Below are 62,202 nucleotides of genomic sequence, written 5' to 3'. Positions count from 1 at the left end.
AGAGTCTGGTATATATGAGGCTAATGACTTATCGTCCTCACTGGAGCTACTGTCAAGTCGAGACTTTTTTTCACTTATTGCAAATAGCAACCCTAAATTCAACACGGTGTCATGGCGATATCGACCTAAATTCCATGTCATCGGTTGCCCACATAGACGTAGTCCGATCATCACCAAACTTCACAGAAGCTGTTTTCCCATCAAATAGAACATTTTCACCAATCTACATAAAAATCGATTGACATGACGGCATTGTGTGCACCCTAACGTAGGTGTCAATATAAACAAGACGCTAAGCTTAATCAAAAACTATTTTAATTGAGTAAAACAGCGTTATGGTTATGACATCATCACATTTCTCGCCCCCCCAAGGTTTTTTGAAAAGTCGGCGCCTATGGGCACTGGTTCGACTCTCGGGGTGTGCACTTGATCAATGCATTTTAAACTGCTCTCCATTTAGCAATACCTAGTGGATGGACTATTTTCCCTGTAACATCACTTCAATAACTATCAAAAACTTCACTCTGTCAATCTCCATGACCGGGCCTGAATAAGTGGTTCAAAGCCTCTATGCAAGCATGCGAAATTGCCAGGATTAATTTCTCAAAAAAGCTTTCTCAGTATGATATGAGGATAAATAACAAATCAAGTAGGCAAACTGTTGATATAGGGCAGATAGTCAGCTGGAAGTAGAAAATCTTATTGTTATTAAGCTTGACCTGCACTTGACTTAAATTGGAATTGACTTACGTGGATATAAGTATGTAATAATAATACTGATTAGACCTGTAGGCCTACTCAATGCTCAGTTATATATACTCGATTCTTTGCTGTTTAAAACTCTTGACAATTTAGGTGCACCTACAAGAGTTGATTGATTGAATCTTTACCCTCGGACTGGGAAAGCTTCTTGCAGAGCTTAATCCTGGCAGTTTTCGCATACTTGTAGAGGCTTTGAATTACTGACGCAGGCCCGGTCACCGAGATTGACAGTGTGAAGTTTCCGATTGTTGAAGTCTTGTTGCCGGGGAATTATTCCATCTATTGGGTGCCGCTGAATGGAAAGCAATCCTTAACGTGCGTTGCTCAAGCACACACCCAGAGAGTCGAACCAGCGCTGCTTGATCTTGAAGTTTCTTTGTTCCAGAAGTCACGCGCTAACCAAATGAGCTATCGGAGCTGATGCAGAACCCTAGGCTCTCTTTGGAATGGTAGTTTTGAGAAATCAAATTGTCAAAAGTAAAATCGTTAAATTTCGAATCATTGCAGTGCACATAACTTCTAGTTTTTGCCTCATGGAATCCAGGTTTCACGCTCGCACATCAAAAAACGACAAATAATAATTAATAAATATTTCCTGTTATTAGTGTTGCCAGATGTCCTTTAAATTTCCATTTTTTACTTATGCAGAATTAAAGAATATCACACGTTCGGTCATGTAGGCCTAGTAGTGCCGTAGTGGTACTACAAGACCAAACTGGTTATGAAACAATTACATCAGAATTCGCCTATAGTGACACCTGAAGGGACCGCGGAAAAAGTGTCACTATAGACGCATTTTACTCTACTGTAATTTATGCAAAAGGGACTTTGCAACAGGTGTCAGTACTGTATAGGCGAAATGTCACAATAGCCGAAGTCACTATAGGCGAATTCTACTGTAATATTCATTTTCAGCTGGGCATTTAATAAAAAAAACAGTGACGGCTCCTGGCTATTTTTAACTGATAGGCTGCAAGAATGTTTTACATTAAATGTACCTTCATCAATTCCTTGAGGGTAGGCTGCAGCATATTTGGACAAGCCACCACTTACACTACGCAAAAATAATGGAACCTCTGAGTATCAAACAAAATATCTTTTAAACAGGTAATCGTTAGACACGGCTTGTCAATAAAAGGTCTCTCTCTCCCTCTCTCTTGTCATCGCGTTTGTGCTTTTTCTAATCGTTTGCTTCGAGTGCTTGCATTTTATTTCTCATGTGATCTGCTTCTCAACGAGTTGTTTGCTTGCTTGTACTTGTACTTATCATTCTTGTACTTGTTGTTAAATTTCTGCTGTTCGATTCTGAACTTGTTGTTGCACAAAGAAAGGCTATTTCTGATGAGGACACAAGTTGTTTAACTTCATGTTAGAAACTTTTTTTTCATCTCAACAAAACATGAAATTAAAAATATGTTATAAAGCCCATTGTGTCGGAACCTTTTGTCAGTAATATGGAGAATTCTGAGATTACTGTAGCAGTGGCAAGAGCAACACAATTTTGTATTCAACGAAAGTAGATAGCCTACACAAACAAAGCCGTAGTCAGAATCATCAAAGAACCCCAATTACATCGATAAATCACTATCTCATGTTCAAACGAAATAAAAGTTTTCTCTCCAACGTGATAACTTATTTCAGAGTTGCCCGCAGAGGAAGACTATAAGCACTAAGCTAGCAGTTTCAAACAAATATGTAGTCTACTGGTACGACCAGTGGTGGCTGGTGAGTCCTAGAAATGGGGGTGCTGTGGACTCCCGTGGTCTATGTCACTTTACATTTTGGATAAAGATACGTTGCTTATTGCATGACATATTAAATTCAAGCAGTTTTTTTCCAAAGATGGGAAGTAGACCTATCCTAAAAAGTATCAGTTTTTCTTGTGCCTCCCTATTTGCGTTCTTCTGTAACTAACATTGCAACATAACACTAATCAGCGAAAATGTAAACTACTAATTGGTTTATTGCGTAACACTTTAATAATGTGTAATTTCACAACGTAAAGGCGGATTCAAACTGGTGTCGCTATTGCGCCGTAACCTGCTTATGACGTTACCACGACGCCAGACACTCATCGCCTTTTCACATTGCTATTTTTCCTCAACGTTCGCCTTTTTGCCGATGTGCTGCTTCAAACACAACACATCGCTTTCCTCTTCGCTTGTACAGGCAATTTAAGAAATCACGCGGCTCTATGACATCACAGTCGAGTGTCTCTTTTGCTGTAACCTTGCGCAAAATATTTCACAGCACGCAAAGTTTCCAAATACAATTTACACTTATAACAGTCAGCAATTCTGTGAACAGAGAACATAAAATGCATTTTGGGCAGAAGAAATGCTAAGATATTTGAGAAACTTCTAGGGAGTGCTGCAGCACCGCAGCACACACACACTAGCGAGCCGCCCCTGGGTACGACTAGCCTATACATTTGTTTTAAAATCTCTAGTGCATGTTAGCCTGTTGGTGATCCATTTTTTGTCAATTAGTAAAAAATAGTCTATGACATTCAGGTAACCTAAACTTTTTTTCAATGCAGGATACATTTGTTTTAAAATCTCTAGTGCATGTTAGCCTGTTGGTGATCCATTTTTTGTCAATTAGTAAAAAATAGTCTATGACATTCAGGTAACCTAAACTTTTTTTCAATGCAGGATTCATCGATATGACATGGTAAAGAAATAGGCTAGTTAATTATTGTGGACATGGTTTTGTTTAAGAAGCTTTTGTTCAAACAACAGACTGCATGTGACTATTTGTTAGGGGTTTTATTGTGGAAATATTTGCAAAACAAAAACATAATTGAATTGTATAAGAATATGCTATAATGACTAAACAGTAAAAATGTAGCACACAGTTGTCAGTATGGCTCCCCAAATTACAAACTTCTCTATTGATCGACGCATTTCGCTTTCTGCAGAAGAGTTGCCATTATCTGACATCATATTTTCGAAATCTTGTTCCGTTTCTCCATTCGTCTTGTAAGTCTTTGAACTGAGCGGCTGTGACGGTCCGATTCTTTCTAAATTTTTTCGTATTTTGGCCAATTCATTCTTTATCGAAACATGAATTTCTTTATTCGACAAGTTTTTTAATTCTTTTCGTACATCATCACTCTGTGCGGTCAATATAGATTTATTCTCTGAAGATAATTCCGATAAGTTTGTCAACTGTTGTTGGAAGCTTTGCAGAACCTGAAACAGAACAACAGAAACTGTAAACGCTTCTAAAAAATTGAGATTGTTTAAGTTTGTCATGAAATAGACTCCTTCTAAATTGCGTATAATTAGCTCGTGAAATATTCTGGGGAGTGAAAGCTATCTGGAAATAAGGTCAGATTTCTTTACACATAAATCTATATTTCAAACTTGAAGTCATTGAACATCGTATCTAACATTAATCTAACGTAATCATTTCTACAAAAAAAGACTATGTCTTTCAGCCTTTGATTTAACAATTTCTACAAGGCTCTACCAACACATCACAATAATCCACACAAGCCGATGTAACTTACTTTATTGATAGATTTTAAAATGGAATCGTCGGACCCTGGTTCAGTGGCAAACACTTCAGGGCTGTTGTGTTCGGTTGGTGGCTCTATTAACTTGTTGATTAAACAAACTTGAAGTTGTTTTATTTCGTCTTTGATATCGTTGTATTGTTCCTCTGCATGGGGCACCACCTGAAAAGACATGGTCAGTCAAAGTCAAAGGAAGGAATCAAAGCAAAACGTCGGTTAAGAGTTGCCGACATCCATTTCCTAAGTGTCACACTGTTCACTAACCTGCGAAATAGTTTCTTTAATTTCCTGGTTGTAGTCTTTCTCCTTTATCAATTTCTTCAAGTCATTTGTTCTCACCCGGTTAATATATGACGAGCCAAGCATTCCTGTTATTAAATAATTCGATAGTTTGAAGGTATTTCTATATTCAAATAACGGTTTTTTGATCATCAAAACTATGTGTTGTATTTCCAGACGTTTAATATAAAATAAACAATAATAATTGTAGCGATAGCCAACCAAGTGAGAAAACCATTTACCTCTTGTTACTTACTGATTCAGTGCATAAAATCAACGCAATATATAGTAAGAAAGAAACGCAAAACAATCAACTAAGGAACGTGGTACAGAACGCTCAATTGATTACACGCGCAGTGCGGTAGTAATCAATTCCAACGTCTGTACCAGAAAACGCTGAACTGTGATTATGTAGTGACGCTGGTCACGAGTTACATATATTCAACGTAGATGACGACTATAACACCTCCCCGATAATTTTTATACACAAACATAAAAAATGAACAAGACACCGAATTAACAATAAAACTCAAAGTCCGAAACGAGCCGGAGGTCTGCGGCGACGGCTCGACCTTCGTGGGTTGTGTGGCCCGAATTCCGGTACAGTCGGTGTGTCGTCCGAATTCGTTCGGGCTGAGGTGGAGACAGCGGAAGAGTCGATTGTTGGTGCAGGAGTATCTCCCGGCTCCTGGTCCTCCGATGATGCATAGCGAGGTTGCAGTTGGTCCATATGGCGCCTCCACGTCGGACCATGTGGCAGCAGACGTACCAGGAAGATTCGGCTAGCCTGTCGCTTGATCACCTCGGCTGGAACCCAACGAGGATCCTGGCTCCGTCGTGGAGTGAATGATAGCGCGTAACAGGGATCTCCCGGTTTGAAATGTCGTTTGGTACCTTCGGAGGCGTCGGTGTTGTGAGGGTTTCGTCGGGGTACCACTTGAGACGGTGTAGGGAGAAGCGTGTCGATCTTGGTTCGAATCTGACGATTGTTGAGTAATTGGCTTGGAGAGTAGCCACTCGGAGTGGGCGTGCGTCGATATTGCTGTAGGAATTCCAAGACGGCCTGCTTCGGGGGTAGGGAAGATTTGCGAAGTGCTTGCTTGAACGTACGTACGAGGCGCTCCGCCGCTCCATTGGTTTCCGGATGGTAAGGTGCACCCGTGATGTGTACCATACCCCTCTCCTTACAGAAAGTTTGAAATTCTGTGGATTTAAAAGTAGTAGCATTATCGGTAACTATAGTATGGGGATAGCCGAAATGAGCAAAATCTTCTTCTAGCAGGTTGATAGTAGCTGTTGAAGATAAGGAAGTAGTAGCATGAATACATGGGTATTTAGAAAAAGCATCAATGCTGAGTAACCAATGGTAACCCATGAATTCTACCGCATGATCTATGTGCAAGCGACTCCACGGTGCTTCTGGAACCGTCCATGATTGGACCTGGGTTTTAGATTGCGGTTGATATTCGCCACAGGTACTGCACTTGTGACAAAGTTCCGCTATGTCTCGGTCAATGTTTGGCCAGTAGACGGACGTTCTTGCCAACTGCTTCATTCTCTCAATGCCGAAATGTCCTTCATGAAGCACTTGAAGGACGGAAGGACGAAGTTTGGACGGGATGACCACTCTGGAACCGTAAAGTAGACATCCGTAACAAGTAGAAAGAGAGTCTGCGTACTTACGAAACGGTTCGACCGGGTCTTGTGGAGAAGACTTGGCCGGCCATCCTTCATGAATGAAACGCATTACCGTGGAAATGGTAGGATCTTTAGAAGATTCTTTACGCAGTGAGGCAGCATTTGGGGTCTGGACCTGTAAATCCAAAGCATCGATAGCGCAGACGATATCAATGTCATCCGCACTTTCCTCTTCATCGAAGACTTTATCCCCTCCTGCTGGTAAGCGACTCAAAGCATCAGCGTTTTGATGATCCTTCGTCTTCCTGTACTCAATAGTGTATGTAAATTGCGACAAAAAGAGTGCCCAACGAGCCAAACGATTTGCTGCCAAAGAAGGTGTCGATTTAGTCGGGCCAAAAAGACTAAGCAATGGTTTATGATCTGTGACCAAAATGAATGATCTACCAAAAAGATATTGATAGAATTTCTTTAGCGCAAAAATTATCGACAAAGCCTCTTTTTGAATTTGACTATAGTTTCTCTGCGAAGCTGTTAATATCTTTGAAACGTTTGCTATAGGCCGTTCTGTGCCATCTGGGTAACGGTGAAACAAAGTAGCACCGATGCCCACACTAGAAGCATCACATGCGATACCTACCGGAAGTGACGCATTGAAATGTGTAAGAAGCTCATCAGTAGATAGATAATGCTTCAGCTGAGCAAAAGAGTTTTCCTCTTGTTTTCCCCATCTCCAAGGAATGTCCTTTTTCGTGAGATGGTATAGTGGTTCTGCTACAGTAGAAGCGTTCAACGGTAGAAACTTCGAATAAAATTGTAAGGAACCTAAAAACGAACGAAGAGAAGATACGTCAGTGGGGGCAGACATCTCCAGTACGGCGTTTACCTTGGGACCTTTGGAGATGCCCTGCCTGGACAAAATGTGTCCGAGATACTCTACCTGAGGTTGTGCAAACTTACACTTGTCTTTCCTACACCTCAGGCCTTTTGAGTGAAGTCGATCGAGGAGCCGTCTAAGATTCTGGAGATGCTCCTCAGCAGTAGTGCCACTGACAAGAATGTCGTCTAGGTAGACTGCGACCCCTGGAAGGTCGGCTGTAAGGTCGTCCATGATCTTCTGAAAATAACCTGGAGCAGAAGATATGCCAAAAGGTAAAACATTTTGTAAAAGTACGCCACGGTGAGTGCTTAATGCGAGTCGTTTTCGACTGTCAGGACCAAGTCGAATCTGATTGTAGGCATCAGCCAAGTCTATCTTGCTGAAACCGTACCCACCACCCAACTTTTGTATTAAGTCTTCTGGTAAGGGTAACGGGTGACGATGGGTCTCCAGGGAAGGGTTCACCGTGACTGAATAATCGCCACATATGCGTAACTTGGCCTTCGCTTCTGAAGAGTTTGAAGGCTTACGGACTGGAACAACCGGTGTGCCCCAATCGCAAAACTGAACTGGTGTCCATACACCACGTGCAATGCCCGAATCATAGGCTTGTGCTAAGTCCTCCTTTAGCGCGAAAGGTACAGGCCTAGGTTTGAGAAAAACAGGTTTAGCATCAGACTTAAAATCTATGTCTAGTTCATAATCTCGTAAGCACCCGAGTTCAGGCTTAAAAACATCTTTGAACTCGTCACATAAGAGGGAGCATGCCTTCTCCAGACTCTTATCAGGCTTGTCGCATGACTGGATGCTCTGTAAAGTAGAACAGTTAGACAGAAGGAATTTATCGATAGAAATCCCTAAAGACGAGATTGCATCACGACCTAGCAAGTTCAGTCCTTTGACTGTCGTGACTACAAAAGGAATATTATCTGACCTTCCCGTGGAAGGACAAGTTACCTGGGCCGTGAAAGAACCCGTGATTGGTACTAGATGCTTGGTAGCAGATTGGAACTGCGACACTGGTGCTTGCAATTGAGGTGCGCCTACCCGAGTCCAGACGTCGTTGGAAAGGAAATTTCCATTTGTAGCAGTGTCCAGTTCTAAGTGTGTGGTTACCGAATTAATGGAGATCGGTACTTCCAACTTTGAATTTCGAGGTTTTCTGCAAGAACTAGAAAGCATGTTAATTTCCTCGATACAATTTACCTTAGAAGGTTTGAACTGTCTAGCTTTCTTTCGACAAACACTCTGTAAGTGTCCCGTAATATTGCAGAAATGGCAAGTGGCTTTCTTAAACCTACAGTCATTGGCGTTGTGGTTGGAATTACCACAGCGATAGCATTCTTTATTTTTAGAAGAAAAGAAAGTACCTGTAAGTTGCCTAGTTTTTGGAGGTTTACTGATGGTCCTTACTTTCGCAACTGGTACTGGTGGAGTGCCGTAAACAGTTTCTTTGGCCACCTTGGCTGCCTCTTCGGTTTCTGATGCAACCTCCACCGCACGTTTGAAAGTAAGTTCATCAGCTCTGATTTTGAATAACGCCTTAAGCACCGCCTCGTTACCTATTGAACAAATAAAACGAGTACGTAAAGCTTCGTCCAATGGATTTGAAATGGACGAGAAGTCACAGGTGGCAGCTGCCTGGCGTATGCGGATGGCTAGTTCTTGAGCTGTTTCACCGGGCTTGCGCTTCATTTCGCTCCAGAAACGGAATCGCTCCCTCACGATGAAGCGTTTTGGGTCGAATTGTTGAGCCATGTAATTTGTAATTTCCGTCATGGTGAGATCGTTGACTTCTTTTGGGTTTGTTTCCTGCGCAGCCAAATTTGTTAACATTTTGTAGATTGTAGGTGATTGATTGGTGAGAAAAACCTGCGGCATTTTGTCTTGTGCGACTGAATGTGCTGCTACAAAGGTGTTAAACCTCTTCCAATAGTCTGCCCACAGTTCAGTGGTGGCATCGAACGTTACGAACTTAGGTAAAGATACCTGCTGTTGTATTGTTGTTGGTTGTGGTCTTGAAGTTTGGGCTCGCATTTCTCGTAGTTGCTCCATGAGTAGTTTCGTCTGATCTTGGTGACGTTGTTCTTGTTCTTGGTGACGTTGTTCTTGTTCTCGGTGACGTTCTTCTTGTCTGGCAATTTGCTCCTTCGTCTGGCGTTCTTGGTTGGCAATTTGTTGTTGCAGGACTTCGATCAGTTTCTCCATGTTTCTAAAATCCTGTAGAAATTCTGTAAAGATCCTGCCGACGACGCCAGTTAAATGTCTGTTGTATTTCCAGACGTTTAATATAAAATAAACAATAATAATTGTAGCGATAGCCAACCAAGTGAGAAAACCATTTACCTCTTGTTACTTACTGATTCAGTGCATAAAATCAACGCAATATATAGTAAGAAAGAAACGCAAAACAATCAACTAAGGAACGTGGTACAGAACGCTCAATTGATTACACGCGCAGTGCGGTAGTAATCAATTCCAACGTCTGTACCAGAAAACGCTGAACTGTGATTATGTAGTGACGCTGGTCACGAGTTACATATATTCAACGTAGATGACGACTATAACACTATGAAAGAACATTCATCCAGCCAGGAAAATTTGCTATTTTAGCGACGACGGGATATAGTCTGGCGGCGTTGAAACGATGTAAAAGTGGCAATTTTTGCATCCTGCTAAGCACATTACCTATCACTGTTCCGATAATAGAACCAATCAGAGACCAGTTCTTGGTCCTTTCAACTCTTGCTCTTTCTTTCTCGTAACTATCTCGCACTGCTCCAGAGAGCATGTGAAATGCATCCCGTTCCCTTTCCTCCATTGCATCCAACGCAATTTTCTTCCTGAAAACGATGAATCGCAAGTCTGCCAATGGTTGTGTTAAAATCACAGGATAACAAAATGGAATGCGGTGGTGCATTTTACAGGAAGAGTGATTGGTTAAATTTTTATTCGTGGAATGAGAAAGGTTATTTCTGGCAGCTTCGCATGCTCGTAGAGGCTTCGAACTACTAACCTAGGCCTGGTCACCAAAGTGTATGGTAAGGTTTCCATTTGTTGAAGTGTTGTTACTCGTGGATTATTCCATCCGATAGTAGTCGCTGAATGGAAAGTTGTTTTTAAACCGCGTCACTCAATCGCATACCTCGGGAGTTGAACCAGCGTTGCTTGGTTTTGCCATTTCTTAATTTTTACAAAGTCAGGCTCTTATCAAACTAAGCTATCGGAGCGGACAGATCGCGGTTACTTCATAAACTTTTCAGCTACCAAACTGCATTTGCTAAAACAAATTGGTTTAAACTAGTCGTTCTCAGGGTCCATACAAAGTTTCACAAATGTCATTGAATGCATCGGTTTCAGGAAAAGGTACCAAAATGTAAACAGTAAAAAATAATATATTTATAGTTTTTACTCAGGATTTTCATTTCTTAAAATTTTAGGAAGTCCGTACGCTTAACATTTCTTTAAAAAGGGATACCAAACTTTAAAAAATGGAAAATAGCTGTACAAATGCTGTCATAAGTCAAACGATATGCTTAGTTTTCAGGATTAAATTTTGGTATAAACCACAAGAAATTCTATAGTTTGTAAAAACACAAATTCTTGAAATTTAAGGCAAGAATTCCAAGCGTGCCATTATGACAAGAAACTCGTTAATAACATAACCATAATTCTACCAAAGCTCTTATAAACGTTCAATGAACTAACTTTTCTTCTTGAGTGACAAGCTCATGCTGTTCCTTAGCAAGCTGTGGATAAAGCGGGTTGGAATAGTTGACATGGCTCAACTTCTCTCGTACGTGCTTCAGCTTGTCACGGATTGCCAAGACATCTCGCATTACAGATCGCTCTTCATTTCTCGCATTGAGAAAATTTGTTTCAGTCTGACAAAAACATGAAAATATCCAAAAAAGTTCTAGCATCTTTTAAATCAACGTAAGAGAAAGACCACTGAGGTTATGTGATATAAAAACCTTCTCTAAAACCTCCATTTTTACACCTATTGTTGTTATTGCAGTGCTGTTATTTCACGAACGATATAAAGTCATTAAAATCTCTTTTATGGATGCCAAGACCAACATTTAGCTGCTCTATCGTTTTAGTGTAATCCTTTTCTATAAGATGACAAAAGCCTGAGCCTTGCAATCAGAGCTTATAAGATAAACCTCTTATGCAAAATAGCAGCACAAAGAATTCAAGGGAGACAAAACTTCAAAGCTGTATAAACAGCTAATTACAAAAAGAAAACACTGCAACTACAGAATTTACAAAAGTCGTGAATTACCCGCTTCACTTCCATTTGAGCATTCTGAACGTCTGTAAGTCCCACAAATTCTTCATATTTTGAGTAAAAACTTTCCCACTGATTAACCAAGGAGTCTTTCAACTGTTTGCTGTTTTCATTACTCCGAATGGCGTAGCTACAGCTTTGAATCGCGTACAAATGACCTTGATGAGTACGCTGGGGAAACAAATTGAGATCCGTGGGCACAGCAAACTGTCTCAAGTATTTTGAATTTACACAGCACTTTAAAGCATTTTTTGATCTGATTAAACATGGATTCATTTTACATCGATTACTAGTAGCCTGTGAAGAATATGAGCATGCAGGTTAGCACAAAGATATTGTTTAAGGTTAAATGCACCAACATTGGATCAGTCACAAAACAAATTGAGAAGTTAAATTCGTGAACTGTTTTTTTCTTTATGCACAAAACGTAATCTGCTTACTGAAAACGCCCATTCCTGATCTACAGATTAACTTTGCACAAATGGATTCTCCATCCACTTATCGGATAATAAGCTTAATCGGCCACTTAAAAGATTAACTGTTGATGCATTCAACCCTCACTAAACTTTCAAAAAACTGTCATCAATATTTTTTCAACGCTTAAACTGATGAGCTAAAATTCGGTCTTTTTCGTTCAGTAATCATAGATTAACTAAACCATTACATGCTCAAAACAAACCATACATGGTTTCGTTCAATCGATCAGTACACAAAGAACAAGATCATTGCTGATATGAGAAAGGCATGAACCAGGGATATCTATAACTACGGGATTGGAAACTCTATCCAGTGCTATACATCAGTAGGGTCATCACATTACTACGACTACAGAAAGATTAACAAAATAAAATACCGACTAAAAGATATACAAAATTCGATATTCGTGAAGGATGAATTTAAAAAAGTCGGACTGAAGGAGGAAGATGCAAGGGACAGGGTGAAATGGAGAAAAGGGATTAAAACAATTGCTGCGCGGAAACAATCGGCCACCCCCACTAGTGGGGAACAAACCGACGATGGATTATGATGATGATGATGATGATTTTACAGTAATAATACAAAATGTACACTCATATTAAAACTTAATTGATTATAAAAGTACATTTACGCTGCTAGAAAAAAAATGATGAATCCAAAAAATGAAAGAATGCAACGAGTCCAAAAACCGCCTACTGTTGTTCTTTAGCATTTTGGTTACTGCAAATCGGATCAGAAGTAAATGAGGAGTGTTCAGCAATCAGTGAAATATGCTGTTGTATCATCAACTTGTTCACAGACCAATCCAGTACGAAACCAATCCGTTTACGATGTCATCAGAACTTAAACCAATAGCCATTCTGGAAATTTTTTAAGCACCAAACAAAATACATCATGACTGCACTAATGGAATACAAACAAATAAACAAACCAGGCAAGCGTAGTCCTTACAATTTACAGCAGGTGAATTGATTGTTACACGTTTGGTTGTTCGTTAACCTACTACTTGCTGCCCTTTGAGGTCAATTTATGTGATTATTTATCAAAGAAACGCCCAAAGAAAAGTGACCCTACTGGTGTATAAAATGGTTTTGAGTTCCACATAGTTTCCAATCCCGTAGTTATAGATATCCCTGGCATGAACTAACTTGAAGTAGTTTAGTACTAAATTATCTTATGAACAGAGCGCACATTTGCATTACTTGAGGAAACTAAAACGTTATTTTCTTGTTAGCAGTACGTTTCCAACAGCAGTGCTCCGTAGCCACTTTGTTATATTTGATTTTTAAAAAAAGTTACACGTTCGAAATTTTCAAACCAATTGAACACAAGCATGAAAATACGTACAAATTCAGACAGCAAATTCCGTGGTTTATACATCGATTCAACGTCAGCAGACGTCGAATCAATGTAAAAATGATGGATTTTACTGAGCTGTGTTCAAACAATCTCGCCAGCAAAACAGTCTCCTTTGACATTGATTCAACGTGTACAGATGTTGTAAAATGGAAAAACGGACTGATTTGCTGAGCGGAAACAAAGATGCATTATGGGCTCTATTGAAAACGAACTGTACCGGTACGTTAAAACACGTTCAGCTAATGAAATTCCATTCTAGCTAAAACAAAATCCGTCTTTTGTGCTTGGAATTGGCTTCTGACGATAAGAATTACAGCCTCCTAAGTGCTGACGTTTACGAGCCTTTTTGAGCCGATTGTTGAGAGTGTTTCTACGGACGGCGTAACTGTAGAAATCATCCGGCTTTTTCGTGCTGTTCCATGGCAGCTCTTTTGGGTGGTAATAAAGTAAGGTTTCTTCTGTATATCCTTTGTATGGGTCGTCGACATACCTTGATAAATAAAATAAAAAATTTACACATTTTTGTAACTTTGGCTTTGCCCATGATAAGATATCTTTTCGTGAGGTTTTCTTTGCCTACCTTGCTCTTCTTGAAGAGCTAAACCTAACGCAATAAGAGCTGTGTCCCCCATGTTGACTATCAACATTCTTGATAACGCACGGCAGCCGACCAACACAACAACTGTCTGTCAAATGTTTTTGTCATTGTTTGATTATACATTTTTGTTTGTCTTAGACACACTTACTGAGTTTTTTTCACATTTGCTTCACTTTTTAAATTTCTTAAGGTGTTGGTGTTGCCACTGTGCCAAAATCCTTGTACTTAGTAAATAATTTTTCTCACGAGTACGCTCTAACGTTCGCATTTTGTCGCCTCTACTTTTTTCCAAACCCTTGCTGTATTATAGCAAGTGACATTTTTTGCGTTTTATGGTCAGAATAAAACACGGAATTGAACTAAAAATGTAAGTAAAATTACTGAAATATTTCTCGAACAAATTTAACTTTTAGTTATATTTCTTCTTAATCTTAAAGCCAGAATTTCAAAAAAATATTTTGAAGAACAAAAAACGTTTTTACACTTTGCGTTGATATAAACTTATTGACTGACCATTTTTGCTTCTTCCAATGGTCCGAAACCATTTTGTCAAGAAGCTTTGACTGCCACCTGTTACATATGAGAGTCTGTTTGCTCCTGATTGCTAGACGTGGACCTCGTGCTTTCAATATCTTCCTCCACACTTTTGTTCTTCTTCCTGACTGCAAGAACAAGATTGAGGAAGTTTATAAATCCAACAAAAATGCACATAGACATGTTATCAGTCATCACCTTTCTGTGTAAACTACTTTGTGCTGGTAAAAATTCCTGTGAAACGAACTACAAGGAAAACAAACAAAAACATACCATATCGTGACGTCATTTTTTTTGCTAAAGACGTTTTCAGAGTGAAAAACTAGTGCTAACCTACAGCAAGAAAAAACCAGTATGTTTATGAAGGAAAAAGTTAGGACAACCTTGAAAATATTAAGAAACATGCATGAATATGTGCAATAGGCTATAGTAATGCAATGTTATAGCTAGCAGACCTAGTAGTTATATTCCTGACATCAAAAGTATAAAAAAATCTAAACTAGCCAAGAACAAAACATAAATAACAATAGTTACTTTTATCATTTAACGTTTTTAAGTAGATGCAAAACTGTACGCACAATACACTTATAAATTTATGCAGTACATATTTAAGTTAAGCACTTTCTCTTGTTGAGTTCAAATAAAAATTCATCTAATCATGATGTCGGCTGCTATAACAGCAATGATATAATAGAAATTGAGCCACATTCACTACCTACCTGCTTTCTTAGCCACAAACCATTTCCTAATCTTCTGAATCTCTTAACAACTATCCTGTCAGTTCTCATCTTGCCCTTTGTTAAACCAAACCTGGTAATTCCTCGAGTTGGGCATACGTGAGGGAGAAATTGAGAAGAAATTCTGTTAAAGCAGCAATATTACTGATCCTTTTTGTGAAAAAGAAAGATGAAGTCAACTGCGTTAAGACAACAAGTTTTTTTTTTCTTATATAGGCCTAGCCTGAAGTTGTTACCAACCAAAAAACTTATTTAAACGATTAAAGATGACAATTCACCAGAAATCACTATTATAATTAAAAAATTAACAAAAAAGTTATTCCCCTGGCCATTTTCAGAATTGTTGATCTATTTCGATTTATGTATTGAATAACATTCATAAGAATATATACATTATTACAGACCCGATATCTTTTTCATTGTGATCAAGTAAACAACAATTCCTTTTTAACAAACAATATGACAAACAAACCCGGTTCACCTCAATATCTTGTCACAAAATTTGCAAACAATCAGTCAATCACGTCCAGGATGAACAATCACTAAAGATGCTCATTTAGTGATTTACACATGAGTGGCAGCAGCGAAGCAAGAGACAGTAGAAAATGGAGAATAGTTACTATGTTAAATACAAAAAGTGTTATTCAAACATAGACACCAAAAATAGCACATACCTTGAGAGTAAAGGAACAGGTACACATTCCAATGAAAATTGTCTTTTATTCACAAAGTAGTGGTTGTGAAGCAAGTGAAATCGATTGTTGATTTGGTGATGAAAAGGGACTTTGGTGAACATGTTTCCATGGAACCAATGCACAGTATCAGACACTTCATTGCAGTGTGTTTTTGATGGAATGCTTCCCTTAGACAGCATTGAAAAACTTGACAAACGACAAGTGTGGAAAATAGAAGAAGCAAAACTACAACTTTTAGGTTTTACCCACGAAGCAACAGTCTTTGCTAGCAATTCCATTTTAAATCAAAACTAGATGCTTTCAATTTAAAACAATTATAATATGCTACATTTTTGTCATCTACAGTAGTAAATCATAAAAGTAAAGTTCACAATCACACAAAATGCTGATTTATATATAAATTTGATATTTTATTTGAAGATTTTTATTTTTAAACAAATCTGGTACAAAAAAATACCAAGTGGAATGTGTCACCAACAAATAGAAACATGTGGCAAAAATTAGAATGTGCTTGCGAAGTTGTTTGGATAGTATCACACATGTACTGTAAAGACGCATTCAAATCAAAATTCTAACCATTTTACACCAAGTCTGCAAACACCATAAATTTGTTGAAATCGTCACTGCTAGAACAAAATGTGAAATTTTGAGAGTTATGTAAATTTTGAATTAAGAACTTGAAAATAAGGTGAAGGATGTTAAATGGGTGATACATTGCATATTCCAATTTAAGGATAATATATTATACTTTCACCAAGAAATAATAATCAATGTGAACGAGTCCTAATTCCACCTTTCAATAGCAGAAGCTATATAGCTACCGTTTACCATTTACCGTAACGTTTACCGTAACCGTAACCATTTACCGTAACGTTAGCGTTTACCGTAATTACCTAGTACCCGTCCCATACCGTCTGATGCTAGAATTATTATGATACATCATGGTAGTTACGAGTTAAAAATGGGGTTGGAACCAGGCAGCAGTCGTTACCGTGGCACAAGAATAAAAAAACAGTCGGGTTCAAAAACGTACAACCATAGGCGCCGACTTTTCAAAAAACCTTGGGGGGCGAGACAGGTGATGACGTCTGGGTTTTTTTTTTGGGTCATTTTTCGGTCATTGACCGATGTTTTAGCAAAATGTCCAAAAAAAAATATAGTCAATTCGGTCAAAATGTCCGAAAAAATGTATAGTCAATTGACTATATATGACCAAAAATGACTAAAAATGACCAAAATAAATAAAAAATGACCAAATTTTTTGAAGTTATTTCGGACAAATGACCGAAAAGTCTCAACGAAAAAAAAAACCCAGGATGACGTCAGAACCATAACGCTATTTTACTCAAATAAAGTAGTCTTTGATTAAGCTTAGTGTCTTGTTTATATTGACACCTAGGTCGCAAACCGAATTTATTACAACCGCTGCTGGAAACGATTAGTTTTACGCATGCAGTACGCCTATTCGTAAAAATTTTGATATTATTAGCTCATAATTGGAACAGTTGGAAAACAAGCCGATTCATTTCCTTTTCGTGCGAGTGAATAACAACGATCAAGACAGTGAAGTTATCGAAATAAAACGCAAAAAAATCATGATCTCAAGCAGAGTGGAAACCTGCTATCAGTTTTATTAATCTTGTTTCGCTCGTTTTGCTAATTACTTACCTACAAAGCGTTAACAACGGCGAAGTGTTTTCTCTTCTGTTTTTTTTTATCAAATGTCTTTATAGTCTTTTATCGAATTCCGTATATACTCGAGTATAGGTCAAGATTTTCGCAGGTGATTTTCATCTCAAAAAGACAGGTGCAACTTGTACGGGTCTGCTACTATTCGGTGACTTCCTAACTTCTAACCCCTAACCCTAAAACGGCAATGATAATTAGGCTACGATACCCAATAATTTTTTAAAAAAATTGAAAAAATCCCCCATTAAGAGATCGGACTCACCGAAACGGGCCATTCCGAACTTATACACGGGACAAGCTGTTGTCCCCAGCTCGGCAGTTTTCAAAATGAATGCATTTTTGCTGCGGCAAAATAATTGCCGACGTAGATTACGGAGTCTGAAATGGCGTCGGCCGAAGTAAAGTTTTGAATACATTTTTTTGCATAGATTCAAACTTGATTTTCAATTTAATGATTCCTTGTCAATTCTAAACTTTATGCACTTTTGAACAATATGCAAAGCTCACGAAACAAAACAGCAAAAGGAGCTGTTTTAAGAGATCAACTTTTTTATTTTTTGCGTGCAGGATATAATCGTTTTTATTACGTAACATTCCATGATCGTTGAAGTCGATGTCACACCTTACTTTAGCGGCCGCATAAAATGATGTCAGGTTGGCTAGGCTAGGTGATATCAGCGGTAAGAGACGTCGTTAATGCAGGCAATATCTGCGACCAAGACCATTAAACACCGTTTTTTTTATCGGTTTTCGATTTAATTCTCACAATTGCGAACAAAACAATGTGTTCTGTTGAATCATAATTGATCTCACAGCGGGAAGACCTCGTTGAAAATGGCGCGTCTAATTTAGTTGGTTTACTTAATATTGCCATGAATAGTTACGTGACTATTCCAGCAGCGTAAGTTACTCTACGCTCTACTTTGAAATTTCCATATCGTATGATTTTCAAGCTGTATTTACGTAATCAGAGTTCCCACACATTTTTTATAAACAAATTCCCTACTTTTTCAATACCCAATTTAAAAAATTTCCTACCTAATTTTGATCTAAATTGCGCATTAACAGTGCTTATTTAATGAAAATTTCTGTGCTGTATTAATTCTAAACAAGATCATCATCATCATCATTAAGTTCCTTCCTCTCGTCGAGGGTTGGAGGCAATGAGACGCCAAGTTTCTCTGTTTTGAGCTTTTTCTTTTGCAGTTTTGTAGTTAAGTCCTGACCAGTCTTCAATATCATTAGTCCAAATTCTTGGTGGTCTGCCCCTATTTCGTTTGCCGTTCATTTTTCCTTCTAGTAGTTGTGTTTGAATAGAATTATTGCGAATCATGTGGCCAAAATATTTCAATTTTCTTGATTTAATTGTTTGTAGAATTTCCATGTTGGTTTGTATTCTGGATAGTACATCTTTGTTTGTGATTTTATCCTTCCATGAAATTTTAAGCATTCTTCTATAAATCCACATTTTAAATGCCTCAAGTCGTTTAACCATTTGTGATGACAGTGTCCATGTTTCTGCATTGTAGAGTAGTGTAGTCCATATATAGCATTTCGCAATTCGTTTTCGAGTGTTGATGTTAATTTTGCGTGTTGTTAATGTCTTTTTCATTTTCACGAAGTTGTTTCTTGCTATTTCTATTCGTCTCAATATTTCTGTATCGCATCTGCCATTTTCAGTTATTCTGTGTCCCAGATAGGTAAAGCTTTTGACTTGTTCGACCAGCATTCCGCCAATGGTAATATTTAAACTTGGTACATTTTCTTTTCTTGTAATAATCATAGTTTTCGTCTTGTTTATGTTGATTTTCATGTTATATTCCTTTCCAATATTGTTCACTTTTTCTATTATTGTTTGGAGAGCTTCTGTTGATTCCGCCAATAAAACAGTATCGTCTGCATACCTTAGGTTGGATATGTTCATACCTCCTATGCTGATACCCTCCATTCCATCAATCTGTCTGAAAATCATTTCAGTATACAGGTTGAATAGACATGGAGATAGTATACATCCCTGGCGAACTCCACGTTTTATGTTCATTGCACCAGATAGACCATCTTCCATCTGAATAAACGCCTTTTGCGTCCAATATAGATTTGCTATCAGTCGCAGATCTTTTCCATTTAAACCTATATCAGCCAAACATTGCATCAATTTTTCGTGTTTAACTCGGTCAAAGGCCTTTTCATAGTCTATAAAGCAAGTATAAACATCTTTATTGATTTGGTTGTAACGTTCACATATAGTTCTCATATTGAAAATTCCTTCCCGTGTTCCCTTTCCAGGCATAAAACCACTTTGAGTTTCATTAATTTCATTTTCGATAATTTTTCTATTTCTTCTGAATACAACTCTCAGCAAAATTTTTAGTATATGACTCATGAGACTAAGGGTTCTAAATTCTGTACACTGTGTGGCTTTTGGCTTCTTCGGCAGTTTGACAAGAATGGATTCATTCATTTCTAGTGGTATGTGGCCATTCATGTAGATGTTATTACATAAGTTATGAATATGTTTTAGTCCTTCATAATCCAGAGCTCTTATCATTTCCGTTGTTATTTGATCTTTACCAGGAGCTTTATGGCTTTTCAATTCATTTATGGCTTCAGCAAATTCAGATTCCAGTATTGGTTCACCTTCTTCATTATTAATAGCAGGAATATTTCCTCTCTCATCTCCATACAGGTCGCTAATATACTCTTCCCATCTTCGCGTCACTAGATCTCGGTCGAAAATCATTTGTCCGTCTTTATCCTTGATGCAATTGTTTTGTCTTGTTTTTGACTTTCCATTACCAGTCATTTCTTTAACTTTTTGATGCATATCTCGTGACTTGTGCGTAGCTTCTAATTGTTCTATAGTTTCACACTGTTCATCCCACCACTTTTGTTTTGCTGTTTGGCACTTATGATTTATTTCTTTATGTAGCTTAAAATACTGGATATTGTTGTCTTTGTTTCTTTTTCTTTCTGTCATCAAGTCTAGAATCTCTTGATTCATCCATGGTTGCTTAGAGGCTTTTTTCTTTTGTTTTAAAACTTTTTTGCTTGCATCACTCAAGTTCTTCTGTATTTCATGCCATTGGTTTTCAATCATGTTCTCAGTGTCACCTTCTTGTGGTTCAGATTCCTTGCTCAGTAAGGCAAATTTGTTGTTCACCAAAAGATTGTACTGTCGTTTCGTTTCTTCAATTGTAAGTTGATTCATATCTAACTGTTCCAAAATTGGGTTTTGTTTCATTTTTTTCAGTTTTATTTGCACCTTTGCAACAACTGGATTATGATCAGAGTTTATATCAGCTCCAGGATACGTTTTGGCTTGTTTTATTGAGTTCTTGAATCTTTGATTTATCATAATGAAGTCAATTTGGTTACGATATTGATCTCCAGGGCTATGCCATGTGTATAGTCGTCTAGGTGGTTGTTGAAATAAAGTGTTTGCTATGACCAGCTGATTGAGTTTGCAAAATTCCAATAGTCGTCTTCCTCGTTGGTTCATTTCTCCCAAACCATAATGTCGTGTTACTGGAAATTCATATTGGTTTCCAACTTTCGCATTCCAGTCTCCCATTATGAACGTAATTTCATTCCTTTTGGTATATGATAAAACATTGTTTATCTTGTCATAGAATTCTTCTATTTCTTCACCTGTATGATCTTGTGTTGGTGCATATACCTGTATGTATAACATTTATGTTGAAAGGGGTTCCTTGTAGCTTCATCATTATAATTCTGTTGGACATTGGCCAATATCCCATCATTGCAGATGCCGCGCTTTTCTTCATTAGAATTCCCACTCCATGCATATGTTTACATCCGCCTGAATAGATCATTACGAAACCATCATCTGCTATTTTACCATTATCTTTCCACCGTGTTTCACTAACTCCCATAATGTCAATTCCCATTTCTTTCATCTCCTGTTTTAAATTGTCATAACGCCCTATAGCATGCAATGTTCGTACATTCCATGTTGCTAGTTTGAGCATCTTTCCTCTAGTTTTCAGACAGCCTCCGTCAGGCTCATGCCGTCCATAGGGCTTTGGGCATGTGCCATCATCATAGTTGTCCATACTGGTAGATGGAGATGCTCCTTCCCTGTAGCAATTGAAGGATGTCTCTGCAGGGGTCACGGATCGATCCTTATATCTCACTTCATTGTTACTGACGTTCATTGTAGACTACGGATAAAAATACTCGATGAGGCTCCAATCTCTTTCGAGGTGACTGGCCGTTCCTCACTTTGTCAAGAGTACGCCCTAGCGAGCCACATCGCTTTGCTGTTACGCCCTTAGAACCATTGACCCGATTAATGAGTTCATTTGCCTCTCTAGCCGATCCAGTCTTCATGCACTTCATGGGATTGACTTCCCAATAGACATGCCAAATGCAAACCATTTAGACATGCACCTCACTTAGTTTAGTCTGGCAGTCGAACCGTTACCAGGGTGTGGCCGTTGGTGTGCATTACCAACTACGTGGAGCCATAAGTGAGACTTAGGATTTCAGTGGAGGACCAAAATTCTCTACCCACATCAGGGATGTGCGACTGGTAGGAACAGAGGTGCTACCTCTCATGAAAATCCCTACACCCAAACAAGATCATACACAGGTTTAAAATTGTATATCCGGACTATATTACATTCAAATCGGTATGAAAAATTTTTTAATTTAAATTTGTTTCTATTTGAATAAGAGTACTGATGAAGCCACCTTTACGGCGGCAAAAGCTCTACCAATAAATTTTTGTAGTTACCAAACCTGGTTGATTTTTTATTGATTAGAAGATTCCTGTTATGAAGAAAAAAAAGAATTTTATTCAAAGACCCAAACTAAAACCGGTTTAATCCGGTTCATATCGCATGATTTTCCATACTTTTTCAATACCAAAGAGGGCTTTCACAAAATTCCCAACCTTTTCCGGGTCTGGAAAACGGGTTTTTAAATTTCCTACTTTTTCCTTACTTTCCAGACTGCGTGGGAACCCTGCGTAATTGTTTGTTGTGTCGTAGTTTCAACTCGATAAAGTTTGCTAAAATCGATTTCATGTTTGAAGTCACAAAAAATCTAATGGACGTTTGGATAACTCGTGAAATGAGAAAAAACGTTCAACCTCGCATTCGCTTTTTCACTACCACGCGTTTTGACTTAGAAGTTGCTCCTCACGTGCGGAAGATGTGCCGTGCGCATCTCAGTAGTAGTTCACGTTCCAGAGAAAGCCATGCAATCTGCTGCTGTTTTGGGGGCAAGATCTTTCTCCTGATGTTTCACGAGTGTAGATACAAACAATTTGTTTTAGCCTGATGCTGCGGGTTGGCTGTGGTAGTAGCGGTCACTCGTCATTTCACATTAGTACGGAACTGTGTTTCGAAATCGAGACAAGAGCAGCGTAGGCTGTTTTTCGTTTTCGGCATTCTTTAAGTCCGTTTAAATGATCTAAATCTCTTGCGAAGTATTTTTTCTTTGAAACACCACTTGTAGTAGCCATTTTTGTTGCCCCTTAACCATAAATTTATGGGGGGGCGCTGCCCCCCGGAAGTCGGCGCGTATGCGTACAACATGAAGATTTTCATTCAGAAAACAGAAAAAAAGATAATGATTTTATTTAACACTCATTGTGTCAACATAAAGTACAATTAAAAATATGTCGCAAAGTATAGTGCTAGCTGAAGATGCTATTACTATAGCAAAATCGATTCTTACTTAACACTTTAGCTGCCAGCGTTTTGAAAAAGTGAGAGGAGTTCTCCTTTTTCTCTTGTTGCCATGGTAATGAAAAAATGGGTTGCCAAACTGTTGAAACGCACTTTGAAATTTTGGAGCAAATCGGTGTTGCAATTGATCGTCGAAATGACCATTGCATTTACAAGCGCGCCAGTCAGCAAAACAGTTTTTTTTGCATTGAATCAACCTGTTCAGACGTGAAATCAATGTAAAGAAAAATGATAGGCCGAGTGATTCAACGTATTCAAACATTGAATCAATGTAAATACGAACTGTTAGGCTAATTCGGTTCTTTGAACAAATCGAATGGCTTTTGTAAATATTTCTCAGTTGCAACCTATACCTGGTCAGCAAAAGTTCCTTTTTTACACGATTTCAACGTCTGGCGACGTTGAAACGATGTAAAAATGACAATTTTTGCTGGCCGATAGCTAGGCTACTGTACGGTACCGAAGTTTAACTTAACCAACTAGGCAAACATATTTCCTTTCGATGAAACCTATAGGCTACCACGCTTGGTTTGCCTTTACATTACATTCATAAGTTTTGTTGACATCATAGCATAGTCAATTAGTCATGGCCTATATTCATAAGAAAATGCTTGCTTGGATTTTTTTAGCGACTAGGGTTAGATAGCCTACCGTACAGGACTTCTAGCTAGTACCAGTAAGCAGTCTAGTCTAGTGACTCTAAATGAATAGGTATATTAGTCTAAACCTTAAAAAATAATAGAATATTTCAATTACCTTGCTGCATAAAAACTAAGCTCTTTTACATGACCTATGTGCATTGATCAATATACTAGTTGCCTGGCATCATGATCCCAGTCTAAGAATCTCTAGACCTCGAAGTTATTGCTGAATTTCAAGCTTTGTTCACACTGATTGGTGTTTTGACTTTTATTTAATTTTAAGAATTTGGCGGGGAAATGGGTTAAAAATCGTTTTTTTTGGTTGAAAATTGAAGCAACCTGTCAGGCCCCCAGACTGGCAACACATTATGATTTTTGCGGCATTGTGACGTCATGTGACGTTAAATTACATCACAATTGCACGAGCTAATTCGTTCCCAGCAGCAGAACTGTTAATAAATAACACTAAGAGGTTAGATTGTTGTGCAAATGCCAGCATTTGATGAATGCAAAATAGCAGTACCGTACCAAGTATAGCTAGAAGCAATAAATGAGCACTCAGATACAGATATGAAAGTGCATTATAATTAATCAAATTTGTAATTGCAATATTGCAACACAAAAAAAGAAATTCCACTAACTCATAACTAAAGGCTAACAAACGCATAAACGAAAAGGATACCAAAAAGGTAGAAGACATCACTAACGCAAACACTAGGCCATGTAGTCTACTTCAGTTACTTACCGCATACCACAAATATAATGGACACCTATATATTAAATTAATTTAGACCTTTAGAATTCTATGGACTTTGTGTCTCATTGCAAATAAATAAAAATAAATAAAAATCAGTTAAAAATATTACCAAAACACCCATTTTATGAACAAAAAATATACAACTATGTTGCTAATGTCACAAAGAACAAAGTTATGTGCTGAAATATATATGTGACTAAAATTCTAGTGTTACAGTTATCATTATCAAAATTATAATTCAAACACAAATGTGTCCCACTGTCTCTGATAAAAGCAAGCTAAAAATGCCCAATATTTTTGTGATTTGTCAGGCATTGTCAGTGTTGCCAAATGTTTTATTTTATGTAAAAATGGCATTTATTCAACACCAAATTATTCAAATGCCAAACAAAAGGGCAACACTAAAAGGCGGAAATAAGCCGGACATGAAATGGCGTATTGTCAGCAGAAGTAGCGGTTTAACACCGATGTAGAAAACGCGGAAATACAATCTTTGTTACTTCACAGTGTAGATTCAAACGATCTGTTATAGCCTGATGCTGCGGGTTCTTTTTGGCAATATCAAATTACACTAGCTTTCGGAACACAGTTCCCTAGTCATGTGCTATGACGAATGGTGTTGAAGTCAGTGAGTGGTTTTTTAAAATGGTTCTTTGTTTTAGCTTGAGGCTGCCGGCTGTTGAGTTTCTGTGCTGTTAGGCGTTATTGCTGTGAGGTTTTGTTGGATCGGTTGATTAGTAGATTAGGTGACGTAGTTCTTCCCTTTCGGCGCGGTTGTTGATTTTAGGATTTTGTTTGCTAATGAATATGGCTTCTTTGAAACGTAATTGTACCGCGTCATTTTCTCTTCCAATAATTTTAAATTCAAAGTCTGTTTGGCATTGTTGTTGGTGATCAAATACCGAACTTTTATCCGAGCTGAAATGTTCTTTGAGGCGGGAATGGAGTGGGCGAATCGTGCTGCCTATGTAGCTTTCCTTGCATTTTTTACATATAATCTTATAGACACAGTTCTTGGTGTTGCACATGTTGTCGTTCCGTAGTTGGCAGTTTTGCATCCGGCAGGGTTCGAGTTTTTGTGGTTTTTTAAGTGCGTTTCGGAGGGTTCGAGAGCGCCGAAAGAGGCGGACTGGTAACTAATCAACCGATCCAACAAAACCTCACAGCAATAACGCCTAACAGCACAGAAACTCAACAGCCGGCAGCCTCAAGCTAAAACAAAGAACCATTTTAAAAAACCACTCACTGACTTCAACACCATTCGTCATAGCACATGACTAGGGAACTGTGTTCCGAAAGCTAGTGTAATTTGATATTGCCAAAAAGAACCCGCAGCATCAGGCTATAACAGATCGTTTGAATCTACACTGTGAAGTAAGCAACGATCATGCTGCTAAAAGCGAAACTCATTCAACTATACAATCTTGGTTCTTGGCGTCCATATTGTTTAACATAGCGATAATTCTATCATGAAAGAATGAAATCATACAACTCGCAACTTCTAAATTTGTACCGCAACTGCTAAAAATTTCCCACCACACGGAAATAAAACAGAGCGGAAAAGAAAACCGCACAACCTTTGGCATTGTCAGGGATTGTCGCATCTTCTGAGTGAGACTGGCAGATATTTTCAGAGTTTGTCAAACCCTTACCTGAACCCTAAGCTTTATATTGAAAACTAGCCCAATTGGAACTGACACTAGTGTTTAAAGGTACTGTTCAAACCACAAAAAAATTAATAATCACCGAAATATGCGGTACCAGTACTACTAGAAACACATATTTTCATCTCAAATCCATCTCATGTTAAATATAAATACCATAACTTTAGGCCTACTATATTTTCATCACCCAAAAAGAGGACATGTTTAGTAAGCAAGTAAAATGCCAGTGGATTTTTACGTTTAAACAATTTTTACATCTTCTTAAATGATAGGCCTATGTAGCAAAAGTGACAAATAAAAAATATAACATATTTATTTGTCAGATTCAGTCAATGAACATTTTGCTGTTCATTTGATTTTCTCCACAAAAAATATGCGTTTTACATTTGCATTTTGAGCCATATAGCTTATTGCAGATTAAGAATTGCTCAACTTTTTACAATTCATTAAAAAATATCTGTAGTTTTGCAATATTTGAACTATTCTGTCCATTTTCTAATGTGCCAGCATTTAAACAAAGCTAATGCAAGCTAGCTATCAGGTTTAAGACGCCTTTGCACTAGCTTTGGTATAGATCGAACAGTTTAACATCATCAATGCCAACATTTTTCTCTGACAGATACATCCACACATCGCTGAAAAACGCTATCCTATTCTTTGGTGTAAGACAGAATAAGCATCCAATCAAAGGATGTGAACTCGGAAAATGGAATTAGTGGTCTATTCATCTAAATAGGCAACACAAGACTCGAACAATACAAGTAAATCTGACATGGTCATCAAGTAACACTGCCTTCGTTTGCCACAGAAATAAATGTATCCACTATATCCACAGCAAGCAATCTATTGTCAACCTCAAAGTCAATAAACACTTTTCTTAAACAAGGATAGCCTACTTCTGCCACAGCTCACAGAAAACATACTTTTCCTTTTTGGTATCGTTGCTTAGCCTTATTTAGCTTTCGTCAAGGTCACATAAAAATAAAAGCTTGTTGAAAATGATAGCAATGCAAAAAAGAGGACATTTGAGCATTTTCAAGTGTCCTCGGAGGACAATTCATTTTTTTATGAAAAAAGAGGACAAATCCTCCTAAAAGAGGACATATGGTAGCCCTACGTAACTTAGTACTATACCACTCCACTTATATAGATACTGCACTAAAAAAGGCAAGCAAAAATTTCACCAAAACGTTTTGCGGTGTATTCCATTTCTGCACCTGGCCACTTTGTAGCTTGTTGTAGGCTTTCCTACGTGGTCAGTCATGTGTGACTTTGATGTCATGAGAGATTCTGAGTTCGGAGCAAACGGACTCGGACCATTATCATGCGGAGTGAGAATCGCCCACAATCCATAAGAAATGTTTTTTAATTCTGCTACAACAACATGTGATATTAAAGTAGTTCAAGAAAAATATTAAAACCAGTAAATAAAGTAATTTTTTGAACGGAAAATTTGAACTGTCATTTTTGCATAAATGCTAACATTTTTTAAAATCCCAAACGGAATGTTTAAAAATGTATTTTCGGAGTTTTCCGCTCAGTTTTTGTTCATCAGAATTCAGCGTTTTTTTCACGTTTTGCCTGAGCCTGACTTTTGTTCAGCGTTGCCAGATGGGGAAATAGGATGCCAAATAAAAAAATTCTGGTGAAATTTAGAGGTCTTTGGTGCCAAGCTTTTTGACCTGGGAACCAGACAACTTTTTGGTGAAATCTGGTGAAATTTTCCCCCATTCAACTTTTTCCAAATTTTTTGTAAACTTTTCAGCAAAAAATTTCCACTCGTACAGAAAACGTTTTGCAAGAGGTATTCGCATGCGTGATGGCAGTGTGGTACAAGTTCAAAGTGACCAATTTGTGCTCTTCAATCAATCTTTTGAATCTGATAGCAGCATTGTACCAGCAATCGTATAGGTTTTGCCAATGGCATGGTTGCAGGCAGTGGCGAGACACTGCTTTTTGGAGAGTTCTTTTACCAAAAAACTGGCCAAATTGGCAAGTTTTGTATTTGAAATTAGTGAATAAGGTTGTATTTTGCCAAAAACTAGAAGTTTATCAACATCAGTAACCTTACATAGGCTACATGCGTACAGTGGCCACTTATTTCATTTTTATGGATATCCTGAGCAGAATATGCAAAAGTCTTTCAAATTTTTTCATCGGGATGTTGTTGCATCTTTGAGTGCATTTTAATCCTGGCAATAAAAGTTGCTGCTTTTAAAGTAAAAACAGCAACTTTTTTGGTAAGAACTTTTGATGTTTACTGATAATTGTGACCAGTGCTTCCACTTCTAACAATTGATAAATCCTCTTCAATTTCCATTTTTGTCCTGAAAAATCCCTTTTTTCTCAGTCGGAAATCCTTCAAAATTTCCTTTATAGGCGAGGTTATTTTTGACATTATTTAAGTTAAAAAATGTGCTAATACAACTTTAAAGTTATAATTTCAGTTAAAGCTATTTTAATCTCGATTTTTTTCAGTAGCACCAGTATGTCGAAGCAACGTTGTTTTATTAGAACAGTAGGCTGCACAAAAGCAGCACATATTTTACAATAACATGGTTTATTTCCTTTGTTCACTGTCCAGCCAAAAAAGTGCTTTTCAGTTAGTCGGTTCTGGGACATTTACCACCTGGAGTCCTGGACATCATCTACCAATTACCACTCTCATCTTTTCTACCCGGACTCCTAACCTACGGTATCCTTAACACCGAAAATGTACAGGTGATAAAAGTCCAGTAAGGAATTATCCATCCATTAACAAATTTATTTTTGTGTTTAGTTCAGTTTTCCTTGATGCGCTAACTTAACACTATAGGCTATCTCTTTTTTCTCCTTGTTAGTAGCCTAACGTCTTCACAATCATTTGAAACTGAGAAAAACTTCACGATATCAACGGATTACCTAATTTTAACTAAAAGAATTTAGAACAGTTAACTCACTCACTGCACTCAGGTCCAATTCCCAAAATGGCGAAAATAGAAATCAAGCGACAGAAAGGTGAGAATGGGAAAGAGAGTGAGAGGGGCTGAGGGGGTTCCGGATGGCGAGTGACAACGGAAACCAGCTGATCATCGTTATTCTAGTCGTTTTTAGAACTTTTGAAAAATAATATTAATAAAATTTTCTTTAAAATTGCTAAAAACAACAATTCCCTTTTTAAGACAAAATTTCCTTGTAAAATTGTTAAAAATCCTTAAAAAATCCCTCTTATCTTCATTTCCTTTTTTTATCCTTCGAAACGTTGAAAAATCCCGATTTCGGGATAAAATCCTTCAAAGTGGAAGCCCTGATTATGACTGCTACAGTTATAATCCGTGTATGCAATGTGTGACAAAACATGTGTTTTTGCATATTTGTTTCATTTTAGTCTTATGTCTCAAAAACTATTTGTATTTTAGGCGAAATTGCTTTATTTAGGGTGTTTTAAATATCTGGTGAAATTGTATGCAATCTGGTGAAATTTTAGTTACTTTTTGGTGCCAAGCAGCTTCCAGCATCTGGCAACGCTGCTTTTGTTCTTGTTCAAAGAAAATGAAGGGGTGTACCAGCAAACATCAATAGGATTGGCCCATGATACTAGAGAAGGATCCACAGAAGATACAAACTGATATGAATGCATCAACAACACTTTACTACGCTGAAGAGATCGGAAGATCGAAACACTGGCCTTCGTCCGTAGTTACTTTTCATAATGTCTTTTTAGGCATTCTTTTTGGGTCAATGTCTTTTTAGACATTACTTTTAAAGAAATAAAAAAGAGTCAAAAGGCATGTAAATTCCACTCTGTGTGGAGCTACATGTACTTGAGAGGTTAACTGTTATTTTTTTATTTTTTTTTACTTTTTGTTCTTGTGTTGGGAACTTGGAAGTTTTTGAACATCGGTGATTTGAGAGGCAGAAAATAGCTTCTGTCGATCTACAGTAGCAAAACATGTCGAACATTTTTTGATAAATGGCGTCATTTGCCGTTCTGTACATGTTTGCGCCAGCAGCAAAAAATAAATTGAATAATGTATCTTCATGTCAATAATATCTTAAATGATTGGTTTGGTTTTGAATCTGTATCCTCTTACTGACAAAGCCTAGCTAATAGATTGTTCCTGGCAGTTTTGCATACTTGTAGTGACTTTGAAGGCTGGTTACTGAGACTGACAGAGTAAAGTTTCCAATTGTTAAAGTGTTGTTGCTGGGAAATTATTTCATCCACTAGATGCTGCTGAATTGAGATCAGTCCTAAAATGCGTTGCTCAAGCGCACACCTCGAGAGCCGAACCATCACTGCTTGATCTTAAGTTAGGCACTTAATCACTGAGCTAACAGGGCAGGACAGATAAAATATCTGGGAATGTGACAGTCTAAGCCTAGTATAAATGTTGTTGTTCAAAAATAAAGCAGCACATGTTGATAATCGTTTTCAATGATTACGGTACCATTTATATTATTTACGATACACTGTTGATAGTTGTCTGACTGCTGCTCTGCAGGTTCTAAGTTTGATCTTCAACGAAAGCATGTCTGGACAAGACAACTAATGACATGTCAGAACAGGAAAAGCTAACTCAATAATTGTGTTGCCTAAATGCATAATTCTTAGCTGCTTCAAGTTGTTTGTTCTATTGCATGAAAATCATTTATTAGGCTAACTAAAGTTTATTTATGTTCTGTTGCTTTTATTTTGTTGTATTGATGGCATACTTTTTTGTGACATGTTGTGCTGGTGTAGAGATTGTGTGATTAGTCTGTTTAATCTTGTTAAAAGATGTCTGACGAAGTTAAAGAATTGGCAACGGAACAAGCAGAGATTGTGGAGAAGAATGAAGTTGACAGCTTAGACAACTTTTTTAAGAAAAAAGATAAGAAAGGAAAAAAGAAGAAGGGCAAAAAATCTGACAAAAGTATTACAAATTTTTTCATATTTTTAAGAAGTATACATCAAAATCATTGGCTGATCCGTGGAGAGTTACGATTCACACCCTTAAAACACATAAAAGTGACTTTGTATGCGCAAGGTTAGATTAATGTCAACCTACATATCATTGTATTTTGGTGAAATCATCCCCCGTTCCCCCTAAGGCTACTTGCTGAATCCATCCCTGCCAATGATAATTCATCAAGTGACATTTCTGTGGTAATTTGACTACCATGGTGTCGTTCTCCTAGCAACATTTACTTTCTATGATTATCGGCATGATGTCACAATTTTCACACCTACAACATATGTTTATTTTTGAAATACATTTTCAAGGCATTTGTTAGTGGTATTTTCTTTTTTAGGTGAAGTTAAAGATGTTTTAAAATTAAAACGAAAAGAACAAGAACCAAAGAAAGACCAGGACAACCCAAAAGATGACACCAGTGCTCCGAATGTAACTAATGTGTTTCTTACAATTATGATTTAGGACATTAAAATTATAATTTTTCTTTGGGTGAAATGTAACAAAATTTTACTCTTAAATCAAAAGATGAACTTATATCATTTGTTTAGTATTGTAATAATGCGCAATAAAAACTTTTAAAGTACCATACCATAATATAGATGACCCATTGAACCTTAATAGTACCATAGATAATCACTGAACAACTAAATTGTATATATATACAATATACATACTATAGTAGAATATACTGTATGTTAGCAATCACTAATCATTATAAAGAAACACTGATCAATAAATATGAAAATTTATTAATGACTTTCTGAAAGGAAAATGCATTAAATTCTAGTAATGCAACAAAATTTTGGAGCATTTTAAACGAGGCACACATTGGCTAATTTACAGGAACAGGAAGAATGGATAGAGTATGAAGATGAGTCAGAAAGAGACTACAGTGATTTGAAGATTCAAAATTTGCAGATGAGGTAAGTGGCTGGTTGTATTTTTTTTTTCGATGTACCACCCTGGTACCTGATTGATATTGCAAGGGTAATAGGGTATGTTTGAAATTACATTCATTTTATGCAACAACAAAACAACTTGTTTATGTAAAATTTCATAAGCTAATAAAATGTCATTTTTTAGTTCAAAAAGTACAAATGTTGTTCATTATCAGCAATGACTAAATCTGCGTATTTCCTTCAGCGATGCTGCTTTAGAAGCACAGGCAGTGGAAACACCAGAATACAATGAAGCAGGGGAGCTTATTCCTCCTAAGCCTGCTGAGGGACCATGGAAAAGCACAGCTGTCCAGGAGCACAGCGCCAAGCATGAGGACAGGAAACCAAGTATTATTTGTAACTTAAATTGTTATTTTTAATATTTTTATTGTATTGAAAATGGTTTTGTTGGAGACACTTGGAAAACAAGATTAAATAATCATTTATCATATTTCGGGACACTTTTTCCCATTCTGTGCTCACTTTTCTTCTACTGCTTTTACACTCAGATATAAGGTTTCTGATATCTTATTTTCCAAAAATTACCAGACACTGCAATGAACAAAATGCAGCGACACTTTTTCAAAATATAGCTGGCAACACTGGTTGCCAATTACTCTTGGGTTTTTCTTCCCCTTGACAGTAAGCCGAGTCTTCCTGAAATGACCATCTTTTATTAATTTATTCGTACAATTGCTTAAACATAATGTTTTGGTAATTTTCTTGCCTAATTTTGATCCCTTGTAAGCTACTTGTATCGTAATTATCTAAGCATTCTGCAATTACCTGGTCAGAGATTAATTTCAATCTATCTTATAGCTGCTCCAGAGCCTCAAAAAGTGGCTAAGAAAACGGGGGCATACAGACCTCCACAAGCAAGGTGAATATCTTTGTTGGTGTCCCCACATATGTTTGCATTTCATTGTGCAACATGTTCAACTGGCTTGGGAGTTCCACACTCAACAATTTGAGACATTTATTTGCATCTAAAACTGGCAAAAAGTACAATTTTTTTCTTGGGCATAAGATTTTATAAATTTCATTTTGCGGCTAAATTGTAGCGGCTAAAAGTACATAATGAAAAATTTCAACATACGAGTGCACTTTCTGCTTGGTTTAGATGGGTCATTTTGCATGAGGCATTTTTCTACAGCGCTTAATAATAATAATGTCAAGTAACTTATACCGATTCGTTGAATTTCACTGGCTTGCCACGTTAATGCTACAGTGTTAGTGTAGCAAAGATTCATTCAAGGATTTGCTAATGCTTCTACTGCTAAACATCTGTTCACTGTAATCATTAGGTCCTCTGGCTCCCAGTCCCTATCTGCTGCTCCTCTGAGAAGAGGCAGGAATCAACAAGCTCCAGAGATTCACAACGAGTTGCAATTTCCTTCACTAGCAGATGCTGCCAAAGACACGGCGTAAGTTGATTTCATCGTATTGGTATTGCTGAGCACAGCAGCTTTTTTAAACAAGTCTAAGTTTATCCTACCTTAGTATCCTTCACCTTTTGACTCTTTCTCCTTTTTGCTTCAAGGAAGTCTGATCTTCATCTCGAAACATCAGTGTCGACCAGTTAAGGTCTAGGTGCAAGGATTTTACAGCGGGATACCCTTCCTGGTTCCCACAGCGTTTCGTTGGAAATTAAGCATCGAGCAGCGGCCAAGCCGTCCAATCACATGCTTTTTGTTTGTCAGAAGCTTTCATGGCATAGGCACCTGGCGCATGCTCATGCTAGGCTCTTTTATGGCATGGGCACATGCTCCATGTTTATGCCGGGCGCTTTAGTCGCGTATGTACGTGCTTTATGTTTTTGTTTTGCTTTTGCAGAAACCTTCAAGGCTTTGAAGTTGTCAAGTCGGGTTCAAAGGCGTCCACACCATGGCGCAGTCAGCACCAACAAGCAAGAGCATCAGAAATAAAACTTAATAATCAATTTTCCGCTTTAAACACTGGTTGCTAAGCGTCTTCCTTGTTGCTATCTTTATGAAACATGTCACAGATTCAAGAGATTTCAAACACGTTTCATACAAAGAGATATTTGTTAGGAAAGCTTACTTCATGGAACAGAATGTCTTTCGCAACGAACGAGGATATTCTTGCTGTTGCTGCTCAACACAACTTTTGGATGTAATTAAGATGAAAATTTTCTGTCTTGATCGTTATTGTGTCTTTAGTGTTTTCTTATAAAAAAAAATCTTTAACCCTCTTATGTAAAAAGCTGTCACTCGAAATCGTTGCAATCACTATACGCGTTGTTTTCGGCTCCACCGTTGTTGAAATTCTGCACAAAATCGCGCTGCTTGGTATTTTTCTGTTAACGCTTCTTGTAAAACAAACCATGTTTTTTTTACAAAACTGTAAGCTTCGGATTGGCGTTAACGATTTTGCTGCTTGGGATTCCACGTTCACCGAATAGTGCCCATTGCAAGCTCATGTTGTTGTCTTTCGGTCTCAAATTGCAAGTTTTGTCTTCTCTAAAAGATGTAGTGAGACTTTTTAGTGTATGGGCTTATCAGCAAGTTAATGTAAACTATCTTTTGTCCCTACGTCAAGAAACACTGCTTCGGCTTCTTGCAAGCAAAAATGTCTTTTACGTTTCGCCCGTCGTATCTGCATTTCCTGTTGCAGGTTGTAAAAAGTTTTCCATATTGACCCATACTGGAAATGGCCACGATTCCTTGTATATAAAATCATTTATGATTTCTTTATTGACCTCTGCCTTTAAACACTTTTGCTACGCCACTGCAAATGAACATTGTTCATACAAAGAAAAGCGTCCACGTGTTAAGCCTGAAAGTTTGTGAATATTTTGGTGAAGTTTGGTTGGTGTGCGACGTTTTACTCGATGACGTTACATCAAGAATTATAAGGGTTAAAAGGTAATTTTTTTACCTTTGAGTATTTTACAACAAACGATTTGCCTTCCGTTGTCAAATAGTGGTCTCAGCTTCAAAGGTTAGATGTCGATTGAGCATTTATTGAACGTAAAGCGTACATCATGGCTGTAGATTAATTTTTACTATTTTTTCAAATTTTGCTGATTGCACAGCCATGTCATAACAAAATCGCCAAAATAATTTAACAATGCAACGTTATCACGTGTTAAATATGACTTGTGTCGTATCAACGAGACAAGTGGTGGTGTTAGGGGTAACCCCTTGGGTGCCGGTGTGTCAGAATCACCGCTTTGCAATGGAGATATACGATAGCATACGTCATCTGAGCTGGTCAAAAAACGGAAGCGCGTGGTAGGATAGTCAAGTACAACAGTATCTTTTAGCGGTTTGGTGGTTGTGGTCAAGAGATCTCCCTCCGTGAAATCATCATATTCCCAGAGGAGTCGCAATTGCAAAAAATAACAGACTTGCAACTGGAAAAGTCAGCGACAAACAATCGATGATGGTAGGGACTTTTTGTAGTTTGACAATTGTGAAGCATTTTGAAAGAATTGCGCTTGACTGTTCTTTCGTGCCAAGATGAATCACGTTTGTTTGAAGATTTTCTTTCGCAAAATCAATCAGGATAATTCTGGAAGGTGTTAGAATTTGAATTTATTTTTGCGAATTTGGCACGGTGGTGGTTACTGGTTATAAACAGGCAGTGGTTGCTATGTCTAGTATTATGATTTTCAGTTGGTGTCAACCCCTCACACTTTGATGAAGTGTTTTTAGCTGACTTGTGTATATTCCACAGTGATGTAATCTATGAGTTGAATAGATTTGGGCTGATTCTAATCCATTTGTATTCGAATCTCGAGTTGTCCTAACTGCGCATCTGCAGTGATGCAACTATAGATTATGCCAGCGCGGCATAGCTACAACTGCTACATAGACCCACGAACAATTACTTTCCAGCCAGAAAATCAGGCCTTTTTACGTTGATTCAACGTCTTCAAATAATATGTGAGAAAAAGTAGTGACTTTTTTGGGAAGTTTTGTTCCTGTTAAACGTTTCATAGGTATGGTATCTGCTCTGTGTTCAGCTTGCGTTGTAGTACTTGCTCATGCAAACAAAATACATCCCACCACGAAGAACTTTCGTCAAATTTATTTGAGTTCTAGCGGAAGCTTTCGGCTTACCCAGGTAGCAAAATTTTCCTTTCTCATGTTAACATTGAAAAAATATGAAACCGCAATTTTGCTAGCTGGGCAAAGGCGTTTTAACATTGTAGGCTATTTAACATGATGGAATGTTTGTTTACCCTGATCCTTTTGGTAGCTGCTCTCTGTTACCAACGTTGAACAAATGTCTCTTACCATCAATTTGATCATTCAATTCGAGGCTAACAAAACTTTCAGGTCTTGTTGACAAACTTTATTGCGAATCATATACAATTCAAGACATATAAGTGATAACATAAAATAAGGCAACATGTCTGCTTGGCCAGCAAATCAGCCCTTTTTTTACATTGGTTCAACGTAAAAAGTGACTAACTTGCTGCCTGGATACATCGTACAGTCAGCGTTATTTATGCGTTGAATGAACATTGTCGAAAACGAATCACGTCTTGCAGTAACAGCAAAGATTTACAATCCGGTAAGAAAAGCCCACAAAATCCGTCATTTTTACATTGATTTAACGGCAGACGTTAAATCAATGTAAAAATGACGGATTTTGCTGTCTGGGAGGAGACCATTTGTGACTTGTCAACTTCGCGTTAGTAGCTACGTCATTTCATCAAAGTACGTTCGATACTCAGTTGCATAAGGATTCTTACAGAGTTCCTTCTAAATATCTTATTTTCCATGAAAACCTAGCATTGCTGCCACGTTGCCTAAAACTAAAAAACTCTGTTCTTTTTACGTTGATTCAACGTCTGAAGATGCTAGCTAGGATTTATGGAATAAATAAACCTGATTTCAACGTTTTTAAGCATTCGATGCAACTAAACTCGACGATGAATAATTTGAAAGGACAGTTTTGAAACAAAACAAAATGCTTTCACGAGTGTGAATAAAATGTGATGCCAAAGAAAAATCTCAGAAAAAAACTTTGTCGTTGTGAACAAGGAACTCAAACATGCGGTTTTTGGATAGAAGCATTTCCTCGTCATCTGATGTGCATTATGGATATTTTAAGGATATTTCATCCGAAACCTCTTAACATCGCAGTGTGGATCACTCGAGCAAGACTGGGGTTTGGTAAATGTAGGTGATCCATTTAATAAAACTGTCTCAATTTTAGCATGCGAGAGCACAGGAACGACTAGCCTACACCTTGGCAAAAATGTCACACAGAATGAAAAACACCTGCTTTATACAGAACTGTCCCAAAAATCCGTTACAAACTTTTCCACAGAACTCCAGTTGAATTATGACAAACTTACTGTACACATCATGAACGTCAATTGTCGTAAACAAAGCTGCCGTTTCGGTATCAGCAGTTTAGAAGTGCTTTATTTTTCAAGTAACATTTCGAAAAACAACTTTTCTAACTAACCGCCAGATGAACCAGTAAGAATGAAACAACTATGCATAATGCACGGTATCTACCACCAAGCATAAGTTGCTCGAAAAAGAAACTCAAACGGAACGTATTCACAAGTTGATAGCCGGCGAATTATCTGAAACAAAAAAACATACAAAATACTCTGGTCTAGTTTAAGATACTATAAAGTGTATTGAGGTTGCTAGAACCGCAATGCTGGATGTTCTCAGTTTTAGGCCTGTTCTGCAACGTCAAGATAACAATTGCAGATCTGTGTGGACTCTTAAAATTTAGGCATCATCACTCATCAGTACAGTACATCAAGGAACAGATGACGAAAGATCTTCATCTGGAGATACGATGTTTTGAGAAACTCCTTTCCAATTAGCCATGCTGCTGCTGGGGCTGTAAGTGCTAGGAAAACCAGGCATTTTTGTGCTGGGGGTAGTTGGGGCAGATTGGGGAAACGGGCCTCTTTGCCTGTGGTAAAAGCTTGGGTTTTCGCTGAGGTTTGAATGACAATATCCAGCTTCCTGGGGGTTGGTATACGACCTTCTAACTCTAGGATGTGGGTGAGGATATGGGGTTCCACTACTTGGGGTGTACCCTGGGGGTGAATAACATGAGAAATGACCCGAAGGATTGTGACGGGGACCATGGCCAGGAAAATACATGTGGTGATATGGGTTTGGGTTATATCGCCCGAAAGAATCCACATGGAATGGGTGAGTGTGCATGTAAGGATGGCGAGGAAACCCATGTGGGTGCATGGGAAAGTTAGGGTGGTGACACCGCTCGGGGCCGAAAGATCCGGCCATGGAGAAAAGGGCTTCCGGTTCACATACAAACTTGTAAACATACCGCTCTCCAGCAACCTGCAAAGAAAGTAAGATTAAATACTTAAAAGTTTCAAACAGTATTTGACTTTAGAGAAACCAATTATGGTAATAAAAAGCCATTTTTACGACTGCAACTTTGTAAACAGAAATGGAGTGAATTTAAAATTAAAAAATATACAGAAAATGGACACAGGACACTCATCACACCACACTTAAGAGATTAAAATATTTAAAGCAATAAAGACACATTTAAGATGATCAGAAAACAGACAAAACAATACGGTAAATAAACGAAATAATGTGGTTTTAACTATGAGGCTATGCAGCAAAGCAACACCATATTATTTGCGGTCTCTTCGATTATAAGCTTGCATAGCAAAGTTATGTCAACCAAAGCGTAACTAATGCTTTCATGCGAAAACGCCATGACATCTTCCAGCACACCATTGGTTTGTCTTAAGGCTTGCCTAAATGTGATAAAAAAACTCAACAAAACGTCTTTGTTATTTCTAATAAAGAAAAGCTGATGTACTGCACCTTCTGCATAATCCCTTTTTCGTAATAGTAACGCAACGATCGGCTAAGTTTATCGTAATTCATGGCAGGGCGATTTTTTTGAATACCCCATCGTCTGGCGACCTGCAAGAAGAATAGAGTCTTACATTCATTTTACCTGCATAGTTAATTGCAGTAAAAGGTCTTTGCGCTTTTTTATAAGCTGTACAGATCGGTGCTCTCTCGTTATTAAGGCCTTATTTGCGAACTCGTTGATTGTAAATTCGTTTTCCAGCTAGTCAAAACAAAACAGTTGTGTCTCACAAACGAACCGTTGGAATAACTGCCGATTAGGCCTACCGCCAACATGTTATAAAGCAATATATAGCCGACAATAGTTTGGTAACTCAATTTTAGCTGATAACTTAAAAAACAAACAATGCCTCAAAATTACATGCTTGGTGTGCAGTTGCATGGACTTTCAAGAGTTTTGAAAATTAAAGCAAAACAAAGGAAAAAGACAAGGCGATAAGAAAGCATTAATAGGGCAACCATTTCCGTTTTCGGAATTGAGCCAAATCATGAGAACCAAATTAGAAAAATATATTTTTTATATCACGTAGCAACACAGCTTGTTGTAACAGCAGGAATAATGCGTAGCCTACTATACTACTATTAAACTAACTTACCTCTTCTGGTTCTACAAGCTTGAATTCAAGTCCTCTTCCAGTCCATGTAATGACCTGTTGGTTGTTAGCTGGGTCTTCGAGTAAGGAGACTAAAAATTGCCACAATTGTAAACTACCTCGTCGGCCGTACGCTGAACCAGATTCTCTGAAAAATAATGTATTGTCAAATATTTGCTGAAAATTAATTTAACTGTAATCAAAACAAAATTCAAAAACAGTTTTATTTTTTTCAACACGAATACGAACAGTTTACTGCTTTTTTGTGGGACCACACATTCACCAACGAAAATCAACATCGATAAAAGCTTGCTGGAACTATAGTATGAAACGCAGCCTTGTCTCACCCGCAATGGTGTGATCAAAGGTTTGTGCAAAGGGGGCAAAAAATTGCTACAATGGCCCCATGTTTGTCGCAGGTATGAGCGGGAGGGGGGGTACCCGTTTTTACGTTTAACTGTCAAGAGGATGTAGGCTTTTTGATGTTGAGGTGTTACAACGGCGCTATTTCACCTGCTTATTGGTTACATTATGCTCATCAGCAACAAGTTATACCCTTCATTTAAGTTAACCTACCTGAGATCACTTGGCAAGGCAACGAGGTCTCTATCTGGGACACAAGCTTCGTCAAACTGTCCTTCAGATTTGATATGCTGTTGCGCAATCATGTTGAAATCGGGATCGAAACCTTGCTTGGGTGGAATATCTCCAGACTTTAAGATTGGAGGTTGTTTTTTGTTTACTTTAGGACGTTCAGCGTTTGGTTCCCCTTCTGGACAAGAGGCTTTAGTTGACGTTCGAGTATGCTGAAAATGCAAAAACAAGACATTTTGATATGTATCGACAGTCGAGTGTAGTGCGCGGTCGGCAATTTGTTCGAACTTCTATTGGAAACACTGGCTTTAAACGTGAATAACGATTAATAAAACAAGCCCGATCACAATGACCTATATGAAATCCACGGTAAAAATTGGATCTTTTTTCGGTGTCTTTTCAACGGCTTACAACACCCTACCGAGCCTTAACACTGCGCAGTGTAGGCCATCATTATTTACAATTTATTGCTTCGTTTCCGTTTGTTGAAGCAAAACTATAAATGTTTATTCACAAATGTAAACACGGCGTGAACGATTAAAAGGGTAAACAAATAAGACATACGGTCCTGGCGAAAGAAGTATCGGTACTTTGACACGTCGTATACATAACACCGATGACTGTGCAGTGTACACCAACTGGTTAATAAGTTAGCTCAATACTACTGAAAACATATACCTTCTGTGTTTTCTTGTCGGTTGATAAATTTGCAAGATTTTGTGACTTAGGCTACAAACCCGACAAGCAATTAGGTTCAATCCATAAAATGTCCGCATGAAAACTCGTCTCACCTGTTGCTGGTTGTTGGTCACGTGGGTTGTAGCTTTTGATGACCCATAGTAAGCCATACTCGAAGTGGTTTCTACAGAAAGCAAATAGACATTTGTTCTTCAATTGTGGTTAAATAGATTATTTCGATATGTTGTATCTATGTAGTAGTAGTAGTAGTAGCCCTAATTTGAATAGAAAGCAATGCTCAGTTGCACACTTTGGACAAAAAAACCAAACAAGGTAGGTTAACTTTTCAAACACCATAATCTCACTGCCCACAAATACAATGAAGAATTAACTAAACGAACTTCTACTTTGAGACAGCAAAATAAAACTTTTGCAGGTCCTGATTAAAAAAAAAAGTTGTTTAAAGAAAATAACAAAAACACCCACCATCTTGAGGCTCCAGTTTTATATTTCTGTTGACGGATGAAGGAATCTTCTTGGTTGCCCTGGAACTGTCATCCTGTAACAAAATATGATGCTTATTCACTTGGCTAGTTACCTTCAAGAAGTTGAAATTTATCACATTTTTATAAATATTTTTAGATTCCTGATGAGGGTTTAAGTTAAGCCAAAAACGTTCAATTGTTAAAACTATTTTGAAATATGTAAAATATATTGGTATAACGCTCAACCCTGTTGTATTATTGTGTCTTGCACGTCTTTGGTACAAAAAAGCAAACTCTCTCTCGAATCTAAAATATGATTATTTTTTAAGTTTCAAACATATAAACAAAACTTATTGGAAACCATTAAACCATGATTAAATTGTAAAATGATCTGACATGAACAAGAAGTTTCCAATAACGCTGCTGATACTTATACGACTGCGATAAATATAAACAAAAACGAAATAAAAATTGTTTTATCTTTATTTTAATTGGTATCACTATTGCTGCTGATGCAATGGTACATCCAATGCTATCATGATTCGACTCATAATCATATGATTATGCATGAGTTTATCACCAATAGTATACCGTTTTCACAATCGCCCGTTGAAGAACTCTCGAAGTCGATGGATTGACGGGATGGTTTCGCTTTATAGCGACTGGCGCCGAGCGCTGCCGAGTCAAAGCTTGGTGAGCAGTGGTTTGATTGGCCAATTGACTGACGACGGGCGACGAACTTCTATCAAGAGACGATGAGCGAGCGGAAGCAGATGTTGACAAGTCATTGTTTGCTCTAGCCCCCGCCTTCGGGCAGTAATCAGCGAAACTGTCCGATCTAGGACGACCTCTGCAATAATAAAGCACGCACAACTGTTGACACAAGAGGCAAGCTACCACAACTGACGTCATCAGCCCCCGATAAAAACGACTTCTTTCTTGAGGAACGTTTGGTCGATTTTGCGTATTGGGATTTTGGGTATACAATACATTGAAAAAATAGGCTCCTTCTTTTGTTTGCAAAAGAAATGGACATTCTCAGTGCACACTTGCCAATAATGAAACCACACCAAAATCGCTAGATCGGTAATAAAAATCTAAATCCGCGGCATTGTTAATTTCAGTGCACTAAAATTCGAGTCGTTTGCTACAAAAAAAAGGTTTACATTGCTCGCTAAATGTGTACGCTGACCGATATTATCCGGTGCCAAGCTGTTGAAAAATAACCTTAATTCAACAATCTTGGTGAGAGCAAATACTTTACCGATGAACCATAAATTTTGACAAAAAAAGCAAAATCCGTAACGAGAGCTTGGTTACTTCCTGTGGTTTGCTTATTTAAAGTCAACCAAGCGTAACCGTTTTATTCGTTCCACTTCAATACGCAGGTAAATCGACAATAAATCTATTGTGACGTTTTGGCCCGAAACAAAACAAAGAAAACCTTTTGGCCTCACAAATTTCTTTCCTTTCTACACCAATACTATTTACAAGCTCAGAAGTTACAGTATGTAACAATAGCTTGAACTAATATTCTTCATAAAAGTATCACCGTTCAAAACCCATTGTCAGTAAGTAGTAAAAATTTCACTTTAAAATAACTCATGCAATTGCAACACCAAGCGTTTTAATGTTCACTGCAAAACTTATATTTTTTCGATGAAAGTGATGTTGAGTGCATTGATTCAGCGCTTTGTCGGCTTTATGTCATTAAAAGCATACAAGTTGACGCTTTTTGTCGTTGTCGCCGACAAAATGGCCAAGACGCCAGTCCGCATCTAGCAGACGACAATGAGTAAAACACAGCAGCAAATAGATTGGAAACAAATACGTATCCGCCATAAAAGTCTACTTAATTTCATGACATTTCGCCACGTAACACTACTTTAGGTCGTGCCGATATGACGTACCTCGTAAAAGTAGAACCGTTTCCTGTTGATGACGCCATAGAGTCTGCGCACGTCGTCATCGAGGGTGATGCTTTGCGCCGTAACATCACATCTGTGAATACATTTGCAATTAACAACTATCCTTATTTCACGGTGTGTGAGACCTAGCCCATCACTGCCGAAAGAGCGAAATCGGCTATTTTGCAGTGATAATGCCTTGGTACGATGGATCTGTTCCAAGCGCCTTTCTGACAGGGTGACTATGAAAGAGCTGAGATCCAGTCTTGGCATCCATCAGCTTAAAAATGTGGTAAGATAGAAAAAGCTGCGTTGATACGGACACGTGCAATGCATGGAAGAAATCGCGTGGCCAAAGAAAATTCACTTCCTCGACTTCTATGGGAATAACTCTCGAAGATATTCTGACATCCGCAACGTCCAGGAGGAACTGCGGTCCACAAATCTCGCCTGACAGTGATCCCGGTACGCACATCAGACACTCAATACCGGAGGGCATGGAGAAATGCCACCACATTTACATTTGTGGGTGTCTAACCCTCGCAATATGGGAAACAGGAGACGTGAAATGGCGGAGTGAGTGAATAATATACTAAGTTCGCAACAAAGGTGAAATATGGTAGGGGCAATCTCTTCAGGTATAGCCATGGCATTGGTAAAATTGGGATGAACTTTGGAATAGAAACTCCGTTAGTGGTAGGTATACCACGAGTATATCTGTTACTAGCGGGACCATGATGTCTGGCTGCGTTGCTTAATAAACATTTTTTCAAACAAACTTTTCATTCATTATTCAACCAGTTCAAGTGGCAATGAAGTTTAAAAATTGTACTGTATGCGGGAGTTGGAGCTTCATGAGAAAATGAACCATTCACCCAGAGTAGCTTACACTTACAGGTTGAGTTTAGCATTAGCCAACTCAATAATTATAAGAGAAACAAATGCGTTTAAAAATCAACAAGTTTCCGAAAATTGTCGTAATTTTAATTGTTTTGAATTTAATATTGTTTTCTATGCCCATCCAATTATTCAAATGCGTTTACTTCAAGCAAAAACTCTTTTTTCTAGTTACATGATTACTCTATTCCTTCAGTTGTCACTTGTACTTTATCATATGTTAAGAAAAGGAAAAAATACGAAACTTTTAATCCAATGATGTTGGCGGTAAATTAAGTCTAAGTTAACATTGCGTTTTATTAGATCGTAAATAATGAATTACAAACGACAAAGTCATACAGATGAGCTATTTTATTGCAATTTTGTGTTGACGGGTAAATGGTTGCCTAAAGTAAAGACGCTGTACCTCATTTGTTCATGCACATTATTCGTTCATTATTATTTCACTTAGTTTTTCGTCATTAACGTGTCCAAAAGGAAAAAGCACCAGCTATGGAACATGATAACCGATGAAAGCTGTTCCTTTTACATAGTCTCAACGTCGTTAGACGTAGATTAAAGAATTACATTTGCTGTAAAATCAGCCACTTATCAGTCTAATAAACGGGGAAGGCGACATAGCTATAAAAGTTGATCAACGGCGTTCGCATGTCAGCTGCTTGTCCCTTCAAAGAACCTATTTGAGCGTTGGGCAGATATACCATAAAATAAAATACACACAGAATAAATATAAACGTCAAATAACGTTTCTTTAATGATGTGTATGTTATGTTTATTTAAATATGAGTGTACTACGGTGTGTGTTCTGTTTTCAAACGGGCTATTACCCTGTGGAGAAATTTTCCCTCTTATTCAACAACAATGGTTCTTACATAATAAAAAAAATTAATCAAATTCCCCAGAAATTGTTTTTCCGAACCCTTTAAATTTTTTATATATCATGATTCAAAGCAGCGATTACGTCATAAACGCAACGCTGGCAGCAAAAGCTTCTTCAGACAATACAGACAGTTTGGGTCATAGCTGTGTGGATGAGCATTTTGGTGGACAAAGTTACCTCTAGTGACGTTGAAATGATGTCAAACAGCCTATTCAATTGGGACTTTGCAAGGCGATGATATCTCCAACAGTAAAATTCAACATGTTTACATTAGTTCCATGTCTGCAGACGCTGAATCAATGTGAAAATGACGAATTTTGTTGTAAGGGATGATTCACACTATTTGTGCTTCTGGCGGGATAATACCAGAAACTATGTCGCTTTAACGGAATGAAAAAGCAATCACAAAAACTTACTCATAACTGATTTATGGCCTAAAGCCTATGTTCGTGGTTTTCAAATCGTTTACTTCAACAACATTTTGGGCTCGGTGAAGTGTTAATGTGATCATAAATCTTTATCAAATCCAGCCTGTACAAATCAGTCCTTTTTACATTGATTCAACGTCTAAAGATTGATTTAGGACTGAATTGATGGCTGTTTAACCAATGCTCAGGCATAACGGGTCTCTATCACAAGTTGGCTGCTGGTGGCTTTAAGCAAGAATTAAAGTTTGAATTTTATTTTTTGAGTGCAGTCGTGCTGTCTAAAAGCGCTGTCCAGTCATGCTGTCCAATCAATCGAGCGTTCCTAGGAAGTACAGTATCAATAAACGTCTTCCAAAGACAAAAGGAAACTCAACTAGTCAGAAAGCTCTACAAAGGTAGTCTGAAAATGAAATTCGTAAGATTTCTTTGCTTGTCGCTCTAGCTGCATTTCATAGATTTTGCTACCCGACTATAATTATTGTCCATGCACGTTTTCAACAGTACAATGATCTGCCATCTTTTCCCGATTATTATTGGAGTGCCAGTATATCGCGTATGGCAGCTGGCACGAAACCAACTTACACGATTTCATTCCAAAACAGGTTTTCTGAAACATGGCGACGTAATGCTGTCAGGCAAGCCAAGCAATACGAAGCAACTGAACAACAAACAACCAATAAGAAACCTGCTAATCTTCCTACGGAAAATAACCGCGTGATACCATCCGATTTTTCTCACGCGTTTTAAACAGGAAATAAAATTAGCGGTTACGATCGCAATGAATGCGCCTTTTCTATCACATTATAACCATCTAACGACCGGTGTACTATATTTATATTACTACTTGCATTTTCGTCTTGATAGACTATTACTTTTTCAGGAAAAACAATAAGGAAACGGAAGAAAAATAAACTATTTTTATACAAAATTTATTAATTACAACACGTTATTTATTGCTATTGATCACTATGCCTTGTGACGGCATTTCCGCAAAAAATGAACCTCTTTCAGTTTATGTTTAAAATTAACGGGATTAAAATTTAATTGCTTTAATTCACGAGCTTCGATGGCATTGGAATTTTGATTGACATAGCAAAAGTAAGAGTCCCGCGGAAAACACTTGTCTTAGAAGCGTTCACACTTAATAACATGCAACTGATTTCGATTCCACAAAGGTATTTTTACTCCTCAAAAACTCAACTCTTACCTTCAGAAATCTTTCTGGGAGTTGGAGGAACAGCATCACCAGGATGACGGAATGTGAAGATTTCGTTCGAGGGTTGTGTTTGCATCACGGAAGAGTTTGTCGGGGCACTGGGGACTCTTGCGGCCCTTGATGTTGGTTGAGGGGCGGCCGTGTCACAAGCAAGATTGTTAGGGGCAACAGTGGCCTGCTGCTGATGAGGAGGTAAAGAGTAATTGTAAGGAAATCGGTTCCTAGGGTATATATTCCCTTGATCACCATGGACATCAGGACAGCTGGACATCCGGCCCCTAGCCTCACCATAAAATTGGTGAGTGTTGTTCACTACCGGAACGCTGTCACTCGCATGGCGAGCTAAGCGGTACTGTGGTTGGATTTCAAGTTCCGGCCCGGAATAATGAGTTAATGGAGGTGGTTCCGCTTGGGAATTTGGCAGGAAAGGTTGCCCATAAGGTGTGGCCATTTCTGGCCAGATACATTTCTGGTAAGGTTCATTGCGCGTATGTGGAACTTCCTGTTTGTAGTCATACAAAGGCACAGTGCCTCCTGCCCCGCAAGGCACTCCATGGTGAACGGAAGCTTGTGATTCTTTGGCAACGTTTTCGCACGAGAGCTGTCTTGAAGGAACTTTTTCGTCATGTACCACTGTGCTCTCGCATTGTCGTCGGTTTGCAAAGTCGGCATATACGTCATCGTTAAAGAAGATAGTGTGCGGTCGTTTTTGCTGAGCCATTTCAGTGTTTTGGCACTGCTTAAGGTTAATTTCCGCGTTAAATGGTAAATCAGTGGTTGGTTGACTGTCTCTACCGTACGCCATACAGGCCGAAGAATCTTGGCTGTGCCTTCGAACATCGTATTTATACGTGTTGTCGTACTGATAGGCAACGTCACGCGAAAGTTGATGTTGGGTAAAGTCAGATGCTGGCATAGAGCTTTGTGCTGAGGCATGAGGCATTGATAGCCTGGAACGGTTTTGAGCATTGTCAATTTCATTTAGCAAAGTTTGATTTGCAAGATTTTGTGCCACTTCGTTTTGCCAATGTTGATGCTTTGTGGGTGGTATAGAAGATTCGTTACCCCTTTTGACACTTTCGTCAAAATAAACTTTTCTACCAGCAAAGTCTCCTGATAATTCATTCAACGAAGGCTCCAAACTGTCAACCTCGGGAGTCAGCAGTTGTCCCTCGTCGTTGGTACAACCCGAGCCATGACGTAATCTTTGTTCCCATGAATTCCCGCCGCTAGTGGACGCTATTGACGGTGGTGATGCAAATTCTAAGGCGAACGTCGATTCAACGCCACCAGACGTCGAGAGCGGTTGAGAAAACTCAGGAACTTTTGATTCGCGGCTGGAGCTGTTATCCAATGGAACAACTGAAAAAAGACATGAATGCATAAAAACGTTTGAACGCTTTCACACGTTTTTTGCAAGAAATAAAAAAATAAAAATGTAGATATTAAACTCATGTTCAGCAAACGTTTCAAAAACTAAACTATATTCATCTTCAGTGCAATAACAGTCAAGTATCTACTGTACATTTAAGGTCTTTATTTTTTTATTAGATTGGCCAGACCTTGCAACTATTTGATCTTAAAAATCTTTTCTTTTGCATTTTACAGCAATGTGATAAAACTGACGGAGAAAAGTAAATTTAAAGCCAATAAAACATCATTATCCGGTGACAGATGTGATAATCAGCAAAATTATCTTCTTCCGCCGGAAATGGGACCAACTTTTAAACATGCGATTTACGGTGCTGCAAACACGAAAGCTATCAACTTTGCTAACTGCAGCACCAGTTCTCTGAAGTGTCAGCAGTTAATGCATTTTGGCATAGCAAAAAATAGATGTAGTTTAAAAACAACATAATCGATTTCCAAATGTCATGTAAACTATCTGTGAAGAAAATGCATTTCCGTTCTTGTGCATCGACAAAAATCTTTTTTGAAAATGTCATGTTTTTGCTTTGCTTCAATGTCGCTACACGTTGTATATACGCAAAGCATGCTAACGCTAATTCGCTTGACAAGCCTTGCGTGTTGTGTTGAAAATATCAATTATCGGATATTTTCCTTTTTGTTTGCTCTCAACAAAAAAGCGACGTTAAAATGACGATATGTTTGTGCGATTTGAGCTTCACTTGCATTCGAGTGGCATTCTGACAGTCAACAAACGACGAAGCGGAAAAAACCGTAATTACGTATGAGGGTCGTTTGCAAATGTCATCAAACTATGTTTTAGAAAATGCCACCAGACAAGAAAAACTAACATTCGATTCACTGAGCTCAGCATCCAAGCTGCTTCTAAAGCTAGTCACTCATGGAACAGTTTATTTTCCAGTGATGTAGCCCACGCATAGGTGAAGGGTTGGTGTGAAATCCATGCTGTGTTACCATCCATGATGAGTCTGCTTATTGCACCAGAGCAGACATTCAACATTAAAGTTAGATGTGACATCACACAAACTTACTGAATATATAAATTTTGTGTATTAACATCATTCAAACACAAGTACAACAAACCAACCGAGCAGTACAAATCCAGGTGTTTTCGACGATATCTTGCGACTTCGTCAGGGACAATAACCAACAACACCCAGAGGGAAATTTATTTCCATTTGTTTAATTAATTGTTTATAAACGTATTAACAAAACATCTGGAACCAACGTAATAAAATTCACTTTTATATTTATAAAAGTCACTAAGCTGCAATTTGGGGCAAAACTTTTCAAGGGTGTTAGTGTTGCTACCATTACAGAATCTTCAATCGCATGTTTGTTGAAAAGGCCTTCTTCGATACATTTGTTAATAATCAATTAGAGATTAGAGACCGAGATAGTTTTTAGGACACTGCACAATTTTGGTCTTTGCAGGTTAAAGTGTGCTGGTAATTGTTGTTTGCAAATGGAAATTGTAAATGTCTTATTGATGGCGATGATAGCCATCGCAGAAACACAATCAAACCCTATAAAGACGTTATCTCATTCCATTACGGTTGATAACATATCTCACCGTTCTGAAACCTTTCTGCAACTACAGACGATCTTGAACCGCTCGTAAAAATGCCTTACGCTGTACGACGACGAACGTTTTTCTCATACTGGTAAATCGTGTTAATTTCACTCCGACGCTTTGATAAGGATTTATGTTGAAAGTATGCATCCAAACAATGTGAGATAAAGAACCAAATCTCTGTTTTTACCCTTTCAATGCTTCCGCGTTTTCAGATAATCTCTGTTAATGACATTGAATGAGTGATTGTCACCTCACAACGTAACCCATGGGACACTAAGATGGAATTTTTAACGTTCATTAAAATGGTCGCTCAATAAAACTGATCAAATATATGAACAGGTGAAGTTGGCATAACTTGCAACTCAGACATCAAATCAGTTGTGTGTGGCATTGATTTAACGTTTGCAGACGTTGAACCAAGCATAACCGAGATAGAAAGAGACTAATTTGCTGATTCTTTCTTGAAGAAAATTCTTGCCGCGTTTTTATAGATTTCTAACAGCGTAATGTCTCTAACTTTATATCAGATTCTCGTCACTAATGTACAATTTCTATGAAGTATTTCTAAATATCGATCCCGAATTTGAAGTAACCTCGTCTTATGGTTGGATTCAAGTTACGGAAATTGTGACAGACATCATCCTATGGTTATTTAGCGTGTCCATGTTTACAAAACACACTTGTGAGGTTATTTCACTCTATGAGACAGACAAATCAACACGATAAACTTTTGGCGTCTAAAACAGTGATGTAATGTGAAAAAGGTCTCTTCGTTTGCTTTCGACAAGCCAGATCTTCACTTTAGCATTGCTTTGGTGTTGACAACGTTTCTTCAACACAAAGTACGACTTTAAGCAGAAGAGGCTAATGTCAATAAGCAAATATAATCATGTCATTAAGTAGGATGTGCAATTACTAGGGCCATTTAAAGTCATTAAAGTCATATTTTTTTCTACGCATCAGTAAGTCGTGAAATCAATTTTAACGCAAAAACCGCATCCCTATGAGGTATATTAAGAAAGTTATGAAGTCATATAAAGTCATATTTTCCTGGTTAGGTCATAAATCAGCTTTTTATGTTATATAGTCATATTTTTGAGTTATAAAGTCATACCGTTGTATACTTTAAATAAAAAGTACCAATTTAAGCGGTGAAGCAATTAAGCGAAGATCCGCTTGAGCTAAAATATTACATTAAGAAGCGATTGGACAAAAACGATGTGAAACAAATTATGGAGCTACCAAGACAAGACATTTCACCAGCGCTTTATGCAAAACTGCAGAAGTGTCAACCCACATCAACGTCTGTGGAGCGCTCATTTTCCTTACTAAAGTCATTTTTACATCCAAATCGTAACCTCAAAGACTCTAACATTCCACTCTACATGAAACTGTACTACAACAGTGGTTTAAAATAAAAATGGATGTGTATTACTGTTATGTTGCGTATGTTTTACTCTTTTGTTCCGTGAGTGACGTTGTTTGCATGTAAAAATAAACGATTTTCACATAAAGTCATATAAAGTCATATTTTCCAAAAAATAAAGTCATATTATTGATTTTTTAAGGTCATATAAAAATGGCCCTAGCAATTACCATCAAGTGCATAATTAGCTGAAGGAAGAGTTTTAGATCAAAATATAAATAAACCTGTTACTTCAAAGACTTCGTTTGACAATCACAAGAATACACGTCTGTTAATGTAGATGCCATAAGGTGTGTAAAAATAGTCTTTCAATAAACACACAGAAACTGCTTACAGACACGTCGAAAGACAACCAGTTTTTCAATAAAACAAAAACTAAAAAAAAAACTGAAACAACTCGTAATGTCTTGATAAAAGTTCAACAGTAAAACAAATAATACAGTGGCATTAAGAAACAACCAAAAATAGAAGTTTAGCGGTTAATAGCACAGAAACAAAAAAACTTAGACTTTGAGTGCCCTGTTAAGTTTGATACTTAAAAAATCGAGAACTTCGAACAACACCAATTTCGGAAGTAGGGTGTACTTGAGTAATAATAAGGAAATGCAATTGTCACGGCTCGACGAGTTGGTTTTTTGTGAATGAAGCCATCCTCAAAAGAACGCGCTCAACGAGCGCGAAACAAAGGCTTCCATTCATAAAATCGACTAGCTGTTGCGTGTGCGTGCACGCGCTAACCACACAAATCGAGCCAGACCGTACATTCACAACGCGTCATGATAAACAAAGAAAGAGAGATATATTTATCTTGGACACTTAAAATTTAACTGAGCCCGAAGTAGTTTAAAGTTTGTTGTGTAGTTTGCTTCGCAGCTCCTTCGCTGTCTCTTTTCTTATCTTTATTGCAGCTTGCAGCAGCCTCAAATCTGTGATCATGGAACTGCTTAGCCATGAATTTGTGGCCACAAATATCCGCTTGCTGTCAATCATTTGCACGCAACAGCGTATCCATTCGTATGATACGATCTTTACACGGCTTCAAAATAACACTCTTCCGGCTCTTGCTGCAATTTTTCTGTTTAAATCGTTCGCTTATTTGGCGCACAGTATTTTTCGCTGTTTTCATGCGTTCTCTTTCAAAAATTTGTTTCACACACAGATTATGAATTTGATTGGTTAAACTGGAAAAAATCACAATGTCGCTGAGGAGGGAATACAAGTATTAATCGGCCAAGAAAATCTGGATAGGAAAAAAATCTCCTGTTAACATCAAAACAACCAATTAACTGGACTCCAATGCAACTTGTAGCCTAATAATAATAATAACAATATTTATATAGCGCCACATCCACAGTCAAACTATGCTCCTGGGCGCTGTACATGACAATGGTGATAATTAATACTGTAATTTCAGTCATAATGTTCAATTAGCCTACCATACAAAAATTGTCAAAAATCTTTTCTTTGTGTGCAATTCAACTTAAACAGCTTGATATGATACAACTGAGTTTAAATCAAAGCAACATTATGGTGGAGGATGATATGAAGAAAATCTTCATGCTGAAGACAAGTAGCGCGATACATCTCAAGCCTATGTGCGCATTGCAATATTCATGTGGTGCAAAAAAGTACATCACAACTTTTCTAAAATATAATCTTAATTAAAAGCACTTAATCTGAAGCACGTTGAAACGTTATGGACAGTGGAGCAGTGCTGCAGTCAAGCTGATGTTGTTTCAAAAAACTTCATTTCGACACAGCAAAAAATACGAAAAAACACATTTTGTATCATGCGAATTTCGGAAACAGATTAGCCTACTCTCTAAATTAGTTTCACTTCATAAAACTCCCCTCCAAAGATATTTCGGTTAACTAATCTTTACAGTTACATCAAAAGTTAACAAAATAAACAATTGCTGGGGACAAGCATTAATAAAATTGCAATTTTAACTTGATGGCAAAAATGTCAAATGGCTGTAAATTTTCATGCCAAAATTGGCCTTGGGCGTAAACAAAGCAATCCAGTTGGATTGTGTTGTAGAATACCATAATATTCCGCAACAAAGCAGCGTGTAATGCATCTTAGTTGCTTCTGACGTAGTTTAAAAACTGAAAAAAGATGAAGCGATGGGTTTTGCTGTGATGCAACTTTACAAGGATTCAGTCAAAGTCACGACACACCATTGTTTTGCGTTATGAAAAGTGGCCAATTAATTTTCCACTTGCATTGTGTAAAGCTTTTTTAGCTTTAATATAAACAGTGCGCTTCCCATTTAAAGGATGCAACAGTCAGCCAATTACACAGTGGATAGAACATTTCTGAGTGATATAGGTTATTACGTCAGGAAAAATTTCTGTGCTGAAAGCGAAGCGGGCATTTTTCATTTCAACAACTAGACCTTCAACGTACTTTGCGTTTTCCAACTAAACGCTCCTGCCCATACTCTTGACCGATGGCTTTTTATGGCTGAAGACTTGTAAAGAGTCCTGTGCAAGGTCTGGAAAAGTGAATCAATGGCCTACAGCCTTACAATCTCACACGGGCCGCTTCAATACAAGCTTCAATTTGGTGTTGAAAGTAGTGTTTTTTTTTTTAAAGAGAAAATGGTAATGCGTGTTCTGGACATCTCAGCATTCATAAATGTCGGGGTACTGGCAAGTGAGCAAAAAAGTGTTTCACTGTGATTATGTTGAAACGATTGTTTTAATGATATCGATCAACCAAGATATTGATCAAAGGAGCATTTTTTAAACAACCGAGAAAAACAATCTTAAATTGAAAAAAGAATACGTCGTATAGGCGTTTATTTTATGTTCCAGATTGATACCCGGAAAAAGTTTTTTCACCACAATAGATGAGCAACAAGTACAGAAGTTATCTGTCATGTATGATCAAGAAATGAGTAAAGCAAACACAATCTGAAGGCGTACCTCCCGCTTTCTTATCCCACTGCGCTGCTCACAAAGCGGTGCGACACATTATTGACATTGCTACGACGCATGCAAACTGGTTCAAACCGGCAATTACGAGTTTTTGGTGACGTGCGTGTCATTCACGTTCAGATTGCCTGAAGAGTTAGCTAGGCAACCTGACGTCTAAACTTAATCCCACACGTATTCAAGTATAAACCTCAACTTTGCAAGATGTGTCCAGAAACGTTTAGTTTGTGTAATTGTGACATTGCCAAACTAGGTAACCGCACGATTCAACATAGCTTTAAAATGAGTCATTATTTAAATCTCTTGGTTTTCCGCTTGTAGTATCAAACTAGTTATCAGTAATGCAGAAAGAGAAATAGGAAATAGAAAAAATACTTACGGTTTTCAACTTCCGGTACAAATTGATCTTTCTGTCTCCCTTCTTCTGCAAAACATAAAAGTGATTATAATACGCGGTATCGTGCATGATATAACAATGGTTCCAGTGAAGAAGAAGCGTTCTTCCCGGCCGTCAGCACAAGGCTGAGCAGTGAGCACTCACTAGTACAGCGAGTAGCAGTTGCGATTCGCTAACCATAACGGTGTAGCTTGCCCAGAAACTAATGGTTCCAGTGTTGTATATCATCCGGCATATTCTAGTAGTGCTGCTTCACTAGCTTGTGATATACACTGAGGCACATGCTAAGTGTGACATTTTGATGACGTTTTGACAAACCTAACCCTTTTTAATCCACAACTGCTGTTAAGTGTAGATCACAATGGCATGCAGATTACATATTTTACCGGCTTTAAAATAGTTTTGATACCTAATTTGCTTTGTTATGTTCTTGGTGACGTGCAAAATATACGAAAGAATCTGTGAGACAATTTTCAACTGATATGTTTGGATGGTCAAGCCGAACTCAAAATGCAAATACAGAATGCAATGACTACATATTCGTAAATATTAATAATATATATATATTAGTTGTTAGTTGTTACTCACCTTCTCCAAACCAAGAATCTTGTAATAAATGAAGATCTGTCAGCAGAATATCTGCAAACACATCAGTCAAAAAATAAAGTAAGTTTCGATGACAAAAACGGCTAATTATCACAAGTAATTAAATATCCAACATCAAAATACCGACTACTTTGCGGTACAGTATCTCATAATTTAACTTCATTTGCAAAGCAACACTTTCAAAATCTTAAAAAGTGATACGTTTTGTTTTGGAAAGGTAATTATTGTAGCAATCAAGCGTTATCTGCGCATAAGAAAAGTAAATATACCATCGGGAAAGGTCAAGTCGTCTTCTGATTGCTTCCTATTGTTAGAAGGCATTTCCCCTCCACCAGAATTCATAATAGTTGTTGGCTAAACACAAACAAATAAGTCGAACGAAACCGAGGAGGAAAATCAGTCCTTTTTTGGTCAGTCTGCAGATGTTCAATTAATGTCCAAAACCGAAAATTACTGACCAGGAACAAAGCAAGTGACTAAATAGAAAGCAAAACCAAAACTATTTCAAACAAAACTTATTCTATTTGAATAAGCCTAACTGAAGATGTAGCATATCGAAATCGATACTTTACTGTGTAACATTGAACTGACTCGCGTGAAAAGGGTTTTGAAAGAAAATGGGTTTGACGCCTGTCAGAAGGTATTGCTTCTCTGTTCTTGACCAGATAGCAAAATCGTTTACTTCTACAACTACATTCATTTGATGTCTGCAGACTTTTGATCAGAAAGAAACGACTTTGCTAGCTGAGGAGGTGCTTGTCTGATGGTTCTAATTAGCAATGAATCGGTTTTTAAGAAACAAATCACGCACAACGAATTGTTTAAATCAGACTTAGGCTAATTCGCATTTCTGAGCTTTATCACATCCAGACACAATTGCCAAGCAAGCTTGCAACCAGCTCAAACGAGGGCTGAGGAAAGCAACAATCACTATTGAAAAAATGTTAGCTCATTTTCGGTTTGAATTATGCAACTTCCAAAAAATTTTGAAGAAAAAATAATCCATCTCATTTTCTATTCCACCTCCTTACCTCAAATCGAATAAAAACAATATTTCTACCCATCTAGCAAAATCAGTCTTTTTTACATTGAATCAACGTCTGCAGACATTAAATCAATTCAAAAAAGGCACATTTTGTTAGTTGGGTAGTTCCAGTGAACTAACATTTCGTAATGATGGAATGGTGAAAAAAAACTCTAATTTATCAAATGTGAAATTAGTCAATCTGTACCTGTGGTTGTACTGAGGTAAAGGGTGGCACTTCTTGGTCGTATTCTATCATGGTATTAACTGTGATTCATGACGTCATTAACTGCGTAGTAGATTACGTCACGGGTGTAGTGCAGACACGAGCAAATTAGATGGAAAAATACATTAAGTTAAAAATATTAACTTTAGGCAAGACAAATCTGCAAATAATAATGACATTATGTTTTGTTTTTAGGATTTTCTCTAGCCGAGGGTTTTTAGTGTCAGTATTTCTACGCTTGGATCATGTTTCAATAATTACGATGACGATACGGTTATTACGATTACGATAATTACGATTTATTGTTACGATTACGATACTGTTATTACGATTATGATACGGTTATTACGATTTATTGTTACTCCTTCATTCGCGAAACAATGCAATCGTAAATGGTTCGAAGCCTTTGTGATCTAACCGGCAATATAACGCAGAAGCGGGAACACTAAACAAGCGGGAACACTGAACACTAAACGAAGTTGCAAATGAAAAACTATTAAACAATCGCTTGTCATTTGTATGAATCAGGTTGCAAATAACAAGATGACAAATCTTATGCATAATGAAGGAAATTAGTGTTGAACATCTTGTGACTTCAGAGACATTAAAAACCGAACACAAGTGTATTTCTGTAAAGCGAAGGAACTGCTTTAAAGTTGCTAATTTTTACGATGTAGGGTTTGCTACCTTCCCAGTCAGCAAACTATGCTTTTTAACATCAATTCAAAGTCTGCAAATGTAAAGTCAATGTAAAAAGGGAGTGGTTTCACGATTCCATACGGCGAAATTCGTCATTTTTACATTGACAACGTCTGCAGTCGTTGAATCAATTTAAAAATGATAGATTTTGTCGTCTGAGATAGGATGAAAAGGGTCAGTAGTCGGTACTTAAACATGAAAAAGAGTTGCTGGTTTAAACTTTACCTAACCTAAAGGAAGTAACGGATACGGTGCCAGATATCAGCAAAACGGCAGTGAATGTGAATAGAACGTTAAGAAATTCCGCAATTAGTTTGATAGAAAGTGCTCAGAAATCATTCAACTGAGTTACTGAGATAAAGAGTAAGCAAATATCATCATGAAATTTATTACAAAAAGCAGTGGCATATCCTGAGATTTGACCCAGGTGGTACAGCACAGCTGATAGGCCTATTCATAACAAATATATTTCAAAGTTGCAAATTTCGATTCGATGCAGAAACCGTTGTCTTCGTTTTGATTTGAAAAGTAGCAATTTTGTTTGTCCATTAACCACCATTTAACGACAGTGTGGTTATAATTAGTCGCCATTTAATTCAAGGTTGTGTGGGTGAGTGTTCTAAAATAAACTTGCTCATTTCAAATTGCAGAAAATATTGCCTGGATAAAAACAATCGTTTGTAGACTTTTAGTGATTTGTAGAGTGGCAAATCGAAGTCCAGTAGAATGCTTAACTCATAAAAATTTCGTTTTTTAATTTCCCGGTGAATTTTATACAGTATTTTGATCAGATTTTTATTCATTGATGTACGATAAAGCTGGATATTAAAACGGCAAAACTCTAAATTTAAACGGTTCAATACCATTTTTACTTCAATGTCTTGGCTGCTTTTAATGCAATCATAAAACGAAGCATGAGAGTGGCATTAAAAGCTTTTACGGGGCTAGTATGGGTCATAAGATAAACACTTCACATTATTGGATTTACGCGTGCAGCTGTGTATGGGCCGGTATGCCAGCTTTTCCCAGCTCAATCTCTCACAGGATTAATCGATTTAACGAAGGCTAATGAATGATTTCCTAACCCTAATAATAGGACACAGAAAACCATACACGTAATGAAAGTGTTTCCACTTGCATTTCAACAAATTACGTAAATAGATGAAAAATTGACGTTAGAATCTCCAAACTTGTCTATTTGCTAACTATCTCGTATATTCACAATCACACATACGAATCATTTGCTCGTGGCCTTTAGACACTCATAAACGAGTGTTATAATAGTTTTATTAACATCCTTAATCCCAACGGCTTTCTATGAGACGCGTAGTGTAATTGCACGTCGCTGGTGTTATGTGTTGATGTTAACGTGAGAATTGCATCTTTTTTTGGTTTTTCTAATGTCAGAAAACACACACAAAAATGATGTTAATGACTAAAAAAAATTAAGAACAGAAAAGGGTAGAAAATGAACCCCTGTTGACATATTACGAGCAATATAACTTTTTGTTCGTATTTAATGGTTTGTTTGACTTCACGGATAAGATTCTATCATTTTAATGCCAGAAGCAATAAGCAAAGGTGTTCTCCTTTATTCTTGCTAATAATCTTACTCCTTACACATTTCTTCTTTTTAGGTTTAAAAAACTTTTTCATTTTGCAAACGCTATCGTAAACGCTTTCTGACTGCCTGGCTAAGAGGGTAATGGTCAGATTCTAAAATGTTTCATAACTTTTTTTGCCTGTGAGGTTAAAGCCGCAGAAGCAAAATTTATTCTTCTTTTTCTAGAAAAAAGTCAAAACACAGCCTGATCGTGACACAGGATGAATCATGTATGAAATAGTTTTGCTATCTTCGTCTTGTTTTCGTCAAAGAAACATCTTTTACATAAAAATCGACGAAATTCAGTTTATCTATTCAGTTGTGAAATCTATCCTTTTTTATCACATAACGGCAACGTTTTTCATTTAGACAAGCGCGTTTATCTTTTTTCATTTATTTTCTTTTAAATTTTTATCATGTTGCTGCAAATCGTAATACGTTACTGAGCTGATAAAATCTAAATTTTTCAGTTTTCGAAAAGTGCAGAAATTAACGCAAATTATCCCGATCTCTCTTCAAACATTGAGGTTGTTTTGCGTAGAAACTCCTGTGAGTCTAATTTTCACCCAAAATTCAAGTTCAAGAAAGTTAATTACCTCATATGCCACCGTTACAGGGTTTAAAAAATAAAACAAATATTTGGAACAGCTCATCAAAAAAGCGACAAAAATTATATTGAAACAACAACAAACACGTTGTTGCTAAGTCACAGTGTGCAACTAGCAAACACGAGACATCATTTTTTAGCAGCAGTGTGCAATAGCATCCATGTGGTCAAGTATATTGAGTAGATTACAGGATCAAGAGACATCACAATATATGTACATAAAAAATTATGTGTTTAATAAACCCCACATCGGTTACGGTGAAGGCGCCATTTTATACAAGTCGACACAGTTGAAACCTTGGACTCTAAAAGAATTTTGTTCGATAATAGAGTATTCTGACCAAAACACTGCCTGGATTATCCAGTCTCTTGCGCTTTAGGTGGAGAAAACTCATCATTTGGAAACAAAAAGACAAAAATTTGTATTTGTACAAAAATCAGGATTATGAGTTTATGACAAATCAAATTATGACGTGAGCGCTTTGGAATTCACAGTAAAGAATAAACTCATTTTATATACTTTAAGTTTTAACAGTAGAATTTGTATCACTAAAACCACACCCGCTTTAAAAATACATCATTGTACACTTTGTAATAGTTGCAGAAGATAAGTGTGGAACTCGCAAATAGCAAGTAATTTTCTTTTGTTAATATCACACGGGTTAAATCTCGTTCAATCCATACTGCTGTTCTTGTCATTCCAACACCACTTCAACTTTTCAATCTGTCTGGCAGACAGACACCCACAAAACAATTAACACATTCGTATGACAATGTTGAAATCACAGCCGGTAAGACAATGTCAAACACAGTGATGCCATTCAGTGTAAAAAAAGACAAAATAAACTAATCATTTTTGTGTCAGCGATGCTCCCTTTGATGAACCAAGCAAACAACAAAAGCTAATTTAAGGAAGGTAAACTGATCAAAAAAAAAAAAACAAGAAGTGAGATTGTAATCTGCAAGCAGAGTATCACCATAAAAAATTAAAAGCTGTATATCTTGTGTAGTTGCTTAGTTTTATCTGTTAGTGGTGGAATCAAGTAAACTCTCTACCAAAGCTCAATCATAACCATAAAATATAATAAAAAACGTATCATAATTGCTGCAGCATTTTCCAGCGTTTTTAACAATAAAGGGGGCAAAATTGTACAGTGTTGAAATAAATTTAAATTAAAGCTGATCAAAAACAGACTTGATGTTGACAACGGCTGACTCCGGTCTCCAGGATTGGTCAGCAGCTGTCGATAATCCACGAATTAAACCAATCGACCGATTAAGATGGTTTTGCGGTGTGTTTTTACCCTTTCTGTACCAACTGTAATCCACTGATTAAAACTATCAAATACAGATCTACAGATGAACAGCGCACAAACTGATTCACGCTTAAAAAGTCAGACGACTAGCTTAATTGACCGCTTAAATGATTTGCTGTTAGGGCATCGAACGCTTAGACTTGAAATTGGAAAAGTTTTCCTATTTTTTGAGGGCCAATTTCAATACAAGGCGAAAGGTATCCGTAAGCAGACCAAGAAATTTATGTCAGAAATAGCGCGAAACGATGGACATTACAGTTTATCAAAATCACCATCACAAGATCAATAAACAGCTTTCAGAACTTTTTTTGCAGACGCAGTCATCATAGTCATGCTAGAAAATCGTTTTCGCTATTGAATGAAAGAATTTAAAAATAACTTGTTCAGCTCTTCCGTTATCAACGTTAGTTTGCGATGGTAAAATATTTCCGAATTACGTTATTTAACGTCTGAATTCAGCATTGTTCGGACAAAAGTTACGTCAGTTTGATAAAACAGAACAGAAAATGCATTTACTTGAAATCATGCAAGTGTCATGAAATAGCATTTTAAAGCAAGTTTTACAAATCAAAAAGCAATGCCATGCCAAAGGATACCATGCAACTGCATTCTACACAAAAAGAAAAGTAATGTGCCAATCAAACATTAATTTAACTTAACAGAACATTCAATCAGTTACTGTAAGAATCCTTTCAGCAAACCAACATTTAGTAATATCCGGTGCTTTCACACCAACGCGTAAAAGGCTTTCGATATATTTTTCAGTAAGACAAAACAAAAAATTTCCGTTCGTGATAGAATAGAGTTAATTTACAATTAAGTCACAACTTTACTATGTTCAAAAATGCCACACTGTCATGTCCATCAATCGCAACTTGCATAAAGTAAATGATTAAAAATACTGCCAACTGTTAGACAGTGGCAGTATTTGTGTCTTTCGGTCGCAACAGAAGCTGACCAGCAAGGTAATATTCTCTTTAGCATCGGCCAACTAGAAAAATGAAGAGTTTCTTGAAACGTCGTTAAACAGAATTTAAATACAGTAGGCTACCCGAAATCGTTGTAGACGTTTTTAAATTTGAACAACTCTTTTTAGCAAAGTTGGCCACATGCCTACATGTCAATGCAATGCAACATGAAATCAATTGATTAAATCGCTTTTTGCAGACTTTCCCATCAACTTTACAGCAGAAAATGAATATAATCCATTTATCTCAACTTTGTCCCATTTCTCTCCGATTTCAAAAATATAAATGAAGTTACGAAACATTGTGCATCATTCGAACTGAAACAGATTTCGAACAATGGTAAACATACCAAGTGAATGACACAAACCATCAACGCATTAGTCAATACGAGAATCTGTGCAGTTGTCATAGAATGTCTTCGTCCAAAACACGCATTTGAACGAAGGATTGTTTTCAACACGCAGCGACTGTACCAATTAGGTTACCCTTGTTTGACCAGATTTATGTCACGATTTTAAAGACGGCGCCAGCTACCAGTTACTTCCACTTGATAAACTCAGAATGCAACTAGCCTAGAAAAACACAATTGTCTTCAGAGAAAGCAAATACAATCAGCATAACTCTGTGGCAAATGGCCATCCATATGAAGTGCATTGCAGCACACACAATAATTAAGTCAGTTCGCAACATTCAACCAATAAAACAACAGCCTGGTGTTGCTCATACTCGCATATGCCA

At 37.5% G+C, this 62,202-nt stretch overlaps 5 protein-coding genes across 5 annotated transcripts; 1 reads left to right on the top strand and 4 right to left on the bottom strand.

The window, feature by feature from the left end:
* Nucleotides 1-8,637: 8,637 nt before the first annotated feature.
* Nucleotides 8,638-9,747, bottom strand: LOC145787841 (uncharacterized). The gene is made up of 3 exons (XM_082599677.1): nucleotides 9,069-9,747; nucleotides 8,698-8,891; nucleotides 8,638-8,641 (listed from the first exon to the last, which is right to left on the bottom strand). The coding sequence occupies exons 1-3, from the start codon at nucleotides 9,285-9,287 to the stop codon at nucleotides 8,638-8,640; spliced, it is 417 nt and encodes a 138-aa protein (XP_082455803.1). The 5' UTR covers nucleotides 9,288-9,747.
* A 3,356-nt stretch (nucleotides 9,748-13,103) lies between these two features.
* On the bottom strand, nucleotides 13,104-16,105 carry LOC145787090 (uncharacterized). Its single transcript, XM_082598807.1, has 4 exons — nucleotides 15,750-16,105; nucleotides 15,058-15,199; nucleotides 14,318-14,466; nucleotides 13,104-13,696 (listed from the first exon to the last, which is right to left on the bottom strand). The coding sequence occupies exons 1-4, from the start codon at nucleotides 16,046-16,048 to the stop codon at nucleotides 13,462-13,464; spliced, it is 825 nt and encodes a 274-aa protein (XP_082454933.1). The 5' UTR covers nucleotides 16,049-16,105; the 3' UTR covers nucleotides 13,104-13,461.
* Nucleotides 16,106-16,350: 245 nt separating this feature from the next.
* Nucleotides 16,351-21,634, bottom strand: LOC145787931 (uncharacterized). The gene is made up of 3 exons (XM_082599769.1): nucleotides 21,296-21,634; nucleotides 19,364-21,135; nucleotides 16,351-16,396 (listed from the first exon to the last, which is right to left on the bottom strand). Exons 1-3 carry the CDS (start codon nucleotides 21,632-21,634, stop codon nucleotides 16,351-16,353), a joined length of 2,157 nt encoding a protein of 718 aa, XP_082455895.1.
* A 9,328-nt stretch (nucleotides 21,635-30,962) lies between these two features.
* LOC145787792 (protein CDV3 homolog A-like) lies at nucleotides 30,963-35,206 on the top strand. Its single transcript, XM_082599618.1, has 7 exons — nucleotides 30,963-31,130; nucleotides 31,510-31,601; nucleotides 32,016-32,095; nucleotides 32,316-32,458; nucleotides 32,930-32,990; nucleotides 33,415-33,534; nucleotides 33,944-35,206. The coding sequence occupies exons 1-7, from the start codon at nucleotides 30,995-30,997 to the stop codon at nucleotides 34,074-34,076; spliced, it is 765 nt and encodes a 254-aa protein (XP_082455744.1). The 5' UTR covers nucleotides 30,963-30,994; the 3' UTR covers nucleotides 34,077-35,206.
* Nucleotides 35,207-36,415: 1,209 nt separating this feature from the next.
* On the bottom strand, nucleotides 36,416-56,357 carry LOC145787804 (uncharacterized). Its single transcript, XM_082599631.1, has 13 exons — nucleotides 56,254-56,357; nucleotides 55,291-55,375; nucleotides 55,004-55,054; nucleotides 54,398-54,442; nucleotides 46,640-48,010; nucleotides 43,231-43,321; nucleotides 41,912-42,170; nucleotides 41,322-41,394; nucleotides 40,949-41,019; nucleotides 40,140-40,369; nucleotides 39,567-39,711; nucleotides 38,920-39,021; nucleotides 36,416-38,418 (listed from the first exon to the last, which is right to left on the bottom strand). Exons 1-13 carry the CDS (start codon nucleotides 56,302-56,304, stop codon nucleotides 37,864-37,866), a joined length of 3,129 nt encoding a protein of 1,042 aa, XP_082455757.1. The 5' UTR covers nucleotides 56,305-56,357; the 3' UTR covers nucleotides 36,416-37,863.
* Between the last annotated feature and the right edge of the window lie 5,845 nt (nucleotides 56,358-62,202).

The sequence above is a fragment of the Aplidium turbinatum genome, chromosome 18 (genome assembly GCF_918807975.1).
Source record: "Aplidium turbinatum chromosome 18, kaAplTurb1.1, whole genome shotgun sequence".
Lineage (NCBI taxonomy): Eukaryota > Metazoa > Chordata > Ascidiacea > Aplousobranchia > Polyclinidae > Aplidium > Aplidium turbinatum.
This window is presented reverse-complemented; position numbering and strand designations above follow the sequence as displayed.

Bases quoted from the DNA above. Each gene is read 5' to 3' on its own strand.
- LOC145787841 (XM_082599677.1), bottom strand. From the start codon at position 9,287: ATGGAGAAACTGATCGAAGTCCTGCAACAACAAATTGCCAACCAAGAA. The intron at 8,892-9,068 runs GTATCTTTACCT...TTGGCTGCGCAG, and splicing joins CAACAACAATACAACAGCAG to GAAACAAACCCAAAAGAAGT.
- LOC145787792 (XM_082599618.1), top strand. From the start codon at position 30,995: ATGTCTGACGAAGTTAAAGAATTGGCAACGGAACAAGCAGAGATTGTG. The intron at 32,096-32,315 runs GTAAGTGGCTGG...TATTTCCTTCAG, and splicing joins ATTCAAAATTTGCAGATGAG to CGATGCTGCTTTAGAAGCAC. The intron at 33,535-33,943 runs GTAAGTTGATTT...TTGCTTTTGCAG, and splicing joins GATGCTGCCAAAGACACGGC to AAACCTTCAAGGCTTTGAAG.
- LOC145787931 (XM_082599769.1), bottom strand. From the start codon at position 21,634: ATGAACGTCAGTAACAATGAAGTGAGATATAAGGATCGATCCGTGACC. The intron at 21,136-21,295 runs GTAATGATCTAT...TTATACATACAG, and splicing joins AAATAGCAGATGATGGTTTC to GTATATGCACCAACACAAGA. The intron at 16,397-19,363 runs GTATGCAGACGA...ATTTTGTTCTAG, and splicing joins ATGAACATATCCAACCTAAG to CAGTGACGATTTCAACAAAT.
- LOC145787804 (XM_082599631.1), bottom strand. From the start codon at position 56,304: ATGATAGAATACGACCAAGAAGTGCCACCCTTTACCTCAGTACAACCA. The intron at 40,370-40,948 runs GTGAGACGAGTT...TTGCATTTTCAG, and splicing joins TGACCAACAACCAGCAACAG to CATACTCGAACGTCAACTAA. The intron at 39,712-40,139 runs GTAGGTTAACTT...ATTATTTTTCAG, and splicing joins GCCTTGCCAAGTGATCTCAG to AGAATCTGGTTCAGCGTACG.
- LOC145787090 (XM_082598807.1), bottom strand. From the start codon at position 16,048: ATGGAATTGCTAGCAAAGACTGTTGCTTCGTGGGTAAAACCTAAAAGT. The intron at 15,200-15,749 runs GTATGTGCTATT...CTGCTTTAACAG, and splicing joins CCTGTTCCTTTACTCTCAAG to AATTTCTTCTCAATTTCTCC. The intron at 13,697-14,317 runs GTCAGTCAATAA...TTATTTATCAAG, and splicing joins CATTGGAAGAAGCAAAAATG to GTATGTCGACGACCCATACA.